Source organism: Aegilops tauschii, chromosome 3, assembly GCF_002575655.3.
Source record: "Aegilops tauschii subsp. strangulata cultivar AL8/78 chromosome 3, Aet v6.0, whole genome shotgun sequence".
Classification (NCBI taxonomy): Eukaryota; Viridiplantae; Streptophyta; class Magnoliopsida; order Poales; family Poaceae; genus Aegilops; species Aegilops tauschii.
Window position 1 is genome coordinate 235,599,641 of NC_053037.3, and position 72,089 is coordinate 235,671,729.

The window sequence follows — 72,089 nt, forward strand, 5'->3', positions numbered from 1 at the left end:
CTGCGCGCCGGACTCATCATCATTGAAGCCTGGTTCGGGGGCTACTGAGGGAGTCCTAGATTAGGGGGTCCTCGGACAGCCGGACTATATCCTTTGGCCGGACTGTTGGACTATGAAGATACAAGATTGAAGACTTCGTCCCGTGTCCGGATGGGACTCTCCTTTGCGTGGAAGGCAAGCTTGGCAATTCAGATCTGTAGATCTCCTCCCTTCTAACCGACTCTGTGTAACCCTAGCCCCCTCCGGTGTCTATATAAACCGGAGGGTTTAGTCCGTAGGACAAGAACAATCATAATCATAGGCTAGCTTCTAGGGTTTAGCCTCTACGATCTCGTGGTAGATCAACTCTTGTAATACTCATATCATCAAGAACAATCAAGCAGGAAGTAGGGTATTACCTCCATCGAGAGGGCCCGAACCTGGGTAAACATTGTGTCCCCCGCCTCCTGTTACCATCCGCCTTAGACGCACAGTTCGGGACCCCCTACCCGAGATCCGCCGGTTTTGACACCGACAACCTCCATAATAGGAGGCGCCCACGCCTGTATCCCCATCCGGTCCCAATGGACCAGGGGGAGACAAGCCGGTGACTACCGACGGCCACCGCGAGCATGCTTGAACGACGCCATGTCCGTGGTCAATGGTGTCGATCTGTCCGACGGCACGGGGACGCCCGACGAGCAACCTCGGACCGACGCCACCACAATGCAACAAGAGAGAAGAGCACTAACGCATAAGCTTGCACCCGTGCGGACCAAGTCAGCTCCCTACACCTGCACGCCGACGAACGACATCCACCACCGCATACCGGATCCGCACCGTCCCGACACGCCGGAGAGACAAACCGTCAGCACCGACCTCCTGAAGCACGGACCACCGCTGCTAAGGAGCAGCAGGCCGCCCCACTGCCGCCCGAGGGATCCCGAGTAGCACCACCTCGCCGGACCCGCGCCGCCCTGCTAGATCTGGCCCAGATCTAAGCCGCCGGCCCGAGTCCGCCGCCCACCATGCCGCCCGCCCGAAGAGCGAGCAACTGCTCCCCGTGGCGCCCTGGACTAGGCCGCCACGGCCCGTCGCCCGCTAGTCCGCCAGAACGGGCGACCCGACGGTGCGCGCATCCGCTAGAGAGCCACCGCACAAAGCCGTCGCACAACCCGCACACGTGCTTGGCCCCGCCGCCCACGCCACCGCGCACACCGTCACCACCCGCATCTGTTGCCGCGCCGACGGCCCCTCGCGAGCGCGGCGCCCCCGGCCGGCCAGATCGCCTCGCGCCAACCCTAGGCTGAGCAAAAAGGGGGGAAAGCTTCCCGCCGGCGCCAGAGCCACCAGGGCTTTGCCCAGCGGCGCTAGCCGGCGGCGGCGGGGGAGGGAGATGAGAGGGGGAAGAGGGAGGCCGACGGCTAGGGTTGCCCCTCTCGGCCGCCCGCGGGGGCGACGCGAGGGGGAGAGGGGAGGAGTCACGGATGGGTCGGAGTCTCTCGCCCCTCTCCTTATGGCGCCTCCTTCTCTCCACCCCCTTATTCTCCCTTTCGCCCCTGATCTCTCCCTTGAGCACCACACCCACCCCCATTTCCTAGGGCAATATGGACCTGATCTTGGGCAAGAAGTGGAGAATAGAAGAGGAGGAGGAGAAGATCCCCACCTCCCTGATTCCCCTTGCTCAAGCCTCAAGGGTGAGTTCCCCCACCCTCCATGATCCTCTGGGGTGTTGTACGGGGTGAATCATACATTACTAGGGCTGGGGAGCAGTAAGTTCATTTGGGAATTAGGGCCAAATCTATCTATATTGCTTTTCCTAGGTATTCAGATTCGAAAATCAGCAATTTCGGGTTCCTAAATGGCAAAATCAGAGGAGGAGCATGTGGAAAGTTTTGTAGGGGTTGTTCCCACGATCGTTTTCAGTGGTCATTCACTCAATTCGGTTCAGCCATTTAGCCGGCGCACTAAAAATAAGTTGCTGCGCTGTTTATGCAAAACAACATTTCTATAGTTTTTGCCCATAGCTTTTCATGATCTTCGAGGGCTGATAAATTGGTGTTATACAATGGTATAGCTACCTGATACCTTTTAGTTCATAGGTCAATTTTATATACTTATTTCCCATGAGTATTTTTGTTACCATGAACTTCCAAAGACGACTACTCAATATTTCTAAATATGAGTATAGCAGAGCAGTTTTTGCTGGTTTTGACCCCCATAAGCTCATAATTTGAGGTTGAATAGTTGGAGTTATTTGTAGATGAGTTCCCCATGAATCCATAGCCATCTTGTTTGCATGTTTTCGAGCTTCCTAGCTCAGGCTATGAATTTTTCCGTGAAGGGGCAGCAAAGGGTTGCTCCCTGGAAATGCGATTAGGCATGTTTTTGTGTGTGCTTTACATAGCTTGTTTTGGTGCAATCTTTAAAACTTGTATGTATGTTTTCTACAGCAGGTTGCAGCACCAATCCACCGGAGATAGCCTCACACCACCTCCCTCGCAATGGTTGAGGCGAGTACACGGGGCAACAAGAGCTAGATTGCTCCCTTAAAATTATGTTAATGTTCACATTATTCATTTACATTCATGCAATGGTGAACATACAACTCCCTAGTGTACATTTCAATGCCCATACCACTAGTATGTGATAGGGATTGGTCTTTCTTGGTTCTTGATAACAAATCCATCATGAGTGAATCTTCCAAGTTCAAGGAGTGATCCTCGCTTCGCGAGTGTATGGTCCTTCGGGTCCGTCCTCATGTTATGGTCCTCTCATTTGGTGAGGGTTGAAAAGTAGTGAGGTGAGACGTCGCCCCTCCTCAGCTTGCTAGCAAAATCTCAGAGCCAAGTCATCAGTCTTATTTGATTGCATTATTTCTTGATGCTTTCTCATGCCATTCCAAGAATGGAAGATTCAAATTTAGCATTCACTTCAAGCATGGTTCATTTTCATGGTCTTACTTGCCATTTTCTTATAGGCTTTATTGTGTACTTGCTGCGTCTTTGGATTCACCTCTCATGGGATTTATTTCACGTACATCACTGTGCGGCTTTGCAAGTACTAGGAAAGGAGTAGCTCCCATGGGTGTTCACTCACATTGCACACCCCTTTCATTCACCTAGCCGATCATGATAATTTTTATACTTAGGTTCATGATTCCTGATAGCTAGGATCTACTTGTTGTGTATTAACCATGCCTTTGTTTGTTTCCATGATCAATATGTTTACCTGTCAAGGTGGGTTGGAGTTGACTAGTCCCCACCTTGCACCCGGGTGTGTTGGATAGTATATTTTCTTTGTTATGTGTAGCATAACGTTTGGTGGCTTCACCACTTTGCTCTACATGGGTTGGATGCTTCTGCTTGTGATATTATAAATATATACTCTATTTATTCAACTATTTGTTGTGGATGTTCGACGGTACAAAGGAGGTGCTGCCGGATTTTCCCACGAGCATTGTGTTTTGGTGGTAACATTCCTTCTTACAAGGAGAGGTGTTATACTCCTCGGTGTACCCTACTGTGTCATTGGCGCCACATGGCTGCCATACCACCTATGAAATAGGACAACAATGCAACATTGCTGACAATTTTTCAGGCAAGCACGAGAAATGACTGAACTAATGTCATCGTTACCTGCTCAGGCGTAATCGTGTCCAACTCGGCAATGTACTTTTGGTACATGAGATTGACATCGTTCGTCATCTCGGATACCACATCCCACTAGTAAGCCCAAGTGGGGCGCCGTAATTCGTCATCTTCATCCCAAGGATTAAACTTGACGCTCTTCGGGCATCCAACAGGCAACGCTCCCAGCTCCATACAGAAAGTAGAAGCAGATTACCACCAATGCATGCACTATCTGTGATCCCGCAACACGCATTGTCCAACTGCATATGAAAGAAATAATGTTAACTTGACAGCAAGGTTGCATTTCTAATGAAGAAATGAGTTGATAACAAAACAAACCAATTACCTGTCGGTACAAGTAGCCAAGAGTCGCTGAACCCCAGCTCCATCTTCTATCGAAGACGGTCAACGCCTTCAGCCACATCCATGGAGCGTTCTTGCCTGTGGAGTCAGGAAACAAAGTCCCCGAGACAACGTACCACATATAGACACGAGCATGTGTCTGGATCACATCATCAGTGGCATCCCCAGGGCAATGCACAAAGTTCCTTTGAATCCATGTGAAAGCAGTTCCGGCTGCTTTCCTTTTCTTCTTGTTCTTCTTCTCTTCTCCCTCCTCTACATTAGCCTTAGCCTCGGTAGGAGCCTTACCGATAAGAGCAGTCATCTGCTGGCACCACCCATCAGAATCGGTGCTCATACAAAGAGGCCTCCCATCGATAGGAAGACCGGTGATCAAGGGGACATCCTCGAGCGTCATGGTCATCTCCCCAGTTCGAAGATAGAAACTGTGCGTCTCCGGCCTCCACCGATCAACAATAGAGGACACCAGTGGAGCGTTGAGGTTCGGCGTGGACCGGCTGACCAACTGAATCCACGGGAGGAGTCCTGCCTGCTGGATGTAGGGTGTGTACCACTCATCGTAGGGCATGGCAGGACCAGAGACCCCATGATACCGAATCTTCAGAGGTTCAAGCTTCTGCAAAAAACAAGTAATGACAAATCTTAGGGCATGTCAATTTCAACTAAAGGCAAATTTCCAAAATATTTAGATTACTCATTATTACCATCTCCTTCTCGCGCATCATGTAGGCCCGGTGTTGTGTGCCATAGGCATCGTCGAGAAGCCAAACCATCCTTACAAAGTTCAAACAATAAACATATATGAGTTCATCTCAAATATCGGTATACACTAAACATCTCATATGTGTTCATCTAAACATCTCATATGTATTCATCTACAAGAATCTCAACATCTCCTTCTCACACAATGAATAAATGATTATAAATTCTCATATATATCTCGTATGTCATATGCGTTCAAATAAACTCAACATCTAATATATATCTAAAAAACTCAACATCTCATATATAGCTACAAAACTCAACATCTCATAATTATCTACAAAACTAGGCATCTCATATATATCTAAAAGGAATAATCTAGGTTTCACTAACAAGAATCATATATTGTGAACTAATGAACAATACTAGGATAGTACCACTATGACTACACATCCTCCATCACAACACCCAATCTTGGACAAATAAAGATCCAAACCAAGCAAATCAAGGGTTCCACCCAATCTTGGACAAATCTCTAAAATGGGAACGAATTTACGGAGGAAAAGAAAGGGAACGGAGGAGTTTACTGTAACGCCCCGATTCGATGCGCCAGGTGTCTTCCAGTTATTCGCCGTCGTTGCCATGTCATTTGCTTGCGTGTTGCATTTTGTCATGTCATCATCTGCATTTCATCTGTATGTCTTTCAAAACTTGCATCCGTTCGGGTCCTCCCAGTTCTCTCCGTTGTCCGTTCTGAGCCCCGACACTCTCGCACGCGCCGTCGCCCCTCTCAGACCTTGTTTCGTGAGCGGGAGAAAAACGTTCTCGGAATGGGCCGAGATTTGCCGAGTGGCCTTGGTATATCACCGGTAGACCGCCCGTCAAATTTCGTTCCATTTGGAGGTCGTTTGATGCCCCAACGGTTAACCGTGTAACCCCGAAGCCCCTTTCTCTTTGCAGCCCAACAACCCTCCTCCACAACACATGAGCCCATCCAAACTCCCTCCATGCTCTCGGTCGTTGGATCGTGATCGTGTGGGCAAAAACCGCACCTCATTTGGACTCTCCTAGCTCCCTCTACCTATAAATAGGCCATCTCCCCCGAAATTTGCGGATGAATCCACCCCTAACCCTAGATCAAACCCTCTCCGCGCCGACGGACATGTCCGCCGCCGCCTCCACAGCCAACCCCGCGCCGCCACGTCACCACTCATCCGCCCACGCCGTCGCGGCCCGCCGGGGCCCGGGGCAAGCCCGCCGAGCCCATCGGGGCCCGTCCCCGCACCCGCCTCGTCGGACTCCACCACCGGCCTCGCCGGAGAGCGCCGCCTCGCCGGCCTCGCTCCGTCGCGCCTCCCGCCAGCGTGCCTCGCCGACCCCGCCGCCGGTGCGCCCGCCGCCTCCTCGCCGTCCCGCCGGCTCCCTGCCTCGGCGCCCGGACCCGCGTGCCGCCGCCGCCAAGATCTCCGCCGCCCGGAGCTCGCCGCCTCCGCCGCCCCGCTCGCCGCCGACCTCCGCCGGCCCCTCTTCGCCGCCGCCGCCTCGGCTCCGCCTCGCCACTCCCTCGCATCACCGCACCATCGCACCACCGCCGCCGTCCGTCGCCCCGCCCCTCACACCGGCCAGCCGCCCCTCCGCCGGATCTCCACCGCGCCATCGCCGGAGTCAACGCCGGCCAGATCCGGTCCGGGTGGACCAGATCCACCGGGAGACGAACCGAACACGCCTCCCCCGCGCCGGATCCCGCAGTCCCGGGTCGACCCCGTCCAGATTTTCGGAGGGTATATTTCACTAAGTCTCAGATTTTCAACATCATGTGCATAAGTTTGACATGCCATAACTTCTTGCATACAGCTCCGTTTTGCGTGTATAATATACCAAAATGTTCATTGCGAGATGCTCTACATTTCATTCCACTGTGCCATGCTTGTTTGAGTTCATCTTGATGCTCTAATCATCGTTGAAAGAGTGCTATATGATGTTAACCTGCTGAAACTGTTATATCTTGGTGATTTGTCTTTTTCATTGCTTTTTGTGTGTGCACCCTATGAACATGAGCTCTACCTGTGTTTTGTACTACATCATGCCATCTTTACAGTGGTGCAAGTCTTGTATTTTTAGGAGCTCTGTGGTGACTAGCACAAGCATGCAAAGTAGCCTCCATGATGTTGCTGATTTCTGTGAGTCATTTCTGCCAAGTCTGAGTCTGTTATATTTTGTTGCTATGTTTCCATGCTGCTACCATGAGTTCTATGAATAATCTGGAGATGTTCCCTAAGGATGTTTTGTTATAAATGTTATTCTTTATCCATCCATGCCCTTGGTTGTATTTATATCCTGCTGTAGCTTGTTGTAAACTTGCTCTCAACTTGCTAAATAATGTTGCTGTCAGCCTGTAAACATTAAGTTTAGTTTTGCCATGTGTTTTTCTAGTGTTCTATGTGTCCTATGGACTTGTTCTTGCCATTCTTAGCTTCATAATAATGCCTTCTTACTGTTGGTTACCGTTCCATGCCCTTTAATGCTCCGTAGTGAGTTGTACAAGCTCACCAACATGCCTACTTATCGTTCTTCCTGCCATGTGCTGTTATTTTCACCTAGTCTGAATCTGTCATATCATTTGCCATGTTTGCATGAATCCTACCATCTTTTCTGTTGATCTTGGGAATATGTTCAGTAAGGGAGTTTTGTTCTTTGTCTTTGGTGTTAGCATTCCATGCCTTTGTTTGCCATGATAGCTTACTGTAACATGTCGTTTTATAGCTCTAAACATTGCAACCTGATATTATTCCTGCCATGTCCTGTGAATTCTGCCAAGTCTGTGAAACTGTTATTATTTGCAATCTTGCCATGTCCTTTTGAGCATGTTCTAGTAATTTCTGGAGTTAGCTCAGTGTTCATGTGTTGTAATGCTTTACCTGCACATCACGTCCATGTCATTTGTTTTCATGTTGAGGTGATGTAGCATGTTATTTTGATACTTACAAGTTGCCTAGTTGCTGTTTTGGACAGCTTGTCCTTTAAACTTGTTTCATGTGTATGTGTTGAACCGTTGCTCCGTTTTGAGTGTGCTCTATATGAATCTTGCTTAGTTTTGCATGTAGTTTCATGTTACCTTGTGGCATCCATGTTTTGAGGTGTGTGCTTGATGTTTGAATGCATTTTGCATCAATACCATGTTTAACTTGTTTTGCTCATATCTTCTAGGCCGTAGCTCCGAATTAAATGAACTTTATATGTAACTTGACTAGAATTTCGTGTAGATCATTTTGGTGCATCTTAACTTGCTGTCTAACAACTTGAACATAAGGTTTATTCAGATATGGACCAATTTCAAAATTTGCATATGAGGACTTACCGGAATTGTTATATGTTGTTTCCGGCCTCATTTAAACTTGCTTTGATGTGTTGTTCTTGTATGCATCATCTCTTGCCATGAGTAGCTTCATGTATCCTTGTCATGCATCATACTTGGTTGAGCATCATGTCTCATTATGTGTGGTGTGTTTACCATGTTGTGTGCTTCTCCTCGATAGTTCCCGTTTCGTTGCGATCGTGAGGATTCGTTCGTCTACGCTTGGTTCGTCTTCGTGGCTTCATCTTCTTCATGGACTCATTCTTCTTCCTAGCGGGATTTCAGGCAAGAAGACCGTCACCTTGGATCTCATTACTATCATTGCTATGCTAGTTGCTTCGTTCTATCGCTATGCCGCATTACCTACCACTTGCTTATCAAGCCTCCCAAATTGCCATGAACCTCTAACCTTTGTCACCCTTCCTAGCAAACCGTTGTTTGGCTATGTTACCGCTTTTGCTCAGCCCCTCTTATAGCGTTACTAGTTGCAGGTGAAGTTGAAGATTGCTCCTTGTTGGATTATGTTTATGTTGGGATATCACAATATCTCTTATATTATTAATGCATCTATATACTTGGTAAAGGGTGGAAGGCTCAGCCTTATGCCTGGTGTTTTGTTCCACTCTTGCCGCCCTAGTTTCCGTCATATCGGTATTATGTTCCCGGATTTTGCGTCCCTAACGCGGTTGGGTGTTATGGGATCCCCTTGATAGTTCGTTTTGAATAAAGCTCTTCCAGCAAGGCCCAACATTGGTTTTACATTTGCCTAACAACCTAAGCCTTTTTCCCTTGGGTTTCCGGAGCCCGAGGGTCATCTTTATTTTAGCCCCCCCCCGGGCCAGTGCTCCTCTGAGTGCTGGTCCAAACCGAGCGATGTCCGGCGCCCCCTGGGCAACCAGGGTCTATGCCAACCCGACGTCTTGCTCATCCGGTGTGCCCTGAGAACGAGATATGTGCAGCTCCTATCGGGATTTGTCGGCACATCGGGCGGCTTTGCTGGTCTTGTTTTACCATTGTCGAAATGTCTTGTAACCGGGATTCCGAGACTGATCGGGTCTTCCCGGGAGAAGGAATATCCTTCATTGATCGTGAGAGCTTATCACGGGCTAAGTTGGGACACCCCTACAGGGTTTAAACTTTCGAGAGCCATGCCCGCGGTTATGTGGCAGATGGGAATTTGTTAATATCCGGTTGTAGTAAACTTGAAGTAAACTCTTCTAAAATACACCAACCGTGTGCGTAACCGTGATTGTCTCTTTTCGGGGTTGTTCGAGAGGAGAACTCGGTTTTTGGGTTATGTTTGACGTAAGTAGGAGTTCAGGATCACTTCTTGATCATTGCTAGTTGAAGACCGCTTGTTAAGCTCCTCTTCTCGCTCTTGTTTCATAAGTTAGCCACCATACTTTGCTTAGCCGCTGCTGCAACCTCACCACTTTACCCCTTCCTTACCCATTAAGCTTTGCTAGTCTTGATACCCATGGTAATGGGATTGCTGACTCCTCGTGGCTCACAGTTTACTACAACACCAATTGCAGGTACAGGTATTGCGATGATCATGACGCGAGAGCGATGTTTACATGTTTTGGAGTTCTTCTTCTGCTTCTTCGATCAGGGGATAGGTTCCAAGTCGGCAGCCTGGGCTAGCAGGGTGGATGTCGTTTGAGTTTCTGTTTGTGTTCATCCGTAGTCGGATGTTGCTCTTATGTATTGTGATGTTGTATTCATGTGGCATTGTTTGCCTCTTGTATGTATCCCCAACTATTATGTAATGGTACGATGTAATGATATCCACCTTGCAAAAGCGTCTCCAATATGCGCTTCTATCCTTGGTGGGACCTTCGAGTTCCTTTAGGATAGGGTCGCATATTGGGCGGCATGTGAAGGTAACTCATAGTACGAAGACATGTTCAAGCAAATCAAGGGTTCCACCCAATCTTGGACAAATCTCTAAAATGGGAACGAATTTACGGAGGAAAAGAAAGGGAACGGAGGAGTTTACCTAGTAGGAGCGATTGGAGATCGAATCCACGCCTTAAATTTCAGATCTGAGAGGGATGTGTGGGGGGATCCGAAGGGGGCGCCGCCGCTGCTCTCTGTTACAGAGAGCAACTGCCTGGGAGAGGGGGAAGAACTGCCTGGGAGGGCTGGCCCGATGCGCCTTAAGTCAATGTGCAGCGCCTAAGCGCTAGGCGCTGCACATTATATTGTGTGGCCCCGGGTTGCCACGCTGGCCGGGAGTGCGGCGCCTAAGACAAAGGCGCTGCATAGTGGAGTGCAGCGCCCGGCTGTTAGGCGCCACACAAAACGGTTAGTTTGTGATTTTTTTTAAACAGTTCACATCGTGATTTTTTTTTAAAGAAAACATGCACTTTATTAATTGGAAATTGTAACGCCCACAATGCGGCTATATCTCCCACGTGTCGAGGCGCGACTTAGAGGCATAACCGCATTGTGGTTTTGTCGCAAGAAGGGTCATCTTCACACAATCCCATGTAATGAACAAGAATGGGATAAAGAGTTGGCTTACAATCCCCACTTCACACAATACATAAATAAATCATACATCAATCAGAGTACACACATAGGTCCGACTACGGAACCAAAATAAAAGAAGACAACCCCAAATGCTAGATCCCCGATCGTCCCAACTGGGCACCACTACTGATCAACATGAACAGAAACAACACAACGAACAAGATCTTCATCGAGCTCCCACTTGAGCTCGGTTGTGTCACCTGCATTGGTATCATCGGCACCTGCAACTGTTTTGGAAGTATCTGTGATTCACGAGGACTCAGCAATCTCACACCCGCGAGATCAAGACTATTTAAGCTTATAGGAAAGGATGGGGTAATGAGGTGAAGCTGCAGCAAGCACTAGCATATATGGTGGCTAACATACGCAAATGAGAGCGAGAAGAGAAGCAACGGAACGGTCGTGAACTAGCAATGGTCAAGAAGTGATCCTGAACTCCTACTTACGTCAAACATAACCCAAAAGCCGTGTTCACTTCCCGGACTCCGCCGAGAAGAGACCATCACGGCTACACACGCGGTTGATGTATTTTAATTAAGTCAAGTGTCAAGTTCTCTACAACCGGATATTAACAAATTCCCATCTGCCACATAACCGCGGGCACGGCTCTCGAAAGATAATACCCCAACTTAGCCCATTATAAGCTCTCACGGTCAACGAAGGATATTCCTTCTCCCGGGAAGACCCGATCAGTCTCGGAATCCCGATTACAAGACATTTCGACAATGGTAAAACAAAACCAGCAAAGCCGCCCCATGTGTCGACAATCCCGATAGGAGTCGCACGTACCTCGTTCTCAGGACACACCGGATGAACACTACGTACAACTAAAACCAGCCCTCAAGTTTCCCCGAGGTGGCGCTGCAAGTGGCTCTAGTTTGGACAAACACTCCGAGGAGCACTGGCCCGGGGGGTAAAATAAGATGACCCTCGGGAGCGCGACTCCCAAGGGAAAAAGGCTAGGTGATGCAAATGTAAAACCAAGGTTGGGCCTTGCTGGAGGAGTTTTATTCAAAGCGAACTGTCAAGGGGGTCCCATAAATCACCCAACCGCGTAAGGAACGCAAAATCAAGGAACATAACACCGGTATGACGGAAACTAGGGCGGCAAGAGTGGAACAAAACACCGGGCATAAGGCCGAGCCTTCCACCCTTTACCAAGTATATAGATGCATTAATTAAATAAGAGATATTGTGATATTCCCAAAATATCCATGTTCCAACATGGAACAAACTTAATCTTCACCTGCAACTAGCAACGCTATAAGAGGGGCTGAGCAAAAGCGGTAACATAGCCAAACAACGGTTTGCTAGGAAGGGTGACAAAGGTTAGAGGTTCATGGCAATTTGGGAGGCTTGATAAGCAAGTGGTAGGTAGCGCGACATAGCAATAGAGCGAACAACTAGCAAGCAAAGATAGAAGTGATTTCGAGGGTATGGTCATCTTGCCTGAGATCCAGCTAGGAAGAAGAACGAGTCCATGAAGAAGACAAACTGATGGAGTCGAACGAATCCTCACAACTCCGGAAAGAAACCGAAGCTAACGAGAGAAGCAACCCGGAAAGAAACAAACAACATAGTAAACACACAATCATAAACATGGCATGATGCACAGTCAAGTATGATGCATGTCCGGTTTAAATGAGGCATGGCATGGGAAAATGCAACAAACAATACTACAAATTAAGTGGAGCTCAATAGGCAACGAGTTGCATATTGACGAAACACCACATTCAATTATTTAGTTCTCTCTCATATATGCACCCAACAATATTAAATGTTATTAAACATGGCAAGGGGTGAAGCATAACAAAACTACGTATCTAGGCAATTTTAAATGAGGCCGGAAACAACAAACAACAATTTCGGAAAATCCCCATGTGCCTATTTCGAATTGCTACCGTTCTGCCCTATACACAATTTTAAAAGTTGTTAAACATGATAAATAAGTGCATCAAGTTAATCTATGCATTATCCTACCCCATTTACATATAAAGTTTATCTAAATCGGAGCTACGGTTATTTAGTTATGAAATAAACCATTTTAACATGTTATTTGAGCAAATTTAATCAAATAGCAAGTTTAAACATGGATAAAAGCTGGATATAGTGAAACTACATGGAAAACTGAGCAAGATGCATATATGACATGTTTCATTTGGATGCATGGATTTTTAGTTATTAACAAACCAAAATAATGGCATTTCTGTGAATATGCAAGAGAAAATTAAACGACAGGGAACACGAGCTGGGCCAGCCACTGTCAATGACGAGGGGGCCCGTGGTGCTGAGGTGGCAGGAGTGTGGGTGTGGAGAGGGTATGTGTGCAGAGAGGGTGACAAATGGGGTCCACTGTCATAGAAGCAACAGAGGTAAAAATTGCGGTTCTAAATATGTCCCCAAGGGGATTCGAACCGGGGTCTCCCTGGTAGAACTCCATTGATCGATCCACTGCGCTGCTGCTACCGCTGTTGCAGGGATTGGGCACGGCTTTCTTTGAACTAGCCCCACGACGGATGGGGTTTCTTCTCCTCTGCAACAGAGAAGACACCGATCTACACCGCGCGAGCAACGGTGAAACGGTGGGGTCCAGGAGGCAACTGCGGGTGTGTGGGATAGGCTGCTGCGAGGCTCAGCCACGAGGAGGGGTGCAGAGGCGCTCGAGCTCGAGCGTTGCTCGGCTCGGGCCATGGCATGGCGCGGCAAGGCAGGGAAGAAACCACACGCAAGGCGAGACAAGGCAGGAAGCGCGGGCAAGGACCTAGGGGTGTGTGCATGAGTGATGTAGTGCAAGAAACAGGGAGACGCGGGCATCGCGTTGGTGTCTCATGGGAGGCGGCATGCATGTGTGGAGGCGCTGAGTGTAGGTTCTCGCGTGCGCAAAATTCAGAGATCAAGGCCATGGCGGCGAAGCACGACGAGGCAAGCTGCGGGGTCCTGCCTCTGTGCAAGGACGAAGAGGAGCGTGGTGTGCGTGCAAGAACATGAGCAGTGTGCAGCGGGGCGCATGAGCACAAGCTCGAACTCGAGCCCATCCGTGACGGAATGACTCGGGTCGCGCGGATCAGTGACTACGATGATGGAAACGACGGCGGAAAGAGGTGAGGAGGTGCGGCTGCTCACAGAGGGGGTGCTGCTGGAGTCGATCGAGCTCAGGAACGAGGGGTCGCGACGAAGTTGACCGGCGACGAGCACCTGCCGTAGATGAAGAAGATGAAGACGACGACGAGGAACTTGGCGTTCCTCTGAACCGTGAAGAAGATGAAGCAGAGGAAGAGGACGCCGAGGAACTTGGCGTCTCCAGCCTTGGATCGCAGCGGGAACGGGGTCGTGGAGGAAGAAGGGGCCGGCGTTGGAGCTCGTACGCCGGAGGAGAGCTTCGGCTCGCCTCGGCCATGGCGATCGGAAGCGAGGCAACAGGGCGCTTGGGTGCCATTACCTGCGCGGCGGCGGCGGACAAGAGGGAGAGGAGGAAGGGGAAACCCTAGGGGTTGCTACGGGGGTTAAATAGGGGGGCTGGATGGCGAGGATGGAGTCGGCCTTGCCACGGCGGCCATGTGCGCCGAGGTGACCTGGAGTTACTGTGAGCGAAGGAGTTCTGCCAAGGAGGAAGAAAGGAGGAAGGAGAGAGGATGACATGTGGGGCCAGGGTGAAAATGTGTTACGTGGAGGTGGAATTACCAGAGGGGGAGGTGGTTGGCGGGCTGGGTTGTGGTGGTGCTGCACTGGGCTACGCTGGGGCTGCTGCTGCTGGCTGTAAGGTGAGGGGAAGGCCCAAGTGCAGCGCCGAGATAAGAAAAAGGTAGTTCCCTTTTCTCTGTTTTTATAATAAACAGATTTCAGAAAAGGAAAAGAAGGGGAGCTAGGGAAAGAATTTGGAAGATGTAAGAATATCCTCATGCTCCTGGGAACATGCAAGATTTAATAAAATTGGTTTGGCAACTTTTAGAGACAGAAAATTTAAACAAGTTTGAATTTGATTCAAACTTGAGTAAATTCTTAGCCCAACCAAAACAACTTTAAAAGAGATGAAATTTGACAAAGAGGTAGTTGGCATGGTTTAAGATTTACCAAAAGTAAGTGAACATTTACTGGGACAGAAAAATACCACTTGCAATAAATGGGTGAGAATTGAAAGGAAGACGCTTGTGATGGGGTGTTGCACTAGATGATGATTTAGATGGAAAGGGCAAGATGAAACAGAAAAGAAGATGAGAAGAAGGAGTTCACAAAGATAACAAGCACACAACAAAGCTTCAAGATGCAAACCAAGGCATTATGCTCATGATGCAATGCAGAAGATGACATGGCAAAATGCAACACGCAAGCAAATGACATGGCAACAACGACGAATAAACGGAAGACACGTGGTGCATCAGATCCGGGGCGTTACAGAAATAATGGTTACATCGTCTACAAGAAGAGGTACAATATTCTCCGTAGGCTCCTCAAACCAATCTCTAATTACAGAAACTTTCGCTAGCCTAGCAAGTTCATGAGAAACCTTATTAGCTACCCTATTACAATGTTCAACTCTAGTCAACGGAAAATCACATGCCATGAAGTAGCAATCCTCGAAGACTGCCGCCGCAACTCCCGCCGATTGCCCTCTATTTTTCATTGTGTCAATGACTTCCATATTATCAGAGTTAATAATAAGACGATTGCATCCCGCCTTTTGTGCAAGAATTAAACCAAACCTCAAAGCCATCGCTTCTGCTGTTAGTACATCAGCACACCAATCGATCTTCCAATTTCCGCCAACAATGAATTTTCCTTTGTCATCTCTGAGTACAGCACCTGCCGTGCCCCTGAGCAGATCATGGTCAAAAGAAGCATCAACATTTAGTTTAACAAAACCCATAGAAGGTCGGCTCCATCCTTCTTTTCTACTAGTCGCACTAGGGGAGTGGGCATTCACATAGTTTGCCGTTATAGCACGAACCCCCATCGAAATTTGGTTCACATCTTGAGACTTCCCTTCATGAACCAACGTGCGTCTCTCCCACCATAAATACCAAGCGGTTATCGCGATTAATTCACTTGCATTTTGGCAACCTAATATAGATAATTCTTGGTGCATCATAAGAAGTACGAATTCAAGAACCACCTCACCCGCACGATCAACAACACAAGCTTGGTTAATTACCTCGTACATCCCCAGCTTACCCCAAACCTCTTTTGCCTTCTCACACAGAAACAAGATGTGTTTTGTATCTTCTTGCCCATTCGAGCATGATGGACAAAGGGGCGAAACTTTCATATGTCTATTGGCAAGTGTAACACGACACAGTGGAGTTCCATGCAACGTTCGCCAGATAAATATTTTTACCTTTGCCGGACACGATAATTTCCAAATCTTACCCCAAATAGGATTGACATTGGTACGACCCATACCATTAGTATATTGCAATTTCCTCCTGTGTTGTTGGTTCCATTCCTCCGAATAAGCTGATCAAACAGTGAATACACCATTTTTTGTATAGCTCCAGGCAATGAAATCCGACATATTATGCATAGGGAGGGGAATCGCGAGGACCCTTTGCACATCAATTGGCCACAAAGTTTGTCTCACCAAATCTTCATCCCAAGAATTCGTGATTGGATCAATAAGATCAGCCACCTTTGACGGAAGTTGCCCACCTCTAGGAATAATAATTTTCCTGTTCGCACAATTCGGAATCCATGCATCTCTCCAAATATCGATGTTTTGTCCATTTCCAACTTGCCAGATATAACCATTTCTCAAAGAGTTCACTCCCGCCATAATGCTTTGCCAAGTAAAAGAGGATCCCTTCTTTAAACTTGCGTTCATCAAATCTCCCTCAGGGAAATATTTAGCTCTCAAGATGGTTGCACATCAAGATTCAGGATTATCAAGAAGACGCCACGCTTGTTTAGCTAATAGCGCCAGGTTGAAACAGTGTATATCTCGGAAGCCCATACCTCCTTGATCTTTTGGAACACACATTTTCCACCATGGTATCCAATGCATCCTCTTCTGATTGTCCTCGTCACCCCACCAAAAATGTGACATCGCGTTAATAATTCCTTTGCAATTTTTTTAGGAATTTTAAAGACGGACATGGCATAGGTAGCGATAGCTTGTACAACAGATTTGAGCAAAATTTCCTTCCCTCCAGAGGATAACAATTTTTCCTTCCATCCACTAATTTTCATAATAATTTGATCGATCAGGAACTGGAAACAATCACTTTTGTCCATGCCCACATTTGCCGACAAACCCAGGTATTTGTCATTGAGGGCTTCAGTCATAATATTTAGAATTGTACATATTTGTGCCTTGTCTTCCACTTTAGTATTGGGACTAAAGAATATACTAGATTTTTCAACACTAACCATTTGCCCTGAGGCGGCACAATACGAATCCAAGAGTGATTTCAACGCCTCTGCACTCATGGGATTGGCTCGCATAAGGATCAAACAATCATCAGCAAAGAGGAGATTAGAAATTGATGGGGCATCTATGCAAACCTTTATACCGGAAATGTTTCCATTCTCCTCTGAATTAGCTAAAAGGGCGGTCAAACCCTCTATACATAACAAGAATAAGTAGGGAGAAAGGGGATCTCCCTGCCTCAATCCTCTAGTTGGTTTAAAACTCTCTGTCTCATCATCATTAATACGGACCCGGTACTCCACAGAGGATACACACTCCATAACTAAGTTCACCCAAATCTCTTTAAAACCCAATTTCAGCATAATTTCCTCTAAGAAACACCACTCCACTCGGTCATATGCTTTGTGCATATCTAGTTTGATGGCACACAAACCCTCTTTACCCGCCCTTTTGTTTTTTATTATACGGAAACATTCATATGCCCCAATATATTGTCTGTAATCAATCTTCCAGGCACAAAGGCACTCTGAGTTGGGCTAATAATATCTGATAGGATTATCTTTAGACGAGCAGCAATCATTTTTGAAATAACCTTATACACCACATTGCACAAGTTGATTGGTCTAAATTGGGTTACCTTTTCAGGAGAGTTAATCTTTGGGATCATTACAATTGCAGTGTCACTCCACCCAGTTGGTATAGAACATGTATTTACCGCTTAAAGAACCTCTTCGATCAAGTCATCTCCCAACATAGACCAAAATCTTTTCTAAAAAATAGCATGGAGGCCGTCAGGACCTAGCGCTTTTAAATCACCAATATCAAATAGGGCCTTTCGAACCTCCTCGGCCATATAGGGGGCTAGAAGAGCATCATTCATTTCATCGGTCACTTTTCAGTGGACAAGAGATAGAACCTCCGAGTTAGGATGGGAACCTTCTGATGTAAAGAGGTTTGAGAAATATGCCATAATGTGATTCTTCATTTCTGTACCTTGCACCCATAGCCCATTATCATCAAGTAATTTTTTAATCTGATTTCTTTTCTTTCTGGCCATTGCCGCATTATGAAAAAAGGAGGTGTTACGATCCCCATGCAATAGCCAGTTTGCGCGACCACGTTGTAGCCAGTAAATCTCCTCTTGTTCCAACAGATTTTCAATGAGGACAAGAATCTCCTTTTGTCGCGCTTGAGACTCCGCACACATAGGTCCCCTCCGCAGCCTTTCTAGTTCTTTTTTTAGTTTATTAATTCTTTTTTTCGGTCCCTTCAGAATATCGCGATCCCAAATATGCAGATCCGCCTGCACCGCCCGTGTACGCTCAGCGAGAGACGGCCCAATACCCATCATCTTTGCTTTATCCCATGCTATACATACGATTTCTACAACTGTCTCTTCTTTGAGCCATCGAGCTTCAAATTGTTTTGCTCGACCCCTTGGGCGATTAAACATATTCACATCAAAATAATCTGTATCCAGGATGAGGGGTCGATGATCAGAGTGTACGTGTTCTTCATTTATGATCGCAGCCCGAGCAAATTTATTCGCCCAATCCACATTGTAAACTGCACGGTCAAGTCTCTCCCTAATTTCGCCTCTCCTCCAAGTGAAGAGATCGTCAATACATCCCATATCACCGCACTCTTGCAAACAATTACGAAAATCTCTCATCATAGCATTAGGTCTGGCGTTACCGCCCTCCTTTTCAGAAGAAAGTAAAATTTCATTAAAATCACCCAAGACTACCCAGGGGTGTTTGCCCTTACAATGTAAATTTCGAATATCATCCCAAGACAAACTACGCTCACTCCAGCTCGGACGACCATAAAACCCCGTAAAACACCATTGTACAATATCCTCATTCATAAACAAAATATCAATGAAATTATCCAAGACATAATTCAAAACAACTTTATTTATCTTATGATAAAACAAAACAAGGCCACCAGCCCGACCATCGCTCTCCACTACAAACATCGAATCAAAATTTAAAACATGACGCAACTCATCGGCTTTACATTTATTCAAGTGAGACTCTGAAAGAAAAATCACATCCGCCTTAGTACACCCTTGGAGCTCCAAGAGCTCTCGAACTGCCGTGGGGGAGAGCATACCACGGCAGTTCCATCCTAGGATTTTCATTTGTCCCGGCGGACCTCCTCCTCGGAGGCCGCCGATGCGCCATCATCTCCAACCGACTCCCTCCTCTGCTCCATATGTGCCTCCTCATCCTCTGTCTCCTTAGCTACATGTGTCAGTACCCCATCCCCATCCTTCACAGTTACCACTCTCCTAGTACAGACTCGCTTGGAGGACACATTCAAATCACCGTACAGGATGCGCTCATAGCTCTCCATCTCTTTCTCAAAAGAAAATTCTAATTCACTCCCTGTTGGTCTAGGATCAGATGGGTCCTACCTCTTGAGCACTGCGTTGGTTTTCCCTTGAAGAGGAAAGGGTGATGCAGCAAAGTAGCGTAAGTATTTCCCTCAGTTTTTGAGAACCAAGGTATCAATCCAGTAGGAGGCCACGCATGAGTCCCTCGCACCTACACAAACAAATAAAATCCTCGCAACCAACGCAATCAAGGGGTTGTCAATCCCTTCACGGTCACTTACGAAAGTGAGATCTGATAGATATGATAAGATAATATTTTTGGTATTTTTATGATAAAGATGCAAAGTAAAGAAAGCAAAATAAAGACGGCGCCAGAAATAGCTTGTTGACGGGAGATTAATATGATGGAAAATAGACCCGGGGGCCATAGGTTTCACTAGTGGCTTCTCTCATGAGCATAAGTATTACTGTGGGTGAACAAATTACTGTTGAGCAATTGATAGAATTGAGCATAGTTATGAGAATATCTAGGTATCATCATGTATATAGGCATCACGTCCGCGACAAGTAGACCGCCTCCTGCCTGCATCTACTACTATTACTCCACACATCGACCGCTATCCAGCATGCATCTAGAGTATTAAGTTCATAAGAACAGAGTAACGCTTTAAGTAAGACGACATGATGTAGAGGGATAAACTCATGCAATATGATATAAACCCCATCTTGTTATCCTCGATGGCAACAATACAATACGTGCCTGGCTGCCCCTACTGTCACTGGGAAAGGACACCGCAAGATTGAACCCAAAGCTAAGCACTTCTCCCATTGCAAGAAAGATCAATCTAGTAGGCCAAGCCAAACTGATAATTCGAAGAGACTTGCAAAGATAACCAATCATACATAAAAGAACTCAGAGAAGATTCAAATATTGTTCATAGATAAACTTGATCATAAACCCACAATTCATCAGTCTCAACAAACACACCGCAAAAGAAGATTACATCGAATAGATCTCCACAAGAGAGGGGGAGAACATTGTATTGAGATGCAAAAAGAGAGAAGAAGCCATCTAGCTAATAACTATGGACCCGAAGGTCTGAGGTAAACTACTCACACATCATCGGAGAGGCTATGGTGTTGATGTAGAAGCCCTCCGTGATCAATGCCCCCTCCGGCGGAGCTCCGGAAAAGGCCCCAAGATGGGATCTCATGGGTATAGAAGGTTGCGGCGGTGGAATTAGGTTTTTGGCTCCGTATCTGGTAGTTTGGGGGTACGTAGGTATATATAGAAGGAAGAAGTACGTCGGTGGAGCAACGTGGGGCCCACGAGGGTGGAGAGCACGCCCAGGGGGGTAGGCGCGCCCCCCTACCTCGTGCCTTCCTGGTTGATGTCTTGACGTAGGGTCCAAGTCCTCTGGATCACGTTCGTTCCGAAAATCACGTTCCCGAAGGTTTCCTTTCGTTTGGACTCTGTTTGATATTCTTTTTCTGCGAAACTCTGAAATAGGCAAAAAGCCAGCAATTCTGGGCTGGGCCTCCGGTTAATAGGTTAGTCCCAAAAATAATATAAAAGTGTATGATAAAGCCCAATAATGTCCAAAAATAGAATATAATATAGCATGGAACAATTAAAAATTATAGATACGTTGGAGACGTATCAAGCATCCCCAAGCTTAATTCCTGCTCGTCCTCGAGTAGGTAAATGATAAAAACAGAATTTTTGATGTGGAATGCTACTTGGCATAATTTCAATGTAATTTTCTTAATTGTGGTATGAATATTCAGATCCGAAAGATTCAAGACAAAAGTTTAATATTGACATAAAAATAATAATACTTCAAGCATACTAACTAAGCAATTATGTCTTCTCAAAATAACATGGCCAAAGAAAGTTATCCCTACAAAATCATATAGTCTGGCTATGCTCTATCTTCACCACACAAAATATTTAAATCATGCACAACCCCGATGAAAAGCCAAGCAATTGTTTCATACTTTTGGTGTTCTCAAACTTTTTCAATCTTCACGCAATACATGAGCGTGAGCCATGGACATAGCACTATATGTGGAATAGAATGGTGGTTGTGGAGAAGACAAAAAAGGAGAAGATAGTCTCACATCAACTAGGCGTATCAACGGGCTATGAAGATGCCCATTAATAGATATCAATGTGAGTGAGTAGGGATTGCCATGCGACGGATGCACTAGAGCTATAAGTATATGAAAGCTCAACAAAAGGAACTAAGTGGGTGTGCATCCAACTCGCTTGCTCACGAAGACCTAGGGCATTTTGAGGAAGCCCATCATTGAAATATACAAGCCAAGTTCTATAATAAAAGATTCCCACTAGTATATGAAGGTGATATCATAGGAGACTCTCTATCATGAAGATCATGGTGCTACTTTGAAGCACAAGTGTGGTAAAAGGATAGTAACATTGTCCCTTCTCTCTTTTTCTCTTATCATTTTTTTGGGCCTTCTCTTTTTTTTATGGCCTCTCCTTTTTTTTCGTCCGGAGTCTCATCCCGACTTGTGGGGGAATCATAGTCTCCATCATCCTTTCCTCGCTTGGGACAATGCTCTAAAAATGATGATCATCACACTTTTATTTACTTACAACTCAATACTTAGAACAAAATATGACTCTATGTGAATGCCTCCGGCGGTATACCGGGATATGCAATGAATCAAGAGTGACATGTATGGAAGAAATATGAACGGTGGCTTTGCCACAAATACAATGTCAACTACATGATCACGCAAAGCAATATGACAATGATGGAGCGTGTCATAATAAACTGAATGGTGGTAAGTTGCATGGCAATATATCTCGGAATGGCTATGGAAATGCCATGGTACATAGGTATGGTGGCTGTTTTGAGGAAGGTATATGGTGGGTGTATGATACCGGCGAAAAGTGTGTGGTATTAGAGAGACTAGCAATGGTGGAAGGAAGGATGTGCGTATAATCCATGGACTCAACATTAGTCATAAAGAACCCATATACTTATTCCAAAACTACAAGTTATCGAAGCAAAGTATTACGCGCATGCTCCTAGGGGGATAGATTGGTAGGAAAAGACCATCGCTCGTCCCCGATCGCCACTCATAAGGAAGACAATCAATAAATAAATCATGCTCCGACTTCATCACATAACGGTTCACCATACATGCATGCTACGGGAATCACAAACTTTAACACAAGTATTTCTCAAATTTAAAACTACTCAACTAGCATGACTCTAATATCACCATCTTCATATCTCAAAACAATTATCTAGTATCAAACTTCTCATAGTATTCAACACACTCATATTTTTTTTACTAATCTTGAATGCCTATCATAATTAAAGCAAATTACCATGCTGTTTTGTAGGACTCTCAAAATAATCTAAATGAAGCATGAGAGAACAATAGTTTCTATAAAACAAAACCACCACCGCGCTCTAAAAGATATAAGTGAAGTACTAGAGCAAAAACTATATAACTCAAAAGATATAAGTGAAGCACATATAGTATTCTAACAATTTCCGAATCAAGTGTGACTCTCTCAAAAGGTGTGTACAGCAAGGATGATTATGGCAAACTAAAAAATAAAGACTCAAATAATACAAGACGCTCCAAGCAAAACACATATCATGTGGTGAATAAAAATATAGCTCCAAGTAAAGTTAGCGATGGAAGTAGACGAAAGAGGGGATGCCTTCCGGGGCATCCCCAAGCTTTGGCTTTTAGGTGTCCTTAGATTATCTTGGGGTGCCATGGGCATCCCCAAGCTTAGGCTGTTGCCACTCCTTGTTCCATAATCCATCAAATCTTTCACCCAAAACTTGAAAACTTCACAACACAAAACTCAGCAGAAAATCTCGTGAGCTCCGTTAGCGAAAGAAAACAAAACACCACTTCAAGGTACTGTAATGAACTCATTCTTTATTTATATTGGTGTTAAACCTACTGTATTCCAAGTTCTCTATGTTTATAAACTATTTTACTATCCATAGATTCATAAAAATAAGCAAACAACACACGAAAAACAGAATCTGTCAAAAACAGAACAGTCTGTAGTAATCTGTAACTAACGCCAACTTCTGGAACTCCAAAAATTCAGCCAAAATAGGACGACCTATACAATTTGTTTATTGATCAGCAGCAATTGGAATCAATATTTTATCACGTTATGGTGATTTTTAACAATTATTTTCGTGAACAGAAAGTTTCTGGAATTTTCAGCAAGATCAAATAACTATCATCCAAGAAGATCCTATAGGTTTAACTTGGCACAAACACTAATTAAAACATAAGAACACATCTAAACAGAGGCTAGATCAAATATTTATTCCTAAACATAAGCAAAAAGCAAAAAAACTAAAAATAAAATTGGGTTGCCTCCCAACAAGCGCTATCGTTTAACGCCCCTAGCTAGGCATAATAGCAAGGATAGATCTAGGTATTGCCATCTTTGGTAGGCAATCCATAAGTGGCTCTCATAATAGATTCATAAGGTAATTTTATTTTATTTCTAGGAAAGTGTTCCATGCCTTTCCTTAACGGAAATTGGAATCTAATATTTCCTTCCTTCATATCAATAATTGCACCAATCGTTCTATGGAAAGGTCTACCAAGAATAATAGGACATGAAGGATTGCAATCTATATCAAGAACAATAAAATCTACGGGCACATAATTCCTATTTGCAACAATAAGAACATCATTAATTCTTCCCATAGGTTCCTTAATGGTGGAATCCGCAAGGTGCAAGTTTAAAGAACAATCATCAAAATCACGGAAACCTAACAAATCGCACAAAGTTTTTGGAATCATGGAAACACTAGCACCCAAATCACACAAAGCATAGCATTCATGATCTTTAATTTTAATTTTAATAGTAGGTTCCCACTCATCATAAAGTTTTCTAGGGATAGAAACTTCCAACTCAAGTTTTTCTTCATAAGATTGCATCAAAGCATCAATGATACATTTAGTAAAAGCTTTATTTTGACTATAAGCATGTGGAGAATTTAGCACGGATTGCAACAAGGAAATACAATCTATCAAAAAGCAATTATCATAATTAAATTCCTTGAAATCCAAAATAGTGGGTTCATTAATATCTAGAGTTTTGATCTCTTCAATCCCACTTGTACCAATTTTAGCATCAAGATCTAAAGACTCCGAATTTTTGGAATGCCTTCTAGGTAAAGGTGGTTCATATTCAGTCCCATCATTATCAAGATTCATATTACAAAACAAAGAAATAGGGGACACATCAATAACTTTTAGATCTTCATCTTTATTTTCATAAAAACTAGAAGAACACGCTTTCACAAAACAATCTTTCTTAGCACGCATCCTAGCGGTTCTTTCTTTGCACTCATCAATGGAAATTCTCATGGCTTTGAGAGACTCTTTGATATCATGCTTGGGTGGAATAGATCTAAGTTTCAAAGAATCAACATCAAGAGAAATTCTATCAACGTTCCTAGCCAATTCATCAACTTTAAGCAATTTTTCTTCAAGCAAAGCATTGAAATTCTTTTGCGAACTCATAAACTCCTTAACACTAGTCTCAAATTCAGAGGGCATCTTATTAAAATTTCCATAAGAATTGTTGTAGGAATTACCATAATTATTAGAGGAATTACTAGGATATGGCCTAGGATTAAAGTTTCCTCTATACGCGTTGTTACCAAAAGTATTTCTACCAACAAAATTCACACCCATAGATTCATTATTCTTCTCAATCAAAGTAGACAAAGGCATATCATTAGGATCAGAAGAAACACTTTTATTAGCAAAAAAATTCATAACTTCATCCATCTTTCCACTCAAAACATTAATTTCTTCTATCGCATGAACTTTCTTATTAGTAGATCTTTCGATGTGCCATTGAGAATAATTAACCATAATATTATCTAGGAGTTTAGTAGCTTCTCCTAAAGTGATTTCCATAAAAGTGCCTCCTGCGGCCGAATCTAAAAGATTTCTAGAAGCAAAATTCAATCCGGCATAAAAAATTTGTATGATCATCCACAAATTCAAACCATGTGTAGGGCAATTACGTATCATTAATTTCATCCTCTCCCAAGCTTGTGCAACATGTTCATGATCAAGTTGCTTAAAATTCATGATATCGTTTCTAAGAGAGATGATCTTAGCGGGAGGAAAATACTTAGAGATAAAAGCATCTTTGCACTTATTCCAAGAGTCAATACTATTTTTAGGCAAAGACGAAAACCAAGCTTTAGCACGATCTCTAAGCGAAAAAGGAAATAGCTTCAATTTAACAATATCATTGTCCACATCTTTCTTCTTTTGCATATCACACAAATCAACGAAGCTATTTAGATGAGTAGCGGCATCTTCACTAGGAAGGCCGGCGAATTGATCTTTCATGACAAGATTCAACAAAGCAGCATTAACTTCACAAGATTCAGTATCGGTAAGAGGAGCAATCGGAGTGCCAAGGAAATCATTGTTGTTGGTATTGGTAAAGTCACACAATTTAGTATTATCTTGAGCCATCGTGACAAGCAAGCAATCCAACACACGAGCAAACAAGAAGCGAGCGAAAAAAAGCGAACGAAAAAGAGAGAGGGCGAATAAAACGGCGAGGGTGAAGTGGGGGAGAGGAAAACGAGAGGCAAATGGCAAATAATGTAATGCGGGAGATAAGGGTTTGTGATGGGTACTTGGTATGTTGACTTTTGCGTAGACTCCCCGGCAACGGCGCCAAAAATCCTTCTTGCTACCTCTTGAGCACTGCGTTGGTTTTCCCTTGAAGAGGAAAGGGTGATGCAGCAAAGTAGCGTAAGTATTTCCCTCAGTTTTTGAGAACCAAGGTATCAATCCAGTAGGAGGCCACGCACGAGTCCCTCGCACCTACACAAACAAATAAAATCCTCGCAACCAACGCAATAAAGGGGTTGTTAATCCCTTCAGGGTCACTTACGAAAGTGAGATCTGATAGATATGATAAGATAATATTTTTGGTATTTTTATGATAAAGATGCAGAGTAAAGAAAGCAAAATAAAGACAGCGCCAGAAATAGCTTGTTGACGGGAGATTAATATGATGGAAAATAGACCCGGGGGCCATAGGTTTCACTAGTGGCTTCTCTCATGAGCATAAGTATTACTGTGGGTGAACAAATTACTGTTGAGCAATTGATAGAATTGAGCATAGTTATGAGAATATCTAGGTATCATCATGTATATAGGCATCACGTTCGCGACAAGTAGACCGACTCCTGCCTGCATCTACTACTATTACTCCACACATCGACCGCTATCCAGCATGCATCTAGAGTATTAAGTTCATAAGAACAGAGTAGCGCTTTAAGTAAGATGACATGATGTAGAGGGATAAACTCATGCAATATGATATAAACCCCATCTTGTTATCCTCAATGGCAACAATACAATACGTGCCTTGCTGCCCCTACTGTCACTGGGAAAGGACACCGCAAGATTGAACCCAAAGCTAAGCACTTCTCCCATTGCAAGAAAGATCAATCTAGTAGGCCAAACCAAACTGATAATTCGAAGAGACTTGCAAAGATAACCAATCATACATAAAAGAATTCAGAGAAGATTCAAATATTGTTCATAGATAAACTTGATCATAAACCCACAATTCATCGGTCTCAACAAACACACCGCAAAAGAAGATTACGTCGAATAGATCTCCACAAGAGAGGGGGAGAACATTGTATTGAGATCCAAAAAGAGAGAAGAAGCCATCTAGCTAATAACTATGGACCCGAAGGTCTGAGGTAAACTACTCACACATCATCGGAGAGGCTATGGTGTTGATGTAGAAGCCCTCCGTGTTCGCCTCCGGCGGAGCTCCGGAAAAGGCCCCAAGATGGGATCTCACAGGTACAGAAGGTTGCGGCGGTGGAATTAGGTTTTTGGCTCCGTATCTGGTAGTTTGGGGGTACGTAGGTATATATAGGAGGAAGAAGTACGTCGGTGGAGCAACATGGGGCCCACGAGGGTGGAGGGCGCGCCCGGGGGGGTAGGCGCGCCCCCCTACCTTGTGCCTTCCTGGTTGATGTCTTGACGTAGGGTCCAAGTCCTCTGGATCACGTTCGTTCCGAAAATCACGTTCCCGAAGGTTTCATGCCGTTTGGACTCCGTTTGATATTCTTTTTCTGCGGAACTCTGAAATAGGCAAAAAAAAACAGCAATTCTGGGCTGGGCCTCCGGTTAATAGGTTAGTCCCAAAAATAATATAAAAGTGTATAATAAAGCCCAATAATGTCCAAAAACAGAATATAATATAGCATGGAACAATAAAAAATTATAGATACGTTGAAGACGTATCAATGGGATTCTCCTCTTTTTACCTATAGTTACCTTACGTGCGTTCTCTGCTCTCTTAGAAACTCCCACATTTTTTCCTTTGCTCCCCTTCCTCTTTTGCTTGCCCTGCATCAAATTTTTCCCAGCATTAAAAGTAAACGCCACATTACCATTTGTTGTCTCTTGAGCAGCCAGCCTAGCAGCAACAGCCCCTGAAAGAGTCTCCAGCACACCGGGCATGAATAATAACCCATCATGTTTAGCAGCGGCTGTAGCTGCACCCTATGAATGGCTGCCTCCACCCATCGGATGGATCCCCTGACCCTCCTGGCCAGTAGGATATCCACTATGGCCAGCAGCAGCAACCAACGCCTTGGCATGGCTGGGTACTACCGGCCGCAGCAGCTCGCGGCCCTCCTGGCCATGCAGAACACCTGGATGGGTGCAACCCAGCACTGCCAACCCTTGGCCCTCCTGGCCAAGGTTAGCAGGGGCAGCCAGAGCCCCTGGTCCGCCTGACCGGGAGCAGCTCCAAAAGGAGCCGGCGAAAGAGCCACAGGAACCCGACCCCTCCTGGCCGAGTGGGAGGCCCCCTGGTCATGCGTTGCACCAGGACGAGTCCTCCAAGGGCGTGTGGCCCTGGACCGGAGCAGCCAGCGCGCCCACCTGGTCCACCTGACCAAGTGACGCACTAGCCGGAGCATGCGCCAGGACCTCCTGAACCCGGCCCTTCTGGCCGGCGGTCGTCTTGGCTGAAGTAGCGGCTCCCTTATCAGAGACTGTGAGACCACTCACGGCAGTGGCCACCTTGACGACGTCCATGGGCTTGGCGTTATTGTTGTTGTTGTTGGCGATGCTTGTAGTCGGATTCTTGTCGCCGCGAGAGTAGTTCCCGAAGAGGAGACCCCTCCTACTAGCACCTTGGCTCTTCCAGTAGGGCTCAACACTAAGATTTCTAGGGAAGCAAGCTACTCCTTTCTCACCTGGGATTTTACAAAATCTCTGAGAAGTATGACCCACGATCCCACAAAACTCACAGTACAAAGGTAGCTTCTCATACTTTACATCAAATTTAAGTATCTTTGAACTACCTAAAGGGGTAAACTCTACAGAAGTCTTCAGAGGTTCATGCAATAAGAGCTTCACGCGCACACACAAATATTTTTCAACGATTACATGGTTACGATGCGATACCTCCAGCACCTCTCCCAATTGATCCTCGAGAGACCACCCTATACTCCCCGTCTTAAGCACGAACGGAAGATCTCGTACCTGGACCCATATGGTCATGACGCCAAGGTCTACCTCTGTCGGGTCGCCCTTGCCGTCGAACTCGGCGAAGATGAGGCCATCCCGCTTGAAATGCCATGGCTGCGCCTTAAGCACAAACCGACGGTCACTCTCAGCGGCGAAGTTGAGGATGAACCTCCCGTCGTCGCTGGCCACCTCTTGGAAGGTGGTCGCCCCTTGGTTCTTCCAACCCGTGTTCCGGAGATCGTCGAGGATGACCCTTGGGTTGGCCTGGAAGGGGGAGAGGAGGCGTCCAACCACGAGGAAACCACTGATGGCCTTGCGGGCAGCCTCCATGTCAACGACCAGAGGACGGCTCCCTGACATCTTCGTCCCCAACTGGTTATGCATTGCCAGGTGGAGAGACGAACCAGCTTGGGCAATGGCCGACGGGGAACCCATCCCCGCCGCAGCATCTGTCACCCCCCTCGAACCCTCTCCACTCACTGGTTTCTTCCCCAAAATATCACACACATTCTTTCCCTGACCCTCCATGGCACACTCCCCTCGGTTGCAGCAAGATTTAGAAAGAGAAGAGAGCAGATGCTGCTGCACTGGTGATAACAATGAGGAGGAACAACCTCTCCCGAACCCACAAATATAGCAGGCCTGGGCCCCCTTCCACACAGCCTCAATAACGAAATTGATGATATTAATCACGAGTAAAAGGCCATGAATGAGCAGTTTCCTAATAACTCCAGCGAGTAAAACTCCCTTTCCCTCAAATGATTCACAAACGGGCAAAGTTGGATCCAAGAACGAGATCACAAACAAATCCCGCTGAAAACTCGTACTAAAACCTGGAATGGATAAATTAACTAGCAAAACTGCATGAATTGCCTGTGAATCCCAAGCAGAAATCTCGCCCTCTGAAACACTCATGGAGCCTCTGAATTCTATCCTATTATCCTCACAAGATGTCGGCGGAATCCCACCTGCCAAAAAATTCGCTATTCCCCTATATGATCCCCACTGATTCCTCTCCTTACTTTCCAAACTAGAGAAAGAAACTACCAAATATTCAGGATTAAAGACCACCTCGAAATTTTTCCCCAAATCCCGAGTCACCAGATCAGCAGTTTCTATAGCGAAATTGGGCCCAGCCGGACCTTCCTCGTGCGAATCAGAGGATATCTCACCTGCCAATTTACGGCACAAATCCTTCACTCTTCTCCTTGAATGCTTGAGGCATCTTTCCCGATTTTTCGCCATCTTGATTAACCTCCTCGATCTTTCCCGAAAGGCCTTCCACTCCTGACCGCTGAAGACGCCCCCGATAGGGCCATCTCCAGGAGGCGACGCCCCCTTATCCGGCGGAGCCGCCGTCGATGGGGCCGCCATCTAGGCCGCCAGGATTTCCGTCGCTGCGAGGTCGCCGGGGCGGTCGCGGGAGCCCCCGAGAGGGCGAGTTTTTTTCTCGTTTTCCCGTAACTTGTTTTGTGTCTGCTCGTGATTTCATCCTCAGGTTAAATATGTGTTTTTTGCCCTCAAGTCCAATTCTGTCTTGATGTATAGACTCATCATGGGCCAAAGTAATATTCACGAGGCCCAGCAAGTAGACTCTCCTCGCTATCGAGCTTTGGCCTACAACCACAATCCCTGTCTTGTCTCCAAAAAAAAACCACAATCCCTGTCCTCTCCTTCGCCATCGCCACCGCCACCTCCTCCCGTTCTTCTCCGGCCGCCGCCTCAGACTTGGTGCCCGCGTGCTGCCACCCGCAGGAGCCGCAGATGGCGTCTTCGACGTCCACCCTAGAGATCGAGGCTCGCGAGTACGTACAAACCCTTCTTTCTTTTCGTGCCCTACACCTTACGGCAACGAAGGCAACCAAAGAACCCTAAACCCTACGCGCCTTTTCTTGAATCCGCCCATTCTCACACGAACCCCTCTAGTGCTTAATGTTTCTGCAGCCCATCTGCGGCTTACACAGTGAAGCGGGAGATTGTGATTTCCATGATGTTTGCTAAATCTATACTAGTAACTTATTTTGAAGAGGAAAATCTGGAAAGCTGGGGTTTGATTTGTTTCTTGCATCCATTGATGCAGCGTGGTGAAGATAATGCTGCAGTTCTGCAAGGAAAACTCGCTTCATCAGACGTTCCAGACCCTGCAGAACGAGTGCCAGGTCTCGCTCAACACGGTGGACAGCATGGACACCTTCATCGCCGACATTAATGCTGGGCGCTGGGATGCCGTGCTGCCGCAGGTTGCCCAGCTGAAGCTGCCGCGCAAGAAGCTTGAGGACCTCTACGAGCAGATTGTGCTGGAGATGGCAGAGCTCCGTGAGCTTGACACGGCCCGTGCAATCCTTCGCCAGACACAGGTGATGGGGGTCATGAAACAGGAGGAACCCGAACGATACCTCCGACTAGAGCACCTCCTTGTCCGGACATACTTTGACCCGAATGAGGTTGGTAGCCTGCTTTGCTATTTAGTTATTGTTAATTTGTTGTGCTATTGTTCTTAACTGTGAAATGCTGGGATGTCACTCTGCCAACAGGCTTACCAAGAATCTACCAAGGAAAAGCGACGTGCGCAGATTGCCCAAGGTTAGGCTGCTGATTGTCTTTTCTTGAGGCATATATGTTAATGATTCTCATACTTAGTAGAGAAGTTTGAGTGCTTCTTGATTCTGAGATATGCTACACTTTCAGAATGTAACATAATTCCTGTGTTCCAAAATATAAGGTGTACTGATTTTTTTCAAAAAGTCAAACGTTTCTATGTTTTACCAACTTCAGTAGAGAAATATATCAATATCTACAGTACCAAATAAATAAAATATAAATTATATATCATGATGAACTTAATTATGCTGTATTGTGGATATTGATATTTTCTCTACTAGCACAAAGGCCCGTGCGTTGCAACGTGTACAAAAGAAAAATGCTTAGAAACCTGAAAAACAATTCACCACTTAAACAACTTTGCAAGTAGCAAAACAACATTTAATATAATCAAAAGAACCAAGGACCATATTCTCGAAACAAAGAGAGAAAATCAGGTGATGTTTAAAGAAAGAAAGAAATTCCCTTAATTGCGTAAGGTTAGAAGCAAAATGATGTGCCTCGTGTTCTTGTTTTGGTAATCTGAATATTTCTATCTCTACACAACAATGATACTCACATATACCTGTCACAAGGAGTTGACACCTAAACTGATAAAAAAAACTGTCTTCTGGCTCCGTCTCAGTGATACGCAAAGATACAGGTGATAGACTATTTCTAGGGGCTTGATGCTGGTGTAAAGATTTTCGTTTTTGTTTGACATGCTTCCTGGTCAAGGTTGGACTGGGAGAAGGTCGGGCACACCACACTTTCTTGTTTTTGCTGAGAATTTACATGCGCTTTTACATGAAAATAAGCTCAATGAGCATCTATTAGAAAAAGTTTGAAAATGGATTTCAATCACACGCTAGAGGTAAAGAATGATACAGAACAACACACATATGAACAACACCGACAGGAAAGTAGGTCTAGGCATGTGCGCAAAGCTGCTCGAGTTGCTCCTCGAGTGCAAATCCACTCTCTAGTGAAGTCATAGATGTTTCATAGGCCTTTACTGAATTGTTGAAGCCTGTTCGGAATTCCACTGCAAATACTATGGCTCCAATGTTTCAGTATCGAGTTAAGTAGTTAACAGTATAGCAGTGATAAATCATAAAATTCACAGCAAGCTGGAGCCTAAGTCGCTTCTAAAACCATATACCAAGTAGGATATCCGGTCCCTTCTAGCCATTTCATAGATTGTTTAATTTGTGAGCGCTCTGCAAAAAATAGAAACAGGAATTTCAGTCAAACATGCATTATAGACAAAATGCAGTTGCTCCTTTTGGGCAGGGGCTGCATGTGTAGGGCTTTGCTTTGGATTTTTCCCTCTGGTCCTCTAAGTATCAATCGACAAGGTAGTACTGAGACTGAGAGTTACAAAAGAATTTACTTCAAAAAGATTTATATGCCTGTTGCCATGAATTTTCTAGACAGTAATAATGTTCCGTGAAAGCTCCAATCCATCACTTTCTCCTCTCTTTTTCCCAAATGGAAATGCAAGCATCCGTTCTCAACTTAACAATTCATCAAGAAAATTAAAATTAAAAATGGTACGTACCATTTGACATCGCTTCTGAATAATTAGAAGACCTTGTCAAAGGACCAGAAAACTTATATGTGAAGCATCATCAACAAGGCGACGATGGTTCATGAAGACTAATTCTGGTGTTCTTCAGCATATACTTATCTGAATTCAAACTTTATGGCGTCATAATACTCTTTGCTTTTTCCTTACGGTGACAAGGGTTAGATCTCTTAAGAGGGTGAGGCCAATCGGTAAACAGAGGGAATGACACTTCCCCACCACACAAATACTATTGCATCCTTTAGCAATCAGTATGCACAGGAAGCCCAGTATTGCTTTTGCATCCTTTCAGAAAACTAAATACAGTACTATTTAGACCGCACAAATCCCATAGAACAAATATCTGCGAGGACAAAACAACAGCTTTTAGCATAGGAACACTCTCCTTAGGAAACGGTGGATACATGGTACGGACTGCAACAATTCTCAAGCAATAAGAATAGACGTGAAAAAGAATGAAGAGAGCTTTTCAGAAGAAAAAAAAGGACTGACATTTGTTTTCATGAACTCTGCCTTCCAAATATATTCTAGGACATATGTGCGTTGCAACGGGGTGACAAAATTCAGCCTTTAAATGAAAATAGCATTAGTATAAAATACTGAAGTTGTTCAACCAGTGCCCGTTTATTTATGCCAACTGGGAGGCCTTTGCTTATTTTTCGTTTCACAGACCACAGTCGCTTTTATTTTTCGTTTAGCATACAACAATCCTGCTCAATTGAGATATTCGTTTCGTAGCCCACAATCCCCTTTATTTATGTCAACTGGAATTTTTCGCTTCAGAGCCCACAATTTCCTTTATTTATACTAACCGGGGTTTTTTGATTCGCAGCCCACGACCCCTTTTATTTAGGCCTGCCAAGATTTTTCGTTTCGCAGCCAACAATCCCCAACTCCTTTTATTTATTACGCCAACCGGGTGATACTTTTTCCTAAACACAGCTCACCCTCCGTTAGTTTATTCTCAGGCTGCTTGTTAATTCTCATACTTACAGGCATATATAAATTGATAGAATTAGTTTTTTTTAACTTGATGGAATTAGGTGTAAGAAGCAAGGTGGGACTATTTAATCTGTTAACAAACTTGTTTTATAAGCATGAGTAGATTCTGCACAACTTGGCCCAAAAACATCAGCGTCGCAGCGAGGCCCAATAAGAGCACGAATCAAACTTGATTGTTCTTTGGTTGGGTTCCAGATCTAGGAAGCTTCATGTGTAATGGTATGATTGCAAGGACATAGCAGTTGTAATGGATTGTGAAATGAAAAATGGGCAGAACAATCTGATAAGAGGTTCTGCTGAATATAAAGAAAAAAAATGCCTTCATCATAAATAGATACGTCTCAGTTTTGATGTAAATAATTTATGTGCTAGTCTGCTACTCCCTCCGTTCGGAATTACTTGTCGCAGAAATGGATGTATCTAGACATATTTTAGTTCTAGATACATCCATTTCCGAGACAAGTAATTCCGAACGGAGGGAGTAGTATATATACATATATATCTACATGAGGGAGATGACACAGAAGTACAGCTGCAGAAATTTAATTCCAACGAATACCTTTCATCACTTTTGTACACCATACTACAGGTCACATCCATGTGATACAGAAAGGCTTATCTAACATGACAAAGAGGTCGCATTCACACCAATTTGAACAAAAATCAACAGTGCAAAAGAACAACAAATGAGTAATTCTTTGTTAGAGAAGCACATGTGGTCCTCTTAGTTCAGATGAAACTAAATTCAGGTTAATAGCAGTTAGGTAGTTTGTCAAACCCAAGAAGCTCAGTGACCTGTGTGACAATTCATGGCTTCATCATGTCCATCTGCACCTTTGACATGTTTATCTAAACACAATAAAAGAAGCAAAATAGAGTTTACCTTGGACCTGCATCAATACCCGCTCGACACTCTTCACCTCCCATTGAACATGAACCAAAAAACTTGTTGGTCGAGCTTGGGGGTGAACTTCCATATCTAGAGCATCTCAGGATGCTTGTTTGAGAATTGGGTATCCTGATCAGCCAACGTTCCCTGCAAAAACCATGGCAAACCAAACTACCTCTCAATGATCTGAAGAACAGGAAAAATTAATAGATACTCTGAAATCAAATGGCACATGTGGTTAGCGATCTAGAAATCCAAGATCAAATTATATATGGAGCCTTTGGCCAAACATTAGATGATACTTTGAATATGAGCATAGAATATGGCAATCCCACCTGAGAGGGTTGTGGTGTTCATATCCGTTCTCTCACTTGACCTGTTCGTGCTTTGTCCTTCCTCATCTCTGTTGCACCCCAATCCAAATCTGCAAGCATCCAAACCCATGGCAGAGAAGGGGATCTCAGAGGTTGGTACAAAAAATGAAATCCCCGAACAAATTGCTACCCATTCTTTCTGTTCCTCCTTCTATTCAACCTTAGAATCCTTTAATTCTAGATCTTAAATTTGTACACACCTGACGGGAGGACGTACATGGGGATGGAGGTGCCGGGGAGGCAGTACTTGAGCTCCAAATTGGAGACGTCCACCTCTGAGGCGGAGGAGGCTGGGGGTGAGGAGTTGGGGCGGGGGAGGAGGGGAAGAGCAGGGCAACGACGACACTGCTGGAGGGTAGCTGGAGAGGAAGACCGACTGCGCGTGGCGGCGTGAACACGCCATGGAATCCTATGCAAATCGGAGACGTCCGCCTTGAGGCGAAGGAGGCTAGGGGTGATGAGTTGGGGTGGGTGAGGAGGGGAAGAACAGGGCAACAGCGGCGCTGCTGGAGGGTAGGTGGAGAGGTAGACCGGCCGCGCGTGGCGGCGGGATTCATGGCGGCGGTGCCGTGCCGTCCCAGGAAGGACCCGTGCTGTTGTGCATACGCAGAGGAGAGGACAGGCTGCCATGCTAATTTTTTCCCTGAAGGCCAAGCGAGTCCCAAGCCCAAACACACGAAACGTTTTTCCTCTGTTTACCACTTCAGTACTGTAGCACGGGTTAATTATCAAAAGCGACAGGGACCTTTTGTAAAACGGCGCGATGGTGAACCCGACAGACTCAATCCGTGCTTTATTATTATTATTAGATAAGATTGGTCAAACGTAGAGAAGTTTGACTTTTCCAATAACACACCTTATATTTTGGAACGGAGCAATGGAGGGAATATTTTTGTTGAACATTTTTTAAAATTATAAGTTTTATTGTTCCATGTGCTGTTGAATACGAGGGACTTATTAATTGATGATTTAAAGTTGTGCAATGCTCATAGACATGTGTCCTACTTTTGCAATAATAGCCGCAATTGAAGTTCTGCCTTTCTGATCCTCAATACTAATGCTTCACCTGCCTTGCCGATGTCAGCAATCGCTTCTGAAGTTTCAGTAGTCCCACCAGCTCGGCTAATGGCACTGATTACCCAGGCTTTGAAATGGCAACAGCACCAAGGTACTCTCTTGGTTGCACGTTTTTAACCTGTGATACTGTGATGATCCCCGCATTGCCAATTGCGAACTCATCCTAGCTCCTTTTTCGTTCCTCTTGCATAGGTTTGTTACCCCCTGGCACACAGTTTGATTTGTTCAGAGGAACCGCTGCAATGAAGCAAGACGAAGAAGAGGCATATCCTACTACTTTGTCACATCAAATAAAGGTTATCTTGTGGCTGTATCAGCGAGCTTACATTGGCTTTTTCATGTACACGCCGGATTTTTGGAAACTGCAGAAGATAAATTATTGATAAACATATTTGATAATTGATATCAATGACTTTCAGAAGCCTAAAATGATGATTTCTTACTTAAGTTGACAGCAGAAGAATATTGACACAACTAATTAATGATATTTTTTGCGTTGGCTTAATTGCATGTGACTTTCATTGGGACATTATGGTGGTCCCAAAATTCTTTGGAAAATATCGATACAAAACACACTAGGACATGTCAACATGCTTTAAGATGTAGTTAAGGATTCTACCATCTTCACTTCCATGCTGAAAGGAGGATATAGAAACACATGACTGCCTGGAGAATTGCTGTTCTCAGGCTTTTCCTCATGGTTACAACTCGACATTTTGTTTTTTATTTCAGTTCGGGAAGAAAACCCACCCTGAGTGTGCTCGATTCTCACCCGATGGCCAGTACCTTGTTTCATGCTCAGTGGATGGAATCATCGAAGTAAGTTGGTTGCTAGTGTGTTTTACAGGTTAGCTCTTTTGTCGTACATGGCTAAATTTCATTAACATTTTCAGGTCTGGGATTATGTCAGCGGCAAGCTGAAAAAGGATCTTCAATATCAAGCCGATGTAAGGCCCTAGCATTGGAGCTTTTCGCCTTTAACATGGAATTTACATGAACCCTGTAATTGTGCATGTAGCCAAGCTATTCAAGATTAATAGCTTTTGAGGGACATCAATAAGTTGTGTTATTTGATTTAGATACTGACAAGATTGTTAGGTTCTGCATAACGTTTGTTTGAAAATACTTTCCAGGAAAGCTTTATGATGCACGAGGATGCTGTGCTCTGTGTTGATTTTAGTAGAGATTCTGAGATGCTGGCATCTGGATCACAGGATGGAAAAATTAAGGTACTCTCACTGTTCTCTCCCCCATCCCCCCACACCCCCTCTCCCTTGGCAATATTTATTGCAAGTTCACTGTTCCGAGTGGTCACGGTGTTTGTAGTCATGTGAACTGCTTGTAAGTGTGTTTGCTCAGAGACAAAGCCTGACCTCTTTACAGTTCTGATTGATTAACGTGCCGGCATGTGTTAATTGCTATATTTTTTCTTCCTCCTGTGGAGTGCAGTCATATTGAGTACATTTATGCATGGTATCATTGGTCATCTAATCATGTTCGACCATACAATCATCAGTTGGTAAAAGTACATCATTAGTCAATACACGCGGCCAACTAATTTCTTAGACCTTCATTATGGGTCATTATTTCACCAGCCATTCAGTCTGTTTGTGAGAAGAATTGCATTGCCGTATTTAACTGTTTCTTTTCACTGATTTTCAGGTTTGGCGTATACGAACTGGCCAGTGCTTGCGACGCCTCGAGCGTTCACACGCGAAAGGTGTTACAAGTGTTACATTTTCACGTGATGGAACTCAGATACTGAGTACCTCTTTTGACACTACTGCGAGGTTTCTTACAATACCACCAATTTGAATTCACAATGGATATATACTTATTTGCTTTTCACTTATTATGTTCTCATGACAAAGCATCGTCAAAGATTATATTTTGCATGTGGTGAGCTAGTGTTGCATTATTTGGGAAATCCTTGTGCTTTTGTCCATCCTTGTGTTTGAGGACTCGTAACATAGTGCAGCTGTCCCGTTAACCACTTCTGTTATTCTCATATGGGCGCTCTCTTTTCAGTCTCTTTAAGATAGTCCAGTTAAAAGATGTTTAGTTTGCGCACAGTATTCATGGCTAAATTGCATATCATTGAAATATTTGATCCATTTGAGAATTAGTCAAAATAAAATTATGGATTGTTTCCTGAACTGGGGGAAACAAAACTGCCTTTTCTCAGTGCATAGTTTTCTTGTCTAAAGTGGGAATGGAAAAGGATGAAAGGAGGCAAGACGATGGGCCCTGATTGTATCCCCATTGAGGTATTGAAAGGCCTCGGGGACATAGCGATAGTATGGCTAACCAAACTTTTCAACCTCAATTTTCAGGCAAACAAGATGCCAGAAGAATGGAGACAGAGTATATTAGTACCAATCTTCAAGAACAAGGGGGATGTTTAGAGTTGTACTAATTACCGTGGAATTTGGCTGATGAGCCATACAATGAAGCTATGGGAGAGAGTTATGGAGCACCGCTTAAGAAGAATGACAAGCGTGACCAAAAATCAGTTTGGTTTCATGCCTGGGAGGTCGACCATGGAAGCCATTTTCTTGGTACGACAACTTATGGAGAGATACAGGGAGCAAAAGAAGGACTTGCATATGGTGTTCATTGACTTGGAGAAGGCCTATGATAAGATACAACGGAATGTCATGTGGTGGGCCTTGGAGAAACACAAAGTCCCAGCAAAGTACATTACCCTCATCAAGGACATCGAACAAGTGATGTCGACACTGATGACTTCCCGATTAAGATAGGACTGCATCAGGGGTCAGCTTTGAGCCCTTATCTTTTTGCCTTGGTGATGGATGAGGTCACAATGGATATACAAGGAGATATCCCATGGTGTATGCTCTTTGCGGATGATGTGGTGCTAGTTGACGATAGTCGGACGGGGGTAAATAGGAAGTTAAGAGTTATGGAGACAAACCTTGGAATCGAAAGGGTTTAGGCTTAGTAGAACTAAAACCGAGTACATGATGTGCGGTTTCAGTACTACTAGGTGTGAGGAGGAGGTGGTTAGCCTTGATGGGCAGGTGGTGCCTTAGAAGGACACCTTTTGATATTTGGGGTCAATGCTGCAGGAGGATGGGGGCATTGATGAAGATGTGAACCATCGAATCAAAGCCAGATGGATGAAGTGGCGCCAAGCTTCTGGCATTCTCTGTGACAAGAGTGCCACAAAAGCTAAAAGGCAAGTTCTACAGGATGGCGGTTCGACCCGCAATGTTGTATGGCGCTGAGTGTTGGCCGACTAAAAGGCGACATGTTCAATAGTTAGGTGTGACGGAGATACGTATGTTGAGATGGATGTGTGGCCACGCGAGGAAGGATCGAGTCCGGAATGATGATATACGAGATAGAGTTGGGGTAGCACCAATTGAAGAGAAGCTTGTCCAACATCGTCTGAGATGGTTTGGGCATATTCAGCGCAGGCCTCCAGAAGCTCCAGTGCATAGCGGATGGCTAAAGCGTGCGGAGAATGTCAATAGAGGTCGGGGTAGATTGAATTTGACATAGGAGGAGTCCGTTAAGAGAGACATGAAGGATTGGAGTATCACCAAAGAACTAGCTATGACAGGGGTGCGTGGAAGCTTGCTATCCATGTGCCAGAGCCATGAGTTGGTCACGAGGTCTTATGGGTTTCACCTCTTGCCTACCCCAACTTGTTTGGGACTAAAGGCTTTGTTGTTGTTGTTGTTGTTGTTGTTGTTGTTGTTGTTTTTTAACGTTCAGTGTGGATGGTTTACAAAATTATGTTTACAGCCTTCCTCTCCCTCTATGTTAACAAAGTTATATAAATCAGACTTAACAAAAGAATAAACCAGAACTTAAATGTATTGAGTAGTTGGTGAAATTTTCCCTGTTTTGAGTGGGAAAACAACCTGTGCAAGCACCACAAATCTGAACCATGAATTGCATACTGAATTGTGTTTGATTCTGCAACATCCTGCATTATGATGCATTTCTTCTCTTTTGCTGCTGCTGTGTTCATAGTTTCGGTCTTATATATTCCGTGCCTATCCTGTTTCTGCTTTAGCCCCTAAAAATAATTACAGGGTTATTCTCTTCATTTCTGCAGAATCCATGGCCTTAAGTCTGGGAAGATGCTAAAAGAATTTCGCGGTCACGACTCCTACGTGAACTATGCCATCTTTTCTACTGATGGCACCCGTGTTATCACAGCTTCCAGTGACTGTACTGTTAAGGTGCAGATCTTGTGTATCAGCATTTGAACTTCTGTTCCGATGAGAACTATTATTTATTAATTCATTAATTTCCCACATCTATTGTTCTGTATGGTAGACAATTGTATGCGCATCATTTATGATTTCTCGATGTAGGTATGGGATGTGAAAACAGCAGACTGTTTGCAATCATTCAAGCCTCCTCCTCCTCTGAGGGTAATCATTATTTTTCACATTGCCGGACTCCTTCCATAACACAGGCTTTCAGCCATGCTTTTTCTTATCCATATGTATTCTTAAATTTCCAGGGAGGAGATGCATCTGTTAACTCTGTCCATTTGTTTCCAAAGAATAGTGATCACATTGTTGTCTGCAATAAGACTTCTTCAATATACATCATGACTTTACAAGGACAGGTATACTGTTACCTTCACATCCCATCATGTTTTTCAAGTGCCTTTTTTTTGAAAAATTAAGTATTTCAGTGGAGCATACTGACATGGTATCGAGCTTAGGTTCTTTTTTTCTTTTCGAAAAATTAAGTATTTCAGTGGAGCATACTGACATGGTATGGAGCCTCCCCCTGTACATGTATATATAATGGCTTTAGCCTCTGGATAATACAAGTTGCATATTTCCCTGAAATGTATCGAGCTTAGGTTCTTTTTTTTTGCACGATTGCAACTCGTGCTGGATCCATCTAGTACTGCTGCTGCCGCTGTCTTCTTTCTGGCCTGCTGAACTTCTCCGATTCTCTCCGGCTTGGCCACACTGCCCTGGCTGTCCTCGCTCCTCAGGAAGTCGGTTCCCCTTCTCTGGTCTCCCCGTCCAGATCGAAGAGGCTTCTCCCTGTCCAGATCTAAGTGGCCGGGTCTGGCAGCCCGTACCTAGTCCGCTGCTTCCTCCTGTATTACCTTGCTGCCGCTGCCCTCCGCCTGCCTGGTCAACATCCCATCGCCCAAGGAATTCGGCGTCTGCAAAATCATTCTCGATCTGGTATCGGAGGTCCGCATCTCCGTCCCGGTCGTTGATTCCAGGCCGCCGCCTCGGCTCCCAGGCCAGGCCGCTGCCGCCCCGCCTCCCAGGCCCGGCCGCCGCCGCTCCGCCTCCTCCAGGTTAGGCCGCTGTCGCCCCGCCTCCTCCAGGCCTGGCTGCCGCCGCCTGAGTCCAGTCCGCTGTCCCGGCCGTCGTCGTCTCGAGGCCAGTGCTCCTCGGATACTTGCGGTTTGTGGGCGGTGTTGTGGCAAACGTGCGTGTGCCTCTGCATGTGTGGGTGGTTGACCTGATTTAGATAGATCGGTTGAGAGAGTAAAAAGAAGAGAGAGTAAACTGATACGATGTTTCCATCGGGCCTGCATCTCCGTCACTGCCCGCCGACTTCCGATGGTGTTCCCTATATTGATCCCGTCTCGCACATGTGACGTCGGTCGGTGCTTGGTACTCGTCCGTTGTGACGTTGTCCCCTACGGCATCTTCAGCAGACTGTGCTGGTCGCTATTCGTCGACTCTTCTTGCGGCTTCTGCCCGCGGTGGTGGTGCCTGCTCTACGTCGACTCCTCTCGCGGCTTCCGCATGCGGCGGTGACCGCTCTATGCCGACTCCCCCAGTGGCTTCCACATGCGGCACTATGTCGACTAACTACTCTCGGTTGATTCTACACACGGCTTCCATGGGTGGTGGCGACTGGTCATCGACATCAGGTGTTTCTACTTCGACATCTTCTATTGTGTCTCTGTCTGCGCGTGAGATTGCGTAGCTGCGATGCCTGCTTGCTGCTTGGGATTCTTCACCGACTGGTTCTGCAAGTTTCGTGACTGACTTTTCTAGCATTGAGAAACCATTCAGGTACATCCCCATGGATTCTTGATATTGGAGCGTCTTTTCATATGACTTATGATTCTTCTACTTTGACCTCCGTTCGACCTGTTCTTACTGTTGACGGCACTCCCCTCCCTGTAGCTAGTCGAGGTACTCTTAGCACTTCTTCATTTCATGTTCCCTCTGTCGCTCATGCTCCTCGACTTACCATGCAGCTCATATCATGTGGTCAGATTGTTGACTCTATTGTAGGGTCATTCTTGACTTTGATTCATGTTCTGTTCAGAATCGTCGCACGGGTTCTCTGCTTGGTGCTGACCCTCGACGCTCCGATGGTCTCTGGGAGCTTGACTGGCTTCGACTTCCATCCGTTGCCACCGCCGCCAGTCTCGCAGCCCCTGCTACTGCATTTACCAGTCAGCAGTGGCATCATCGTCTTGGCCATTTATGTGGTTCTCGTCTCTTGTCTTTGGTTAATCGCGGTGTTCTAGGGTCTGTCTCTGGTAACGCTTCGTTGGATTGTCTGGGTTGTAGACTTGGTAAGCAGATTCAGCTACCCTATCCTCACAGTGAGTCAGTATCCGAGCGCCCTTTTGATCTCGTTCACTCTGATGTTTAGGGTCCGGCTCCCTTCGCTTTGAAAGGGGGTCATCGCTACTATATTATCTTTATAGACGATTTTTCTTGGTACACTTGGATCTATTTCATGTCTTCTCGTAGTGAGGTCTTATCTATATAAAAAAATTTGTTGCCATGGTTCATACCCAGTTTTCTACTCTTTGTGTTTTTCGCGCAGATTCAGCTGGTGAGTATATTTCCCATGTGCTGTGAGGATTCCTTGCTGAGCAAGGCACTCTTCCTCAGTTCTCTTGTCGTGGTGCTCATGCTCAGAATGGTGTGGTTGAGCGCAAGCATCGTCACCTTCTTGAGACGGTGCGTGCGATGATGATCGCCGCCTCTCTTCCGCCTCACTTCTAGGCTGAGGCCGTTACCACTTCCACCTATCTCATTAACATTCAACCATTTGCTGCTCTACAGGGTGGTATTCCTCTCGAGCACCTTTCTGGTCGTTCTCCTGATTATTCGACGATTCTTTTGTTTTGCTGCGTTTGCTATGTTTTGCTTGCCCCTCGTGAACGCACCAAACTAACTGGTCAGCCTGTTGAGTGTGTCTTTCTCAGATACAATGATGAGCATAAGGGCTAGCGGTGTTGGGATCCTGCTGGTCGTCGGATGTGTATTTTCCGGGATGTGACCTTTGATGAGTCTCGTCCCTTCTACCCGCGTCCATCCTCCTCGGCCTTTTCCATGGAGGACATCTCTTTTCTTACGTTTCCGGATAGACCTCCCTCTGTGCCCAGTATTCCTACTCCTCGTTCCGCGATTGCAGATCTGACACCGTCCTCTCCTACGATTTTTTCTCCTCCTTCATCGCATGACCCTCCACCTTCATCACCGATACCTTCCCCTTCTCCACCTTCATCATCGATACATTCCCCATCTCCACCTCCAATGATTCCACCTCTTCCCTCCTTTCCTTTCCATTATACTCGTTGTCTACGTGTGGTGGATAAGTCTACTGATGTGTCATCTTCCTCTTATGGTCTTCGTTCTCGGCCTTGTCCGCCCACTGACCGATATTCTCTTTCTCGCTATGGTCTTTTGACTGTTCTTGAGTCGACTTCTTATCGAGATGCTGTTGTTCATCCTGAATGGCAGTTTGCGATGGCAGAGGAGATTGCTGCCCTTGAGCGCACCGGCACGTGGGATCTGGTTTCTCTTCCTCCTCGTGTTCGTCCCATCACGTGTAAGTGGGTCTATAAGATTAAGACTTGCTCTGATGGTTCTCACGTTTCCTGATACACCTCCCTCTATGCCCCATATCCCTACCCCTCCTTCCCCCGTTGTTGCAGATATGTCGCCATCCTCTCCCACAGATTCTTCTCCATTGCGCATGACTCTCCACCTTCATTACTGATACCTTCCCCGTCTCCACCTTCATCACCGATTCCTTCCCCGTCTCCACATTCATCAACGATGCCTTCCCTGTCAACATCGATGTCTTCCCTTCTCCACCTCCGGTGGTTCCTACTCGTCCCTCTTTTCCTTTCCGTTCCACTCGCGTTCACGTGTTGTGGATGCGTCCACTAATGTGCCATCTACTTCTGGTGTGTCGTCTTCCTCTTCTCAACTGACTTATGGTCTTCGGGCTCGGCCTTGTCCTCCTACTGGCCGCTATTCTCCTTCCTGATATGGTTCTTCGGCTATACTTGAGCCTACCACTTATCGCGATGATGTTGTTCATCCTGAATGGAAGTTTGTGATGGCAGAGGAGATTGCTGCACTTGAGCGCACTGGCACGTGGGATATGGTTTCTCTTTCTCCCCATGTTCATCCCATCACTTGTAAAGTGGGTCTATAGGATTAAGACTCGCTCTGATGGTTCTCTTGAGCGTTATAAAGCTCGTCTTGTGGCTCGTGGCCTTCAGCAGGAGCATGGTCGTGATTGCGATGAGACTTTTGCTCCTGTGGCCCATATGACCATTGTCCGCACACTTCTCGCCGTGGCCTCTATCCGCCATTGGTCCGTGTCTCAGCTTGATGTTAAGAATGCCTTCCTTAATGGTGAGTTGCGCGAGGAAGTTTATATGCAGCCACCACCTGGGTATTCAGTTCCTGATGGCATGGTTTGTCGTCTTCGTCACTCTCTATGGCCTTAAGCAAGCCTCCCGCGCTTGGTTTGAGCGTTTTGCCTCTGTGGTCATTGCAGCTATTTTTACACCTAGTGCTCATGATCCAACGCTGTTTGTCCACCTTTCTGCTCGTGGTCGCACTCTTCTCCTATATGTTGATGACATGATCATCACTAGCGATGATCTTGAGTATATTGCCTTTGTCAAGGCCCGTCTGAATAAACAATTTCTTATGTCTGATCTTGGTCCTCTTTGTTACTTTCTTGGGATTGAGCTTTCCTCCACCCCTGATGCCTTTTTTATTTCCCAAGAGAAGTATATCCATGATCTTCTTACTCGTGCGGCTCTTAGTGATGAAACACTGTTGAGACTCCTATGGAGCTTAATGTTCACCTTCGTGCTTCTGATGGCGAGCCCTGTCTGACCCGACTCATTATCGTCATCTTGTTGGGAGTCTTGTCTATCTCGCCGTCACTCGTCTGGATATCTCCTATCCTGTCCATATCCTGAGTCAGTTTGTTTCTTCTCCCACTTCGGTTCACTATGGTCATCTTCTTCATGTTCTACGATATCTTCGTGGCACGATCTCTCACCGTCTCTTCTTTCCTCGTTCTAGCACGTTATAGCTCCAAGCCTATTCAGATGCTACCTTGGCTAGTGATCCTTCGGATCACCGTTCTCTTTCTGCTTACTGTGTCTTTCTTGGTGGTTCTCTCATTGCCTGGTAGGCGAAGAAACAGACCGCCGTTTCCGGTTCAAGTGCAGAGGCTGAGTTGCGAGCTATGGCTTCTCACGGCATAGATGACTTGGTTACGGTGGTTACTCGAGGATTTTGATGTTTCTGTCACTACACCTACTACACTCCTGTCAGACAGTACATGTGCTATCATTATTGCGCGGGACCCGTGAAGCATGAGCTTACCCAGCATATTGGTGTTAATGCTTTCTTTGTGCGCGCTGATGTGCAGGACCATGTTATTGCTCTTCAGTATGTGCGTTCTGAGTTACAGCTGGCGGACTTCCTTCATGAAGGCCCAGACTAGAGCGCAACATGGTTTTTACCTCTCCAAAGTCAGTGTTGTGGATCCACCATGAGTTTGAAGGGGGGGGGGGGGGGGGGTAGAGTTATATTTATTGTGTCCTTTTGCATTCTGCCCTTTGGCCTCCCCCTGTACATGTATATATGATGGCTTTAGCCTCCAGATAATACAAGTTGCATATTTCCCTGATATCTATCAGGATATTTAGGACATCACAAATCCAATAGAAATAGGAAGATAAAACGTATGCTTGGTTTGCAACGCCAAAAATTGCTAAAAGTAGGCAACTTTTTTAGAGGTGGGTATGGCAATTTGATAGCCAATATTTTGTGCTGGTCCGGCTTTAAATTAATAAAGCCACAAGGTAGCATCCACATAGGTTCCGAACCTTACAAACCATTAAGTTCAAATGACACAAGACAGCAAAGACGAAATACGGTAAGTCCAAAATACAGGAAGCAAGGAACGCAAAATATGTCTCCACTTGAATCATCATGTCCTTCCTCCCGGCGCAAACTGAAGACACCAAAAGTAAAGACCAGCTACATGGATTGACGAGCAAGCGTTAAAGTGTTGCTGATCTTCTCCATGGTTTCCCTCATGCGCTCAGCATCACGTTGCTTCCCCAACGGTGTCCACATCTGTAGGAAGAGATGACATTTGAAAATAACGTCAGCGGGGTAAGCATGGAATTTCTTTTCAATCGTAATTTTGTTCCAGGTCGTCCAAACAGACCACAGAAGCGCCCCTACGCAACGCCACACGATCCATGCACTAGACCCCCTCTGGGTTTGTAGTAGAGCTAGCAGATCCGAACCCGACGCTGGGTTCCAGTTCTGGTGAAACGCGTCCCTAACAGCGCTCCAAGCAAACCTAGCTAAAGCGCATTGAAAGAAAACGTGGTTCGCATCCTCCTGTAAACCACAAACAGCGCAAGAACCATTAGATGGGCCATTACGCTTGGCCACATTAGCCGACGTCGGAAGACGATTTTTAAACATTTGCCACAAGATCTTAATCTCGAGTGGTATACCAGCCTTCCAAAGCCCCCTAGCTATGTCCAAGGCGTTTCCCTCCGTCAACTTGGAGTACAAGGGTTTTACCGAGAATTTATGGGACGCGGACAGGCCCCAGGTGACCAAATGAGCCCCTGAGCTGAGTTGTCTGTTTCTGATTTTGGCCACCAGCTCGTCCCAGCTTGTCGCTTCCAGCGAAGAGAGGGATCGCATAAAGTTTATTGCCGGCGGTGAGGTACTAAGGGCATCGCCCACCATCACGTTAGTGTCCGTGGCTAATTGGAAGAGCAGAGGGTAGGATTGCCATAGCGGCCTTGCATCTAATCAGTTATCTAGCCAAAACCGAGTGGACATGCCGTTATTAATATCAAAATGGGCCCCTACCGAAAATGCCGGTCGGACCGCTTGGATCCCGTTCTAAAACGCCGAGCCCGAAGGTGTCGCCTTAAACAGATTTCCATCCGGGAAGTATTTTGCCCGTAGGAGATCCGCCCAGAGCCCCGACTCGTTTTGGGCCAGGCGCCACCACCACTTGGTGAGAAGGGCTACATTCATAAGCTTGGAATTGTTAATCCCCAAGCCTCCGATTTTTTTTGGCCTACACACCGCCGCCCACTTGACCAAGTGATATTTCCGTTTGATTCCAGTTCCTTCCAAAAAGAACCTGGAGCAAGGGGTGTCTAATTTCGAGTGGACCCCACCCGCCAGAAGAAACATTCCCATGGTGAAAAATGGGAGGGAGGAGAGGCTAGAATTAGTAAGAATCAGCCTACCGCCAAAGACATAAACCTCCCTCGCCACGGGCTAACCCTATTAGCCACCTTGCCATAGAGTGGCTCCCACTCGGAGATCGAAAGTTTTCGATGGGAAATCGGAAGGCCGAGGTACTTCATCGGAAAGCCCCCAAGCTTGCAATTGTCCCATCCCTATGGTGATTACCTCACTTTTTAGAAAGTTTATTTTAAGCCCGGAAAGGAGTTCAAAAGCAAGCAACAACAACTTGATCGATGCGATACTATGGTTATCATGCTTGAAGAGAAGCATCGTGTCGTCTGCGTATCGCAGGTGGGTCACCCCTCCTGGAATGAGGTGGGCCACTAACCCTTTGATGTGCCCAGCCGCTCTGGCCTTGGCGAGCATTGCCGACAGGGCGTCCGCAATGAAATTGAAGATGAGCGGCGAGCTAGGGTCACCTTGGCGAAGGCCCCTTTTGTTGCGGAAGAACTTGCCCACCTCACCGTTAATCGTAACCGCCGTCTGTCCGCAGCTGACGAGGTGCATGATATGGTGAACAAAGCCTGCCTCAAAGCCCTTTTTGAGGAGAACCTCCCGAACAAACTCCCAGTTCACTTGGTTGTAGGCTTTTTCGAAGTCGAGCTTAAGCATTACGCCCTTCCCCTTGGTGCGCTATCTCATGAACTATCTCAAGGAGCGCGATCGGCCCCTCTATACTATTGCGTCCCTTAAGAAAGGCGGTTTGGCTTTTTAGGATCACTCATTGTGCAATTGGTGCCAGACGTGTGGTGTACGCCTTAGCACATAGCTTGAACGGGACGTTAATAAGAGTGATAGGGCTAAACAGCTTAATATTGTCCGCGCCCTTAACCTTAGGGATAAGACTGATAGCACTGTAGTTAAGGCGGACAGGTCCACCGTTCCTAGCGCAAAGCCATTAACTAACGCATAGAAGATATGCTTAAGGCTGGGCCAAAACTTTTTAAAGAACTCCACAGGCCAGCCATCGGGGCCCGGCGCCGTGTCCGTCTTCATATCTGTCAACGCCTTGTCAATCTCCTCCAGCAGGAAGGACAAGGCCAACCCGTCGTTCTCTGCCTGCGACACCCTCTGTAGGCACAAAACTTTTTCCTCGGCCGTTCCCAACAGACCAATGAAAAAATGATAGATGTGACTAGCAATTTCGTTTTGGGATACTAGGAGGCCATTATCCGAATTAAGGCGCAAAATAGAGCATTTACGCTTTCGACCATTCACATACGTGTGGAAATAGCTAGTATTCGCATCTCCCTTAGTCACCCATTTCACGCCGCCCCTACGACGCCAATATTCTTCTTCTACTCTCAGAATAGTGAGAACTTGGTTTTCAAGGGCATATCTATGTGCCCACTCGCTTTCGGAAAAGGGTACCGGCTTGTATGTCCAGCGCCGCAATCTCCTCTACAAGTCTAGCCCGCTCCTTCTTGGATTCACTTCCGTGGTTAGCCCCCCATCCACGTAGATAAGCGCGCAGAATGGCAGCCGCGGCAGTCCAGAACTCCGCCGGGCCACGTTGGTACCCTAAATGCGACACAATGAGCGACCACCGCTCATTAATCATGTGCTCGAAGCCCTCTGCCTCAAACCATGCTGTTTCGAAGTAGAACCTACTGCTATGACAAATGGATTCCTCTCCTGAGGAGAGAATGAGGGGGAGATGGTCGGATCCTATCCGTGTCTCCGCCACCAAGGAGCAAAGGGGAAAGAGAGCTTCCCACTCAGGTGTGAAGAAAACTCGGTCGAGAACGCTGTGAACAGGTCGCAATTGCTTGTTAGTCCAGGTATACCTAGCTCCTGTACGCGCAGCTTCTCGCAGCGTCGCTGCCGCAATCGCGTTGTTGAACATGGACACCCTCGCCCAGTCAACATTGTTGTTGTTCTTGTCCGCCCCCGAGCGGATCAAGTTAAAATCCCCACCCACGATCAAAGGGAGGTTGGCCGCTCGTTTGGCCCCCAACCAAATCTGTGAGCTCGTACAGAAACTCGGCTGATCTCGCATGGTCCGCCGGGCCGTACACACATACAATCACCCCAGACAGCCCGAAAACACGGTGTTGAATGGTAGCAGCAATAAAGAACACACCACACTCCCACACAGTTACATCACATGCATCACAATTACAACCCATTAAGAGGCCACCCAAGTGACCGGTGGAGGGCACCCATTGCCAATCAAAACGCTGTAGCGGGTCGAGTGCAAGTAGATCTCTGAAAGTAAAGTCTGCTTTAATCGTCTCTTGCAACGCCACTACATCGATACGCTCTTTAGCCATCTACTCTCTAAGCTGCGTGCGACGCCATACATGACCGCAGCCCCGAATATTCCAAAATATATAGCGCATTAAATAATACGATTTCGAAGGCGAACTCCTCTAGAGCTCACCGCTTTTGCCACGCGCTTCCTAGCCGGGGCATGGCTAGAAGAAGGAATAGCAGAGGCCTCCCTCTCCTCTGCTTCCCCATCGGGCACAGGTCCAGCAACAGCCCCAACTGGTGCCATGGACCCATCTGGTGCTGCCGCACACCTAGCAGCAGCCTCGGCAAGCGCGGCCTGGGCCTCCTCGCGTGCACGTACAAGGGATATGATATAGCCGTTACTAACCGTCACCGCAACGCCACTATTGCTCAAAATCGAAGCCAGGTGTTCATCCGAAAAGGCGTTTAAAATCCTGAAAGAGGACAGCGGGTTACTTGAGGCTTCCATGTTCTTGTCGGCGAGGCGGAGCTTGGCGCTTTCCATGGACGTCATGTCGCCCAACTTGGCCTTGGCCCGGACGCTGGGCGCACGCTGCACCACTGGAGTTGCCTTGGAGTGCTTGGCCTTGGCACCTGTCCCCGCCGCCCCGAGCTCGCCCCGCTGGACCGTCGCCGGTTCAGGGGCCAGAGAGGCTGCCCCCTTGGACAGCGGCTTCCTCCCCGCCGTCTTCTTGGGCTGCCCGCCCGAGCCACTCGAGCCGCACCGTCCAGATGCAGGCGTCATGTCGGACCCCTCGTTCAGAACGCAGGGCATGAGGGACCCCCCCCCCCCCCCCCCCCCGCCCCGCCCCCCTCCTTACCCCTTGGTGATTCCACCACCATTGGATTGGAGGCCAGCTCCGAGACCGGCAGTGACAGGTTGGAGCCATACTCATCAAAAGCTCCAGCCAGGGTGCGGGCCAGCGATGGAACACTCACCGCCGTATCTTGGGTTGCCACCACCAGAGCCCCGCCTCTCGGAGCGCCCAACTTGTCCCATGTTTCAGTGTCAATGGACGTGTCCCGGATACTGTCCTCAAGCTCGTCCTCCTGCACCCCCATATCCACATCGATATTCTCAGCGACGCCATGGTTCCCACCAGCAGCATCTTTATCCTTTCCGGGAGCGCCACCGCTATGCTTGTTGTTACCGCCCGGGGGGAGGGAATGGCCTGACTTGCCAGCATTGTTTGGGGGTTGTTTGTCCGAGGGGCCGGGCCCCTGAGCACCACCGTCAGCCCCCGCGCTTGGGCAAGCGCCCGAGCTCCACCTTGATCTGATAACCCTCATGGTTAAACCAAACTTCGACGACGCCGTTGAGCTTCTCTGGCGCTTTACACGCAAGCTTCATTTTCACAGGCCCCAACCTAGTGAGAGAGAGCTCGTTGACCACAATCGGACGACCCAACATCTTAAGCCCCTCCATGATGCACTCCACCCTGCGGTGTTTCTTGGGGATGCCGTGCAGCTTGACCCAGGCCTCGGGCATCACCATAGGCTGAACCTCTTCAGGCAGCATGTCACGCACCCTAGCCGTGATATCATTGATCGAAAGGAACAACTGCGAGGAGATGAACGGCTCCAGGTCCTTGGACGCCGACGTCTGTGTGTACGACAATAGGAGCATGGAGATATGGTCTCTCATCACATCTGCCTTCTCCCGTGGTGCTATGTCCTGGTCAGATTTGATCACCGAGTAGCCGCTTGAGGTACCAAAATACCCGCTATTGACAGTTAAGGCTAAAAATTACACCTCAAAAAAGACGAGGGGCGAAACCTACACAACCTGATTAAGTTGAGGGACGAAATATACACCTATATTTTTCTAAGAGTATCAGGTAGATCTTTGTCTTCTCAAAGGCTTGACATTATCTTTCTTGAACCCTTGGAAGTTATCTTTCTTGACCCTTAGAGACTAAGAGTTTCGTGGTTCTGGCGCTAATGAAGTGCATTGTAATTTAGGCTCAGTTTGCGGTGTAACTGTGCTAATGTTGAATTTATTATTGTATAATCTGATATGGAGAAGTAGCCACAAAATAGGAAAAAACTGGTTAGTCAAACGATAAAAGGAGAATGGACATGCATTGCCAAATTTATCCTTAGTGTTGAGCGTTATGATGAATTCTATCTTATGGTTATTCTTGCCTTGAAAATTTGTTGTAGGTTGTAAAGAGTTTCTCATCTGGTAAACGGGAAGGAGGGGATTTTGTTGCAGCTTCAGTTTCACCAAAAGGAGAATGGATATATTGTGTTGGTGAAGACATGTGAGGATATTATGTTTATTACTAATTGCTACATTCATTCATGCTGCTTCCGAGTTTCTTGATGATGATCCAGAGTTTTTCTACTTATCTTGTAGGAACATGTATTGCTTTAGCCAACAGTCCGGTAAACTTGAGCATCTAATGAAGGTTTGTAGGATTTCTCAAATGGAAATCTTTACCTGGTTGTGTTACACTGATTTTTATTGAAATGCTAAAAAACACCTTGACACCATTTCAGGTCCATGACAAGGATGTGATTGGCATTACTCACCACCCTCACAGAAACTTGGTTGCCACCTATGCCGAAGATTGTATGATGAAGATATGGAAGCCTTAATTACATTCATTCATTTCCAGTTTTATTAATCTGAGTGGTATTTTAGAGGATGCATTTGGTTCTTGTAATATTCGTACTGTAGCATATATAAAACCAGTTGGAGTGATTGATCATCAAACTCATTAAGCTACGGGAGAATTGCCGCATGCTGGTTGGCCGTGGCAAAAACATTTTGATTTTTTTTTTTGAAGATGAAATTGAGACTTTTTTTCTTTTGAGAAAAGTTTTTTTGGAGATTATTTTTGAAAGATGAGAGTGAGACTTTTGTTTCTTTTTCATTTTAAGAATGTTTTTTTGGCTTTTATTTTTTCTTTTTGAGATGGATGTGATGTTACGTGTTGTGAGAAAGTTTTCTTTTTAATTTTAAGATGAAGTTAAGGTTTTTTCTTTGAAAGCGAGAAATACATGCACAACTTTCTCTCAAGAGGCCTGCAATGGCAGGCCTCAACCACTAGTATCATTGTATATTATGGATAGAAAAGTAAGCTGGGGTAGCTTTGACGTGTCCCATTGCTGCAACACTGCATGCCGTCCGCGCACAATCAAACAACTCGAATGCTGGGAAAAAGACTGGATGCAGGTTGCCTTCCCGACCAGCCGTGCGTGTCCTTGGAGCATCTACAACTGGGATGCACTAATTGGATTTTGGACCCCCAAACGTGTCAGTGTCACCTTCCCCTTTCCTGCAAAATAACCAGAGTCTCTGCATGCGACATATCATCAAACACATTATGTGCATGCACGCCGGCGACATTAGTTAGCGGCGCGCTGTAGGTGGAGGCCAAGGGAAGGCGAGCCAGCGGCGTGCTCGGGCGGCGACCACGCGTCGGAAGTCAAGGCCGCACCTACATGCAGTGCTGTTCATGCAGTGTCCGGCGAGCGAGCACGCACGTGGCGGGATGCAGGCATCTGCGGTAGCCAGCACGCATGCAAGCAGCCAATCACGCCCGCGGACGTTGATACTGCTGCGCATGCGTCTGGCTGTGCGATACGCAGGCATGCGAGCTCCTGTCCTGCCCGACGACCACCGCCACCAATCGCCGGCGCAACCCTCCCCTCCTAGACTGTGTGAGTTGGCCATCGACTGGTACGTGTGGCCGAGCGAGGGCCTATGGGAGGGGTTGGTTGTGCACGCGCTACAGCGTGACCTCCTCGGCAACTTTCCTAAGCTTCCAGGTCTTCTTCCTCCCGCAGCTTACCAAAGTTTGACTTCCACCGCCGGTGGAGCAAGCTCGTCTTGCTATGTGCAACGACCTGGGCTAGGCCCGTCCCTTGCGCAGAGTGTGGCCAGTGGGCCGGCCTGTAATGTAGCTACATATAGCAGTGTTGCGTGTGCGTGTAGGGGGCAGAATTGTAATGACTGAATCTCTGTATCCCTAATCCCAGAGCGTTCCTCTGTTCTTCTTCTTCCCCACGCCAGCCGTCTCTGTCTCTAAACTACCATATCCTGGCGTGACGTGTCAGCGTCCCAAGTGCCAACGATAAGAAAGCGGCCCAGGCAGCAGAGAAGAGCAACAGCGGGGTGAGTGGTCATCGATTGGCAGCTGACTCAGCGACACCAACCAATCAGGGAGAAGGGCGCGTCACCGGCCGGCCACGTCGACTCGACTGATTCAACCTAATCGCAAGTACGTGGGACCCTCCTGGCTGAACACTACTTAAGGAGAGGAAGTGCAGGGAGCGAGGCATCCGGGCTTGGATCAGGAACACGGCAACGACACAACGTCCACCTACTTTCCCCTTTCTTCTTTCTCTGTAAGCTGTAATCAAGAGAGACTCGTGTGTATCCCCAAACCTGTAGCTGTGTATGAGAAATACCATGAGCATGATCTTGATCCTAACATCGTGGTATCAGAGACCACCCTCCACCCTCTAGCTGTCGCCCGACCGCCTCCACCGCCGCTCTGGAGACACGCCGCCAACATCAGGCTCGGGTAGCACTCATTGCGGGCATGGATCCCGAGCTACGCGCCTACCTCGACCGGTTGGACTCCAACGCCAACGAGCGCGCCGCCGCGGCTGACGCCAATTCTAACGAACGCGCCGCTGCCGCTGACGCCAAGTCCAACTCCATCCTCAAGGCGCTCGATGCGCAAACAGAGCGGATCGATGCATTGACCGCCTGGAGACCGAAGCTCGAAGCCCGCTTCGCCAAGCTCGAAATAGCCTTCGCCGTGCTGCAGGCTGCGTCCCTTGCAGCAGCGTCTTCCCCTGGTGGAACGCCGCCGCCGCCCCTCTTCACGGCGCCAGGCGACTTCCACGGGCTAGCTAGCCACGACGCGACGCATCTTCCCGGAGGAACCCCGTCGGTGACCTTCGAGTTGCCGCCGGACCCTCCGGTCACGGGTACGGTCGCCCTCCCTGCTCCTATGCTCTCTGCACCTATGATCTCGGCCATGGGGCAGCAGCCGCCCACTATGGCGTTCCCAGTTTTCACCGGTGACAACCCCCAACTGTGGCGCACACTAGCAGAGCAGTATTTTCAGATGTTTGCAGTATACAAATCGTATTGGGTACCGATGGCCATACTCAATTTCTCAGGCACTGCAGCAATTTGGTTGCAATCAGTTCAGAGAAAATTGACAGGAATGGACTGGGACTCATTCGCAGCTCTGCTTTGCAGGCGCTTTGGCCGTGACAAACACCAGATGCTGATTCGTCAGTTTTATGCAATTAAGCAAATCAATTCTGTAGCAGATTACATTGAGCGCTTTGAAAATCTGATGCATCACTTTATCTCTTACTCAGAGCTAACTCACCCATTTTTCTTCCTTACACGCTTTGTTGAGGGGCTTCGACCGGATCTGCGGGTCGTGGTTCTCATTCAGAGACCTCCGGACCTCGACACTGCATGTTCGCTGGCCTTACTTCAAGAGGAAGTAGCCGATGGCGAAGCGCTACTGCAACACAACAAATGGAAGCCCTCTTCGTCTGTTCAAATGCAGCGTTCATATCCGGCCAGTGCAAGCCCAGCCCCAACATTCTTCAGTAAACCTGCACCAGCCTCTATAACAGCAGAAGACCGCAGAGGCACTGATGCAGCACGAGCCAATACTGACAACTCCAAAATGAACACACTGAGAGCCTTCAGGAGAGCTCGTGGGTTGTGCTTCAAGTGTGGTGAACGTTGGGGAAAAGATCATACATGTCCAACCACGGTTCAGTTACATGTGGTGGAAGAGCTTCTTGATATGATAGCTAGTGACTCAGAGGGTGAGCACATCACCACAGAATTAATTGATGGGGATGAAGAGAACTTGTGCACACTGTCTCGTCAGGCATTGGACAGTTCTTCAGATTCTGGTGTCATGCAAATTCAAGCTTGGCTTCAAGGCCGTGAGATGTTGTTGTTAATTGACTCGGGCAGTTCATCCTCGTTTGTCAATGCTCAAGTGGCCACCAAGTTGCAAGGGCAGATCAATCTTCCCACACCCTGCAGAGTGAAAGTGGCCAACGGGGGAATCATTCAGTGTCACAGTTACATACCAGCTTGCGCATGGTTTACTCAAGGCCATGAGTTTTCCCTCGATTTCAAGGTCATCTCACTTGGGGCCTATGACACTATACTGGGCATGGATTGGCTTCGCAAACACAACCCGATGCAAGTTGATTGGGAAGCCCAGCACCTGTCAGTCACAACACCAAATGGACAAGTTGCAATTCAAGGGATCTCCTCTTCCCAACAACAACAATGCTCTGTCATATCTTCTTCCGAGTTACTGAAGAATTGCCAGCAGGGGTCGGTGGCTTATGTGGTTCACTTATCTGCTTTAGCTGAGGATGGTACCACTGAAACACCAATTCCACAAGATATCTTGCGCGTGCTGGAACAGTTTACATATGTGTTTGAAGAGCCTAAATCACTACCTCCAAGAAGAAGTTGTGACCACAGAATTCCCCTGATTCCCGGAGCTCAGCCTGTCAATTTACGGCCCTACAGATACAAGCCAGAACTCAAGACAGAAATCGAGCGTCAGGTCCAGGAATTGTTGGATGCAGGCATTATTCAGAGGAGCTCTAGTGCTCTTTCATCCCCGGCTCTACTAGTTAAAAAGAAGGACGACACCTGGCGTCTTTGTGTGGACTACAGATGTCTGAATTCAATGACCATTGTCAATAAATATCCTGTCCCACTAATTGATGAACTACTTGATGAACTCCAGGGAGCAAAGCGGCCCAGGCAGCAGAGAAGAGCAACAGCGGGGCGAGTGGTCATCGATTGGCAGCTGACTCAGCGACACCAACCAATCAGGGAGAAGGGCGCGTCACTGGCCGGCCACGTCGACTGATTCAACCTAATCGCAAGTACGTGGGACCCTCCTGTCTGACCACTACTTATGGAGAGGAAGTGCAGGGAGAGAGGCATCCGGGCTTGGATCAGGAACACGGCAACGACACGGCGTCCACCTACTTTCCCCTTTCTTCTTTCTCTGTAAGCTGTAATCAAGAGAGACTCGTGTGTATCCCCAAACCTGTAGCTGTGTATGAGAAATACCATGAGCATGATCTAGATCCTAACATGATGTGAGGAGTTGCTGAGATCTCGTAGCATCTGGTACTCAGAGCCCAAATTGATCCGCGTCCTCTGACCCCGAATTTTGCTCGCAATCTACAGATCAATCCGTCGATTTGCTCCTAATTCCAGGCAAAGGTGTGGATCCCCTCGGGTGATTCCGCACGGAACACCTCGGTGTACTTGCATCTGGTTGAGCGAATCGATCGGCGTCAATGGCACGCTCGAACAAGCCGACGCTCTCGGCTCGCATGGCGGCAGCGGAGCTGTCCTTGGCGGATCTGCAGAAATTGGTGCAGGACACGATTCAGCAGAGTAAGGCAGTCTCGGAGGCAGGCGCCGTCACAGCGGAGCGGGTGAATGAGCTCCAGGACTCTCTCGACAAGTACGCGTCCTCGTCTGCCAAGGCGTTCGACGCGCTCGCGAAGACGACCACGGACTCCCTGGGGCGCACTGAGGCCACCCTTGGTCGCGTTCTCATCGCCAACAGTTTGCTCGATGCGGCGATGGCCGAGATGAAGCGGGCACTGGATGGGGTGGTACGCCGCGTGGATCAACTCGAGCAGCTACCGGCGACGGGCACTTCGCAGCCGCCTCCGCCTCCACCGCAACGTTCAGGCACACTTCGCACTGAAGGACAGAACAGTCGGCTGGCGCCACCAGCGACAGATCAGCGGGCGATTCGTCACAATGGGCAACCACTACCCGGGGGTGAGCAATCTCAGTTCCAATCCCCTATAAGTGATTATTTCTTAGATGACCATGAGGATCTCGATCACTCCCCTGTTTATGGCCATCGGTCGCATCACAGTCGTTAGCCACGAATCCCTCGGTCTGACTTTCCAAAGTTTGAAGGAGAGAACCCGAAATGGCGGAAACAACAGTGCGAGAAATATTTTCCGATGTACAATGTTCAACAGGAACTGTGGGTCGATTTCGCAACAATGCATTTTTCTGGCAATGCTGCTTTGTGGCTTCAGACTTACGAAGCCATGCACACGATTGATAACTGGGCAGCTTTGTGTGTAGCAGTGTTCGCCAAGTTCAATCGCAACAAATACACCAGAGCGATTGATATTTTCTTCTCCCTGAAGCAAACGGAAACAGTGGATGAGTATGCACATATGTTCAAGGAACACATGCACAAGATGCTTGTGTACAATCAGTCCTACGATGAAACATTTTTCATTAATCGCTTTGTGGAAGGACTCAAACCTGCTATTCGAGCACCAGTTAAATTGCAGCAACCAAGTACTGTGGATTTGGCTTATTCCTTGGCTCAAACACAAGAAGCACTGTTGGCCAAGGACACATCTAAATTTAGTAAGAAATGGGAACCACGATACAGCTCCAAACCATATGTGCATCAAGGTCTCCTGGGGGCTACACCTGCAGACAAAAGATCAGAAGATCATGCTAAGTTCCCGGAGAAGGTGGATAATCTAAGGCCTCAGAGAATGGCACGAGGAGAGTGCTTCAAGTGTGGGGAGAAATATGCACCAGGCCGTAAATGCCCCAAGACTGTTCAGTTACACGTCATGGAGGAGTTATGGAATGCTTTACAACCATATGAAAATGACTCCAGTGGATCTGACAGTGAGCAATCTGAACAACAGCCAGTCAATAAACATGATGATAACTGCATGAAATTATCTGAACAGGCCAGAACTGGGGCATCTTCTAAAGAGAGTATAAAGCTGCAGGGTATGGTTGGCAAACGGCAGTTGCTCATCCTGGTGGATTCTGGGAGTTCCACCAATTTCATCAAAGTTGATCTAGTCAAAGAGTTGAAATGCCCTACAGAGAACATCCCTGCTGCTACAGTCACTGTTGCTAATGGAGGGAAATTACCATGTAACACTCAAGTGCCCAGTTTACAATGGTTCTGTCAAGGACAAACTTTCACAACTCAGCTGAAATTTTTACCTCTGGGTAGTTATGATATCATCTTAGGCATGCAGTGGCTCGAGACCATGAGTCCTATGTGGGTTGACTGGAGGAAGAAGGTTATGAGATTTAAGTATCAAGGCACAAGGATTACACTCAGAGGAGTTAGGGAGAAACCCACTCCTTGTACAGCTATTTCAGGCAAACATCTACAGGGCCTTCTGAATATTGGGGCAGTTGAGCAAGTAATTCACCTTTGCCACATGGCAGAGCAACCTCTAGCAGAAACATGTATTCCACCTGTAGTTCAACCTCTAATTGACAAGCATTCACAACTATTCAATACTCCTGATACGTTGCCTCCTCACAGAAATTTTGACCATCAGATTCCCCTCCTACCAGGTGCCAAACCTGTTAGTGTCAAACCATACAGATATAACCCTATGTAGAAACAGGAAATTGAAACACAAGTCTCTGCAATGCTGCAACAAGGATTAATTCAACATAGCACAAGTTCCTTTGCCTCTCCAGTGTTGTTGGTCAGAAAGAAGGATGGAACCTGGAGATTCTGCGTGGATTACAAAATGCTTAACTCTGTAATGGTTCAGCATAAATATCCACTGCCCATAGTAGAAGAACTCCTAGATGAACTGGCAGGTGCTAAATATTTCACTAAGTTGGACTTGAAAGCAGGCTATCATCAAATCAGGCTGGTGGAAGGAGAAGAACACAAAACTGCTTTCAAGACCCATCATGGACTGTATGAATTCAAGGTCATGCCTTTCGGCCCGATCAATGCTCCTGCCACATTTCAAGCTGCAATGAACACAATATTTGCTCTTCTTCTCAGAAAGTGTGTCTTGGTTTTTATGGATGACATTCTCATCTACAGTGCAACTTTGGAAGAGCATTTGCAACATTTGGAGCAAGTATTCACCATCCTAAAGGACAACCAGTTGTTTGCGAAACTAAGTAAGTGCTCTTTTGCTCAGCAGGAATTGGAATATCTTGGCCATGCCATCAGTGAGAAGGGAGTTCAGACTGACCCAACCAAGATTGCAGCTGTTCGAGAGTGGCCAGTCCCGACCAATGTCAAACAAGTCAGGAGTTTCCTAGGCCTGACTGGATACTACAGGAGATTCATTAGGAATTATGCAATTATTAGTAGGAGCTTATCTGATCTACTGAAGAAGGATGTGGTATTCACCTGGACACCCACTAATGAGGCAGCTTTCCAGAGCTTAAAGTCTGCCTTAGCTCAGGCTCCTGTCCTGGCATTGCCAGATTTCAAGAAGGTGTTTGTCATTGAAACTGATGCTAGTAACAATGGCATTGGAGCAGTGTTAATGCAAGAGGGGCATCCAATTTCTTATCTCAGCAAGGCTCTAGGACCAAGGGAACAGGCACTATCTACTTATGAGAAAGAGTGCTTAGCTGTAATTCTGGCAGTGGACAGATGGAGAACTTATTTACAACATGCTCCATTTACATTGGCAACAGATCATAGGAGCTTGACACATCTGCAAGATCAAATGATTAGTAATCCCATGCAACAGAAAGCACTTCTGAAACTATTGGGATTGAACTACAACATTTTAGGACAGGATAATACTGCTGCTGATGCTCTCTCTAGGTCTCCTGCTCCTCCAGAACTTGATACCATTTCATTGTGCACACCCAAGTGGCTTACAGTAGTCTCTGAAGGGTATCAACAACATTCTGAAGACAAGCAGTTGCTCCAAGAATTATCTCTTACTGGATCAAATGAGAAAGGATATGTGTTACACCAGGGCATTATCAGATATAAGGACAGAATCTGGCTGGGGCACAATACAGAAGCACAAAAAGCAATTATGTTGTCTCTCCACTCTAGTGGCATTGGGGGACATTCTGGGTTCCAAGGAACTTACCAAAGAATTAAAGCTCTTTTTGCCTGGCCAGTTATGAAACAAGACATCCAGAAGTATGTCAAAGACTGCATTGTTTGTCAACAAGCTAAATCTGAGCATATCAGGAAACCGGGTTTCCTCAGTCCTTTGCCAGTGCCGAAAGAAGCTTGGAACTTCGTTACTATGGATTTCATTGGCGGTCTTCCTAAAAGCAAACAATTTGACACTATTCTAGTGGTCATCGATAAATTCAGTAAATATGGGCACTTTCTTCCTCTTGCTCATCCATTTACTGCGTTACAAGTGGCTCAAGTATACCGCGACAACATATACAAATTGCATGGCCTCCCTCAGGTCCTGGTGACTGACCGAGACCCTATCTTCACCAGTACTCTCTGGCAGGAACTATGCAGGTCATTAGATACCAAAATGAACATGAGCTCTGCCAGCCACCCTGAAACAGATGGACAGTCGGAAAAACTGAATCAGTGTTTGGAAACTTTCCTTCGGTGCATCGTCCATTCTGCACCCAAGAAGTGGGCTCATTGGTTACCTCAAGCGGAATATTGGTACAACACTAATTACCATTCAGCTCTGAGCAGAACACCATTTCAAGTTCTTTACGGCTATCAGCCAAGGCACTTGGGTGTTGCCAACCTACAAAGTTCTTTGTCTTCTGATTTGTCTGGATGGCTAGCTGAAAGAAATCTGATGCAAGGTCTGATTCGAGAGCACCTGCTTCGAGCAAAACAACGCATGAAGGCACAGGAAGACAAACATCGCTCTGATAGGCAATTTGCTGTTGGTGATTGGGCATTCCTCAAACTGCAGCCTTATGTTCAACAATCAGTGGTAAGACGATCTAATCACAAGCTAGGGTTCAAGTACTTTGGGCCTTACAAGATCATGGAGAAAGTGGGTGATGTCGCTTACCGCCTCGCCCTCCCGGCGTCAAGTAAAATACATCCAGTGGTACATGTTTCTCTTCTAAAGCCAGCTCAACCGCCATCCCCTGACCTGCAGACTAAAGACACTGTCAATGTTCTTGAGAAGTTTCATACTCTGCGGCCGGCTCAGGTTCTGCAATCCCGTTTGGTGCAGGTGGGCGGCCATACACGCTCTCAACTGAAGATAGCATGGGCAGGGCTGCCTCTGTCCATGGCAACCTGGGAGTGGTCCAGTGCGCTCAAGCCAACGACAATGGCTAGGTGATGAACAGTACGAGGGCGTCCTGTGTCCTAAGGAGGGGAGCGTGCAACGACCTGGGCTAGGCCCATCCCTTGCGCAGAGTGTGGCCAGTGGGCCGGCCTGTGAGGCCTGTAATGTAGCTACATATATCAGTGTTGCGTGTGCGTGTAGGGGGCAGAATTGTAATGACTGAATCTCTGTATCCCTAATCCCAGAGCGTTCCTCTGTTCTTCTTCTTCCCCACGCCAGCCGTCTCTGTCTCTAAACTACCATATCCTGGCGTGACGCGAGGAGTTGCTGCGATCTCGTAGCACTATGCTGTGGATCGGGCAGCTCTCTTGGAATCCTAGCGATAATGGGAGGCGGTGTATGATGTATGAATTGCACGATGTATTGCTTATGTGTAAAGGCACGTATATATGATGTACAAGACGTGGGCACGACCTCAACTATACAAGGAACTAGGAGGTGGGCCCAATACACAGATATGCACAATACATATAGTCAACACCCCCCGCAGTCGAAGTGGCAGCTCTGCTGACGCAAAGATTGGACCAGAACTTCGCAAACGACGTCGTAGGCATGCCCTTGGTCATGATATCTGCAAATTGTTGGGAAGTAGGGACGTGTAGAACACGAATATGGCCAAGGGCCACCTGTTCCCGAACAAAATGAATATCCAACTCAATATGCTTGGTCCGACGATGATGTACCGGGTTGGCGGAGAGGTAGACCGCCGAGACGTTGTCGCAGTAGACCACTGTAGCACGATCCACATGACAAGAGAGCTCCTGAAAGAGCTGGCGAAGCCACGAACACTCGGCGACGACGTTGGCCACCGCACGATACTCAGCCTCAGCACTGCAGCGAGAGGCTGTAGGCTGCCGCTTGGACGACCACGAGATGAGGGAGGGTCCATGGAAGACACAATAGCCCGAGGTGGAGCGACGAGTGTCAGGGCAGCCCGCCCAGTCGGCATCGGAGTAGGCGGTGAGGGCGGAGTCGGTGGAGGCGTAGAGCGTGACGCCGAGATCCATAGTGCCACAGATATAGCGGAGAATCCGCTTGACAGCAGCCCAGTGAACGTCCCGAGGAGCATGCATATGGAGACACACCTGCTGCACGATATACTGGATCTCCGGTCGTGTCATAGTGAGGTACTGGAGAGCACCAACGATAGACCCGTAGAATGCAACATCCGAAGCTGGAGAACCATCCGTGGCGGAGAGCTTGGCGTTCGTATCAACAGGCGTAGCGGCGGACTTGCAGTTAAGCATGCCAGCACGATCCAGGAGCTCATGAGCGTACTTCCGCTGATGAAGAAAGAAGCCATCCGGACGGCGCACCACCTCAACACCGAGGAAGTAGTGCAAAGGACCCACGTCCTTGATGGCTAACTCAGCGCGAAGACGACCGGTGAGCTAACTAAGGAGGCCGGCCGTACATGCCGTTAGGATGATGTCATCGACATAGAGCAGCAAGTAGGCTGTGTCGGAGCCCTGGTGATAGACGAAGAGCGATGCGTCCGAGCGGGTGGAGCGGGACCCGAGCTGGTGTAGAAACACCGCGATGCGCAGGTACCAAGTGCGCGGAGCGTGCTTGAGTCCATACAAGGACTGCGAAAGCAGGCACACGTGGTCAGGAAGTGTTGGATCAACGAACCCCGTGGGCTGCTGACATAAGACCTGCTCCTTGAGGTGACCATGAAGGAAGGCGTTGGAGACGTCCATCTGGTGCACCGGCCACTCACGAGAGACCGCTAGGTGGAGAACCGTGCGAATCGTGTCAGGCTTAACAACCGGAGCGAAGGTGTCGGTGAAGTCGATGCCAGCATGCTGCCGGAAGCCACGAACAACCCAGCGCACTTTATAGCGATCAAGGGTACCATCCGGACGGAGCTTGTGTTTGAAGACCCACTTCCCGGTAATCACGTTGGCGTGCCGGGGACGGGGAACAAGCTGCCACGTCCGGTTGTGCAACAGGGTGTCAAACTCCTCTTGCATCGCAGCCATCCAGAGCGGTCACGAAGAGCGGCTCGATCGAAGGACGACAATGGCGATGGCTCAGAGGTGGACGCCGCATGGACGTAGTCATCTGAGGTGTAGCGCGAGCTCATGCGAAAAACGCCCGTACGGGCGCGGGTGACCGGACCTGCCACAGGCGCCGGTGACGAGGGCACCGAGACGGGCGTCGAGACAGGGGCCAAGGCCGCGGACGTCGAGGGGGCCGCGGGCACCGAGGGGGACGCGAGAGTCGGCGGGGCCACGGGCGCCGAGTGGGCCGCGGGAGGGGGGGGCTCCAGCACCGCTGCCGAAGGGGGCACCGCATGCGGGGGGCGCGCCTCAAAGCCAGGGGACAGGCCAAGAGAGGCGTGCGAGCGCCCTGGGAGAGGCATCGAGAAGCCCGCGTCATCGGTGGCAGGAGGGACAGCCGGGGGTACCTACTGAAACGGAAACACATGCTCATCAAAGTAAACGTGTCGAGAAGTGAACACATGGTGGGAGACGGGATCGTAGCACCGATATACCTTGGAGTTAGAGGGGTAGCCGATGAAGATGCAAGCGACAGAACGGGGTGCGAGTTTGTGGGGAGTGGTGTCAGCAGTGCTAGGATAGCAAAGGCACCCGAAAATATGGAAGCCATCATAAGATGGGGGCATACCAAAGAGAAGATGGTGAGGTGCGTAGTTCCACCGTGGGCGGCATGGTCGAAGGTTAAGGAGAAGTGAAGCAGTGGCGAGTGCGTCCGGCCAAAAGTGAGGCGGCACATTAGCATGGAACAGGAGCGTGCGAACGCAGTTGTTCAGAGTGCGAAGGACATGTTTGGCTCGACCGTTCTGCAGTGAAGTATATGAGCATGTGAGACGAAAAACTATGCCGTGGTGCGACAGAAAAGTGCGGAAAGCAAGATTTTCGAACTCTTTTCCATTATCAGTCTGAAGAGCAAGAATGGGACGCCCAAACTGCATGCTAACATAGGAGTAAAAAGCCGTCAAAGTGGAGAGTGCATCTGACTTTCGTCACAAAGGAAAAGTCCACACATAGTGTGAATAATCATCAAGGATAACCAGATAATATAAATAGCCCGAATTACTAGGAACCGGAGAGGTCCACACATCGCTATGAATCAACTGAAAGGGAAAAGAAGCTATGGTGGTGGAGTTATTAAACGGAAGGCGAACATGTTTGCCGACACGACATGAATGACATGTGTGATCCTCTATCTTATTACAACTGAAACTGAAACTCCTAAGAATATGACGAAGTGTGACGGTGTTGGGATGACGCAAACAAGCGTGCCGGAGATCAACGCCAGCGGAGAGAGCAATCGGTGCGGTGGTGGAGGTGGATGGCGGATGCACCGGATAGAGCTCGTTGGGGCTGTCACATCGGTGAAGTACCATCCTGGTTCGAGCATCCTTCACAGAAAAACCAAGCTCGTCAAATTCAACAGTAACAGGATTTTCACGAGTTAAGCAAGGAATGGAAACAAGATTCTTAATAAGATGAGGTGACACAAGTATGTTAGACAAAGATAAAGGCATGGAATTAGAAGGAAAAGAAGTGTGCCCGACATGTGTGATAGGAAGTGTGGAACCGTCGCCGACAATGATGCGGCGGTCGGTGGTGACGGGAGTGAAGGAGGCAAGATTACCAGGATGAGCAAACATGTGAGCCGTAGCCCAGTGTCCATACCAATCACCGCCTCCAGTGTAGGTGTTCGGCATAGGCGCGGTGTGCAGCGCGGCGAGGAGCGCCAGATCCCAGGGCGCCGACGGCAGGGCCGGTGAGGGCACTGGTGGTGCCACAGGGAGGCCGTAGCCGCCGCTCAACTGCGGCGGTGAGTACCCTCCATAGGGTTGCGGAGCCGCGTAGTACGCCTGGTGCGCCGGCGGACGCGGCACGGGGAGGGTCGGTGCAGGGGCCCGTGGAACCGACATGGTGTAGGCATGAATAACACCGGTCCACGGATTGTATCCGGAGGCCCACGGAGGGGCACCTGGAACTTCCGCTACTGCTGCTGATGGGGCGGGCCAGTGCCCTGCGGCTGCTGCTGACCACCGCGGCGGCCCCCACCGTGCCGGCCCCCACGACGCCGTTCGGCGGGAGGGGCGGGCGGGCCATACGGGAGCGGGAGCAGCGCCCTGCTGCTGGGGCGCCGGGTACGGCGGCGGCGCCGGGAAGGGCGCCGGGAGGCACTACTGTGGGGGTGCGGACGGTGCAGCGGGCTGTGCCAAGAGCCCGCCATGGGTGGTACCGGCGGCGAGGGCGGTATGGATGGCCCGCGCCTTCACCTGCTTCATCCGCCGCTCCTCCAGGCGGAGCTACGCAACGAACTTGGCGAAAGATGGGTTGGGGATGAGGCTGAGGTTCACCGCGACGTTGCCAAAGTCCTCGTTGAGTCCGACAGTGAGCGTGCTGAGGAGAAGGTCATCATCAATCTTGGTGGCAATGTTGCGGAGCTCATCAGCGAGAGTGTTGAGGCGGCGACAGTAATCGTCGACAGAGGTGTTGTCCTGGTGACACCCAAAAAACTCTGGCTGCAAAAAAACACGACGCTGGAGTTGGTTGTCGATGAAGATCCCGTTCAGCTTGGTCCACACGGCACAGGCATCATCACCGTCCTGCACGACCGTCTGGAAGAGGTCCGGTGAGATGGTGAGGAAGAACCAGCGGATGATCGTGGTGTCGATGGTGGACCAGTCATGGAACTCGGGGACGAGGCTGGAGTCGATGGTGCCGTCCACGTGGTCGATGAGATGATACTCCCGAAACACGAGGGAGAAATACGTCTTCCACGTGTAGTAGGAGGAGTCCACCTGGGAGAGACGAAACGACACCCGCTAGAAGATATTCAGGTTGCAGATGTCGTTCACGCCGGGAGGGTTGGCGTCTGCGAACGGGTTGGAGTTGGTGGACGTGGAGGAGGTGACGGACGACATGACGGTGAGGGCGGCTCGGGGTGTAGCGGGTTAGGGTTTTGGACGGGCGGCGGCAGCGGGACTCGGCGGCAGCAATGGGCGACTCGGGCGGCGGGGTAGCGGGGTGCGGGTGGCGCGGGTCGGCATGGGTGGCAGCGGCAGGTGGCGCGGGTGGCGTAGGCGTGGTGAGGCAGCGGCGGCCGAGGGTTGGGGTGGCGACTGCAGTAGGGTTGGCGGCGGCGCGGGTAGGAAGGAGGGCGCGCGGCGGCAGGGAGAGGGTAGGGACAACGGCGACCGGCGCGGGGAGATGCGCAAGAGGTGGCGGCTGGTTGGCGGCGGCGGCGGCGGAAGACTAGGGTTTAGAACCCGGAAACTGATACCATGTATGATGTATGAATTGCACGATGTATTTCTCATGTGCAAAGGCACGTATATATGATGTACAAGAGGTGGGCCACGACCTTAATTATACAAGGAACTAGGAGGTGGACCCAATACACAGATATGCACAACACATATACTCAACAGGCGGCACTGGGAACGACAGCAAGCATCACGACCTCATGTGGTCAGTCAAGGAGGTGGACCACCTTGTTGTGGAATGAGTGACATGCCATGGGCATGTCAACAATGAACAATAATGGTGACATACCACCACCGCTTCTCTTGACCACTGTTGCGTTGTGTATCATTGTTATTTAGGAAACATAGGATGGTGTAGGATTTATTCTACCTTGCCTTGTACTTCAAGATGATCATGCACTCCTATATATATGCTCAAGAAATAAACAAACAATTCCACCAATCCTTCTCTATCCCTTCTAACATGGTATCAGCCTAACCGATCCAAACCCTAGCTATCGTCCGCCGCCGCTTCCGCTCCGTGCCGCCCCGGGCGCGATCGGTCTCCATGATTGCCGCTAGGGGCCGCGTCGCCCGTCACTAGGGTTCGTCTGCTAGTCGTGTTGACTGACTGTCCTAGAAAGTCTTTTTCCCGATCTCTTGATCCGGGTTTTCTCTCTCGCCGGTCGTTTGATCGGTGTTTCTTTTTTCGTTCTCCGACTAATAGATCGGTTTGCGTCGCTCACCGCCATTCATCGTCTACAATGCGTGTCTACTCCGACTGTTTCTTTATCGCTGGTGACGCGGCCGCTCCTGTAATCCTACGCTGGCCATCATGCTGCGCGGGTGGGCCACCGGGCCGAGGTGCTTCTTGACGTCGCCACACATGGAGCTTGCACGAGTTGCGTCTCGTACGGGTTTGCATGCCTGCACATGCCTTTGCACAAAGGTGCTTTAACCTGGCTGCACGACACACGTCGTGGGTACCTCGTTCGCTTGTCTGTGTCTTCTTGTTCATCGGAACCCGTGAAGATTGTCATTGAGTTTACGCGCCTCTCCATGGATCGAGCAACGGGCCTGTCGCTATTGTCAGTGTTTTGGGAACCGGGGTACCCAGACTTGCCTGCCTGCGGCCCACGGTGCGGCTCCATTGACGGCCTGGCATGGCCCATCTTCAGCACCAACTACGCAAGACCCTCGCGAGGCGGACGACGCCAAAACCTCCAGAAGGAGCGGCCTCCTTAGGCTGGCTCCTGAGGAGCGGAGATTTCTATCCAAGCCTCACCTCGTGAGGTTCGGATGACACAAGACATGACGACCAAGGCCAGGCAGGCGCCAGCGGGCGCAGTACAACAGGTTTCCTCTTTGGTGCTAAAGAGGCAAGCGCAGACGCGGAGTCCCGAGGCATCAACCAAAGGTTTCCATTTCCATGCTACAAGACCAAGACCGCCAGGACGGCAGGACGGAGCTCATCGCCGAGCCCACCACGGCATCACGACCAGAAGCTTTGCAGGCGAAGACCACCTTTCATTAGGATAAGATGTACTAGTTGTCTCCCTTCGAATTTGGCCATTGTGGGATCCCTTCCTGCCTTCATTTTGGGGGAAGAGGACCGAGGCCACTATAAGTATAGCCTAGCCACCACCATAGAGGGGGATCCGGATGATTCATCCATCCACACCCACACCAGCACAAGAACACACCTCCTGAGGTTGTTCTTCCACTGTACTAGTTCATTCTCAGTCCACCTCGAGGCTAATCCACCACAAAGCAGGAGTAGGATTTTACACCGCAAGGTGGCCCGAACCTGGGTAAATTGCCTTGTTCCATTTCCTTCCAGTTCATCGACCTAGGCCGTGAGATCGATGAGTTCACAGACTGGAGAGGTTGAGTTCTTCGCATGCACCCCAGAGTTCGAATCTATCTAGGGTCTGTGGAGCCCAGAATCTGACATTTTGTGCGCCAAGTAGGGGTGCGTCGGAGCCTCTCTTCTTCCCGTCGATTCGCCACCGTTCCACTATCCCCATGGCTGATGCTCATCGAGTTCGTGCTGAGCGGCAAGCCGCCCTCGCTGCCTGCGTCGCCCAGACGGAGCCTGCAGGCGACGTTGCTCCCCGCCGTTCCCCATCGCCTACGGCCAATGCTGCCACCGGCCCCGCGGCCCATGAGCAGCAGGCTTCGTCGCTGCAGCCTTCTGTGCGGCGTGATGGGCGCGCCACCACTCCGTCGCTGACTCCGGAGGGCGCTTCATCTTCTCATGCTCGTCGCGGGTCGGCGAACGCGCAGGCTGCGTTGCTCATGGTACGCGAGCTCCTACGTTACCGCCCGACCGATGACCTCTACGAGGACTGGCTCGGCCGCATCACCGAGCTCTTCAGCGCTGCGGGAGAGGCCCCTGCGCCATCCCGTTCGCTGCCTCCACCGCCGCCTCTTGCGGGCGACGTGGCCCACGGTGCGCCTCCTCCACCTCAAGGCAAGACGTCGTCCCCGAGCCAAGGCGTGAGGCTCCACGGCGCGGCCCGCCGCGCAGGGCACCGATGCGCGACGAGGAAAGCTGCCAGGTGGTGCAGCGGCCCCAAGGAGAGGCGTGCGCGCTCCCAGCATCGCCACGTCAAGACCGCGTGCCGCCTGAGGCGGTGGTGCGCGTGCACCAAGATCAGGCTCGACCTCCACGACTAGCCAAGTGAGTGCGGCAGGCTGCCGCACGTTCACCCCAAAGCTACGCTGCATCGCCTGGCCAGGGAAGTTCAATCCAGACCTGCCTCCATGCTACGACGGCACCCCTGACCCTGCTGAGTTCCTGCAGCTCTATGAACTGAGCATCGAGGTGGCCAACGGCGATGAGAAGGTCATGGCGAACTGGTTTCCCACGGCCCTCATGGATGGCGCGCGCTCGTGTCTCCTGAACCTTCCTGCGGGATGAATCTCCTCCTGGGATGAGATGCGAGAGCGCTTCATCGCCAACTTCCAGGGCACTCGCGACCGTGCACCAGCCGCGGGTGACATGCGGCGCATCAAGCAGCAGCTAGGAGAGACCTTGCACAAATACATCCAGCGCTTCACCAACGTTCGCCTCAAGATCCCAAAGGTGTCGGATGAGGCCATCATTTCGGCGTTCGCCGATGGCGTCCGCGACATCAAGATGAAGGAAGAGCTCGCCATACACGAGGACATGTGCTCGGCTCTGGAGATGTTCAACATGACAACCAGGTGCGCGAGAGCTGAGGAAGGCCGCCTCTCCCTCCTGGAGCTTCCAGAGGCCGACCCAGAAGACAAGAAAGCCAAGGCTAAGGATGTGAAGCGCAAGGGACCAGCTGTGCTCGCGATCGAACCCGAGATGAAGCGTGGCTGCGACCACCCGGAGCATCCAAGGGCAGCCGCCCGTTTTCTGTCTTCCACAACGTGCACAGCCACAACACCAATGACTGCCAGGAGCTCAGGGCCATCCATGACGGGCTCCTCGGTCGTCGCCCCGAGCGCAATGACTGAGGCTACGGCCGTGGAGGAGGCCGAGACGGAGGACGCTGGGACAACCGCGACCCCCGCCAGGTCTGGCGCGATCAGCCTCGTGGGGACCGCTGGCAGGGCCAGCCTCGCAAGGGTCTGATGTCTGCTAGAACTATGTCGGTATTTCCCCAAAGAGGAAGGGATGATGCAACACAGCGATGGTAGGTATTTCCCTCAGTGATGAGACCAAGGTTATCGAACTAGTAGGAGAACCAAGCAACACTACATAAACAACACCTGCACACAAAATAACAAATACTCGCAACCCGACGTATTAAAGGGGTTGTTAATCCCTTTCGGGTAACGGTGCCAGAAATTGGCAAACAGACGTGAGAGAGTTGTAAATATTGATAGATCGAACACCAAATAAAATAAAGTGCAATAAGGTATTTTTATGTTTTCAGTTTAATAGATCTGAAAATAAAGGCAAAGGAAAGTAGATCGCAAAGGCAAATATATTAAAGAAGAGACCCGGGGGCCGTATATTTCACTAGTGGCTTCTCTCAAGAAAAAAAGCAAACGATGGGTAAACAAATTACTGTTGGGCAATTGATAGAACTTCAAATAATCATGACGATATCCAGGCAATGATCATTATATAGGCATCACGTCCAAGATTAGTAGACCGACTCCTGCCTGCACTACTACTATTACTCCACACATCGACCGCTGTCCAGCATGCATCTAGTGTATTAAGTTCATGGAACAATGGAGTAATGCAATAAGAACGATGACATGATGTAGACAAGATCTATTTATGTATAAATAGACCCCATCTTGTTATCCTTAATGGCAACGATACATACGTGTCGGTTCCCCTTCAGTCACTGGGATCAAGCACAGTAAGATCGAACCCATCACAAAGCACCTCTTCCCATTGCAAGATAAATAGATCAAGTTGGCCAAACAAAACCCAAATATCGGAGAAGAAATATAAGGCTATAAGCAATCCTGCATATAAGAGATCAAAGAAGACTCAAATAACTTTCATGGATAAAACGATAGATTTGATCACAAACTCAAAGTTCATCCGATCCCAACAAACACACCGCAAAAAGAGTTACAACATATGGATCTCCAAGAGACCATTGTATTGATAATCAAACGAGAGAGAGAGGAAGCCATCTAGCTAG

General features: G+C 47.9%; 1 protein-coding gene across 1 annotated transcript; it reads left to right on the forward strand.

Moving 5' to 3' along the window:
* The first annotated feature begins 30,439 nt into the window (after positions 1 to 30,439).
* LOC109749448 (suppressor of mec-8 and unc-52 protein homolog 1) lies at positions 30,440 to 52,855 on the forward strand. Its single transcript, XM_020308409.3, has 15 exons — positions 30,440 to 30,634; positions 30,910 to 31,273; positions 31,364 to 31,412; positions 36,347 to 36,430; positions 36,532 to 36,635; positions 37,072 to 37,158; positions 37,233 to 37,286; positions 37,473 to 37,568; positions 38,002 to 38,129; positions 40,427 to 40,553; positions 40,689 to 40,748; positions 40,841 to 40,948; positions 52,272 to 52,372; positions 52,468 to 52,519; positions 52,611 to 52,855. Exons 1-15 carry the CDS (start codon positions 30,594 to 30,596, stop codon positions 52,707 to 52,709), a joined length of 1,554 nt encoding a protein of 517 aa, XP_020163998.1. The 5' UTR covers positions 30,440 to 30,593; the 3' UTR covers positions 52,710 to 52,855.
* The last annotated feature ends 19,234 nt before the right edge of the window (positions 52,856 to 72,089 follow it).

Coding starts and splice junctions, on each gene's coding strand:
- LOC109749448 (XM_020308409.3), top strand. CDS start 30,594: ATGGCGTCTTCGACGTCCACCCTAGAGATCGAGGCTCGCGA. Junction 37,287..37,472: donor ATCTTCAATATCAAGCCGAT/GTAAGGCCCTAG, acceptor AATACTTTCCAG/GAAAGCTTTATGATGCACGA. Junction 37,569..38,001: donor CACAGGATGGAAAAATTAAG/GTACTCTCACTG, acceptor ACTGATTTTCAG/GTTTGGCGTATACGAACTGG.